The sequence below is a fragment of the Herpailurus yagouaroundi genome, unplaced genomic scaffold (genome assembly GCF_014898765.1).
Source record: "Herpailurus yagouaroundi ecotype Mexico unplaced genomic scaffold, PumYag 77, whole genome shotgun sequence".
Lineage (NCBI taxonomy): Eukaryota > Metazoa > Chordata > Mammalia > Carnivora > Felidae > Herpailurus > Herpailurus yagouaroundi.
In genome coordinates, this window is record NW_024412388.1 from 24180826 (window position 1) to 24252914 (window position 72089).

The 72089-nt window shown below is 43.3% G+C and overlaps 1 protein-coding gene across 1 annotated transcript; it reads right to left on the reverse strand.

Annotated features, from left to right (window-relative positions):
* Positions 1-18474: 18474 nt before the first annotated feature.
* Positions 18475-48758, reverse strand: PTP4A2 (protein tyrosine phosphatase 4A2). Its single transcript, XM_040467742.1, has 6 exons — positions 48648-48758; positions 31592-32290; positions 27960-28052; positions 23239-23369; positions 20058-20132; positions 18475-19236 (listed from the first exon to the last, which is right to left on the reverse strand). The coding sequence occupies exons 2-6, from the start codon at positions 31685-31687 to the stop codon at positions 19128-19130; spliced, it is 504 nt and encodes a 167-aa protein (XP_040323676.1). The 5' UTR covers positions 31688-32290; positions 48648-48758; the 3' UTR covers positions 18475-19127.
* Positions 48759-72089: the final 23331 nt, after the last annotated feature.

The window sequence follows — 72089 nt, forward strand, 5'->3', positions numbered from 1 at the left end:
CTAAGGCCCAGGCATTTAAAAAAAAAAAAAAAGCTACAAAATTCTTGGGGAACGATTTGAGGTTGTATGTTGGGCTTTAATTCACTTATTCAAAAAAATATGGAGCAGGGACGCCTGGGTGGCTCAGTTGGTTAAGTTTCTGACTCTTGATCTCAGCTCAGGTCATGATCTCACAGTTTGTGAGTTCGAGCCCCATGTTGGGCTCTGTGCAGACAGTGTGGAGCCTGCTTAGGATTCTCTGTCTCCCTCTCTCTCTCTGCCCTTCCCCTGCTTGCACATGTTCTCTCTCTCTCTCACTCACTCCCTCCCAAAATAAATAAACTAAAAAAAAAAAAAAAAAAAAAAAAAAACAGAGTGGGGCGCCTGGGTGGCTCAGTGGGTTGAGCGTCTTACTTCGGTTCAGGTCATGATCTCAGGGTTTGTGAGTTCAAGCCCCACATTGGGCTCTGTGCTGTCAGCTCAGAGCCCACTTCGGCTCCTCTGTCCCCCACCCCTCTCTCTGCCCCTCTCCTGCTCATGCTTTCTCTCTCTCTCTCTCTCTCTCTCTCAAAAACAAATAAACATTTACAAAAATATGGAGGGGCGCTTGGGTGGCTCATTCAGTTGGGCGTCCGACCTCAGCTCAGGTCATGATCTCGCGGTCCATGGGTTCGAGCCCCACTTTGGTCTCTGTGCTGACAGCTCGGAGCCTGGAGCCTGCTTCGGATTCTGTGTCTCCCTCTCTCTCTGCCCCTCCCCCACTCACACTCTGTCTCTGTCTCTCAAAAAATGAATAAAGGTTAAAAAAAAATTTTTTTTAAATACAGAGCATCTCTTGCTGGCATTGTGTTGAGTCCTGGGGTCCCCTGGCGAATGACACTAATGAAGTCTCCGCCCCCGTGTGGCTTCCAGTCTAGTGAGGAGACGAAGCAAACTTCAAACCAGGATCAGCACTTTAAAGAACAAAAATGAGGGTAAGGGCATAGGGAGTGATGGGGCATGGGGTAATTCTAGATAAGGTCGCCAAGGATGGTCTCTAAGGAGGTGACATCTGAATAGACATGGAGGATGAGCACTCAGTTCTCCGAAGATCTGGCTGAAGAGAAGTTAGGTCCGGGCAGAAGGAACAGCAGGTGTGAAGCTCCCGAGACAGGTGTGTGAGTCAAGAGAATGGAAGGGGATGAGGGCAGATCCCTGAGGGCCTTGAGGGCAGCGAGAGGAATTCGCATTTCATTCTCCGTGTGTCAGAAAGCCTCTGGAGCCACTAAAGCAGAGGGCTGGATTGATGTGATTTTTTTTTTTTTTTTTGTCATGGGTCAAGAGAGGAAGCAGGGTAACCGTAGTGGCAGGTGCTGGAGGTTTGGCGAAGGGACTTGTGGATGGGTTGGGTGTCGGGGATGGGATGGGATGGGTTGGGATACGTTGGGAGGGAGAGGGGAGAAAGGTGGTGTGTAGGCAAAGGCAGGAATAAAGTGACTTAATGTGGCCAGGGCGGAGTCCCGCTTGCCAACAAGGCCCTTCCCACGGTGATCATGTGGCTGAAGACGGAGAGATGGGGCGAGCAAGCAGTCAAAGGAATATGTGCTTGTTTTAGATTCTCTCTCTGAGTCCCAGTAACTAGGTCTGGAAAAGGAGATGGTTGGAATAGCTTCAGCGGTTCTCAGCGGGGGTGGAAACACTGGCATTTAGAGGAGGGGGCTGGGGATTCTACACATCCAGAAATATGTAGGACATCCCACACGACAACGAATGGTCCCATGTCCCACTTTCGAATATATGTCCCACTGCAAATTTATGAAGATGAGAAGCCTGTAAAGCTATCTGAGCCTAGAATCGAACTCCATTTTACATACTAGGATGGTATAATTTTTTTTTAATGTTTTTATTTATTTTTGAGACCGAGAGAGACAAAGGATGAGCAGGGGAGGGGCAGAGAGAGAGAGAGAGAGATGCAGAATCTGAATGAAGCAGGCTCCAGGTTCTGAGCTGTCAGCACAGAGCCCGATGAGGGGCTCGAACTCACAGACTGTGAGGTCATGACCTGAGCTGAAGTCGGGCGCTTAACTGACTGAGCCACCGAGGCGCCCCAATACTAGGATGGTTTAAAAAAATATTTCCCAAGGGGGCACCTGGGTGGCTCAGCCAGTTAAGCGTCCGACTCTTGATTTTGGCCCAGGTCAGAATTTCACAGTCATGAGAGCGAGCCCCTCGTGGGATTCAATGTGGAGCCTGCTTGGGATTCTCTCTCTCTCCCTCTGTCTCTGCCCCTCCCCTGCTCGTAATCTCTCTCTCTCTCTCCCAAAATAAATAAATAAACTTTAAAAAATAAAACAAAATACATTTTATAAATTACTTGCCTTTTATTTCTCTCTCTTTTTTTTTTTACTGTTGAGATTGCACTCCTGAACACGTTATATATGTCAACTCACTTACTCTTCAACACGCTAGTATGAAGTAGACCCTGTCATTGCCCCATTTTATGGATAAAGAAACTGAGGCACAGAGTAAGACCCCCAGCTCACACAGCTAATAAGCAGCTGAGCAGGGATTCAAACCCAGGAAGTTTACTCCAAATGTTATATGCTCTAAAGCACAAGCACTATATCATATAGACTTTAGGTAGGTTTTCTGTGGATCTTAGTTCAGGATAGTAAGGTCGTTACTAAATATTGATAAGGATGAAACCCAGAGGGCATCTGGGCCCCTCCCAGCTCTAAAATCTGTTCACTCTGGCTGTGCTGCTACAGAAGTTCTCGTTCAACTGAACCTTAGGCTTGGAAGCTTGAGGAACTTCCTGAAGAGGAACAGTGTTATGTCAAATTAGTGAAGCTGGCTGGTGACCCGGCAGTGAGTGACCCCTTCTCAACAGAAGTTCGGTGCTATACTACGTCCTGTGACTCAGGAAAATCTTTCCTTGGGAAGTATTTTTTATTGTGGTAAAACACACATGACATAAAATTTGGCATCTTAACCATTTTAGTTTTTAATGTTTATTTGTCTATTTTGAGAGAGTGAGAGCACGCAGGGTAGGGGGAGGAGCGGGGGGGAGGAGAGAGAGAGAGAGAGAGAGAGAGAGAGAGAGAGAGAATCCCAAGTAGGCTCCACACTGTCAAGGCAGAGTCCCACACGGGACTCGATCCCATGATCCTGGGATCACAACCGGAGCCGAAACCAAGAGGCAGACACCCAACCGACTGAGCCACCCAGGCACCCTGCTCCTCCCTCACTCATGCGCACTCTCGCTCTCTCCCTCTCTCTCAAAAATAAAAAATAATAACAATAAAAATAAAGGGTACACTGCAGTAACGTTTAGTACCTTTGCGATGTTGTGCAAGCAGCACCACTGCCTTGTTCCAGAACATTTCATCACCCCACAGGGAAACCTTACATCCCTTACACAGAGCCACTCCCCCATCCCCCTCTGCCCCAGTCTCTGGCAACCACGAATCCGCTTTCTGTCTCTGAGGACTTATCTATTCTGGATATCTCCTAAAAGTGGAATCACGCAACACGTGACCGTCTGCGTCTGGATTTTTCACTCGGAATAATGTTTTCAGGGTCCGTCACGTGTTGCAGCACGTGTCGATAGTTCATGCGTTTCACAGATCTTTCCGTTGAGGTAAAGTTCACATAGCAGAAAATGGCACATTTTAAAGTGTACAATTCCGTGTCGTGTAGTACATTCGCCATGTTGTGCAACGACCACTCCACCTAGTTCCAAAGCGTTTCATCGCCCCCAGATGAAACTTGTACCCATTAAGCGGCTGACTCCCTTTCTCTCCTCCTCCACTAGCCCCAGGCAACCACCCGTCTGCGTTCTGCATCTACGGATTTATCTCTTCTGGATATTTCTTATGAATGCGATCACATAGTATGGGACCTTTTGTGTCTGGCTTCTTTCACTAAACATGATGTTTTCAAGGTTCATCCACCCTGCAGCATACATCGGTACCTCGTGCCTTTTTGTGGTTGAGCAACATTTCCTGGGATGCACAGACCACATTTTGTGTATCGTCTTCGTCCATTGATGGACACCTGGGTCGTCTCCACCTTTCGGGCATTGTCAATAGTGCTGCTACAGAAAGACATTCGTGTACACGTTCTTGTCCGAACACCTGCTTTCCACTCTTTGGGGCCGATACCAAAGAGTGGGATTTCTGTGTCATGCAGGAATTCTATGTGAGTTGCTAAGGAGCCTCCATCCGGTCCACCATATTGCACATTCCCAACAGCAATGTTCCGCCTTCTTTCTCCATCTCCACACAACCCCCCTCCCCCCGCCCCCGCCTAACAATTTTTCAAAAAAATTACTATGGCTATCCTGGTGGGCAGGAGGTGGTGTCTCATTATGGTTTGGATCTACATTTTCCTAATGACTGGTGACATTGAGCATCTTTTCATGTGCTTATTAGCCATTCGTACATTTTCTTCGGGGAAATGTCTATTCAAGTCTTTGGTCCGTTTTTAAAAACTGGGCTGTGTGTCTTTTTGTTGCTGAGCTGTGCCTAAGGAAATCATTTTAAATTTGCCAAAGCATCTAAACGTAAAGATACTCACCACAGTATTATTTGCGCTAGGGAAAAGATTGAAAGTGACACTAATGTCTGACAATGGGGGATACGAAGACAATCCCTGTCCTCCAGGGGCACACTGTCCTGTCAGCAGACACACACACAAAAAACGATAAATTCAGCAAGTCCCATATTCAGGGTGTGCACCGGGTACCGAAGGAACTCGGGAGAGGGGTGGAGGGTGTCAGACAGGGGAAGAAATGTGAGGGTAAGTGAGTACAAGGCAGAAAAAAGGTACCCGTGCAGAGCTGTGAAAGAGAAGGATACAACTAGAGAAACACAAACAATCTGGGGGCTTGTGGTGTAAGTTTCAGAGCAGAGAGGCAGGAAGGAGCAAGTAGGTCTTTTGTGCTAAACATTTACCTGAAAACTCAGGGAGCTTCCAAAGGGGGTGAATTCCAAACATCAGCTTCATGTTTTGGAAAGATCATTCTGGGGCGCCTGGGTGGCGCAGTCGATTGAGCGTCCGACTTCAGCCAGGTCACGATCTCGCGGTCCGTGAGTTCGAGCCCCGCGTCAGGCTCTGGGCTGATGGCTCAGAGCCTGGAGCCTGTTTCTGATTCTGTGTCTCCCTCTCTCTCTGCCCCTCCCCCGTTCATGCTCTGTCTCTCTCTGTCCCAAAAATAAATAAACGTTGGAAAAAAAAAATTTAAAAAAAAAAAAAAAGAAAGATCATTCTGACAGCCACATGGAGGATGTGCGATGGTGGGGCCAGACTAGGGTCTCGTCAGGAGGGGTGTCACAAGACAGAATGAACCAAGCAGTGGCTATCGGGAGAGAGGAGGTGAGAAGGCTGGGGATCAGACAGGATTCCTAGATCATCGTTCCTGCCTGATACGGGTTTGATCAGGGCTTCCCCAACCCCCCCCCAAAAAAAATCCAGATATGTTGAAATCCTAGCTCCCAGAACCCTAGGATGTGACCTTATTAGGAAGTAGGGCCATTGCAGATGGAATCGTTAAGATGAGGTCATCCTGTACTAGGGTGGACCCTCATCCAATATGACTAGTGTCCTGATAAGAAGACAGCATGTGAAGACAGAGACACACAGCGAGAAAGCGACGTGGTGACGAAGGCACAGACCAGGATGTGCAGCTGTTAAGCCAGGGAACACCAAAGATTGCCAGCAAACCACTGGAAGCTAGGAAGAGGCGAAGAGAGAGTCTCCCATAGGTTTCCGAGGGAACATGGCCCTGCTGACACCTTGATCTCGAACTTCCAGCATCCAGAACTGCGTGACAATAAATTTCTGTTGTTTAAGCCACCCAGCCTGTGGGACTTTGTCACAACAACCCTAGCAAACGAATACATTCCCACCTGTTCAGGATACCATCCTGGCATAGTTACTTAGCTCAATAAATACCAACAGCTAGCATTTCTTGAGTGCTTACTCTGTCAGGGTACGTTTTAAGTGTTCTGCTCAGAGCAACCCATTCCATCGCCTTAGTTCCCCGTGAGGAAGAGTCCATTACTATTGTCACTTTCTTTTTTTTTTTTAATATTTTTTTCAACGTTTATTTATTTTTGGGACAGAGAGAGACAGAGCATGAACGGGGGAGGGGCAGAGAGAGAGGGAGACACAGAATCAGAAACAGGCTCCAGGCTCTGAGCCATCAGCCCAGAGCCCGACGCGGGGCTCGAACTCACGGACCGCGAGATCGTGACCTGGCTGAAGTCGGACGCTTAACCGACTGCGCCACCCAGGCGCCCCACTATTGTCACTTTCTATTTAAGGAAACGGAAACACAGAACGGTCGGACAAGTTTCCCAAGGTTACCAAGCTAGGTAAGTGGCAGAGCCAGGATTTGATGCTTGGTAGGCTGACACCAAGCTCTAGCGTTCTTGCACAGTATGCTACACAGCCGTTCTAATAAATATTTGCTGAAAGGTTCAATGGATGGATAAATGAATGAATGAATGAATAAATCTGGATATAGTGCCAGCGTGAAAGACGGGGATGATGAAGAAACGAGAGGGATCGAAGATAACTCCCTGGTGTCTGGCTCAGATGACTTAGTAAATAAGGCATCTCTGTTGTAGAGGAAGGAAAAAAAAGGGGGGCAACGTCAGATTTGAGGGGTGGAGGCTGAACACTGAAGAAGCAATGAATAAATACACTCTTAAAATGCTGAGTTTGAATTGCTGTGAGACCAGCGAGTCCAATAGGCTGCTGGACAAAAGGCTCCGGCGCTCCAGACAGAGATGTGGTTAGGAATTACAGATTCAGGAGCCCTCGGGGCTCGTCGTGTCAGGGAGTTGGATGAGATCACCCAAGCAAGCTGTGTGGGAAGAGACAAGCAGACCACCCACCACGGAGCCCTGGGGAAAACTGGAATTCAGGAGGCCAGCGCAGGAAAAGGAGGCTTCACCTATTAGCACAGGGTCCATCACAGAAGGGACAGAAGTCAGCTCGTGGTGGATTGAGGGTTGAATAGAAAATAAACCAGAGGGTAAACAGATGAGCTGCAAGTGAGAGAACGCCATGGCTTTGTGGTCTGGAGTTCGCGAGTAGATGCAGAAATGACTTTCCACAGTGCCGTGCTGGAGTAGCTCCTACCCCGTGACTGGTAAATTTCAGAATTGGGCCATTATTTAAAATTAAGTTGCAGGGGCGCCTGGGTGGCTCAGTCGGATGAGCGTCTGACCCCGGATTTCAGCTCAGGTCAGGATCCCAGGGTTTGAGCCTCACATTGGGCTCCGTGCTGAGCGTGGAGCCTGCTTAAGATTCTCTCACTCTCCCTTGGCCCCTCTCCCCTGCACACGCACACGCACTCTCTCTCCCGCTCTAAAATAAAAAAAATTTGTAATAGTTTAAAAAATGTTTAAGAATAAGTTGCAAAAACTTACAATTAAATAAATCATATTGAAAGACAAAGGTCATAAACTCTTAACTCATCTCTTCCTAATTAGTGCATTTTACATCTATCTGTGCTATTTTGTTGTCTTTGTATGGTGGAAATACTGTAACAGTGTGCCTGCCCCCGCACCTCTCTTTCCAGCTCTATGTTCAGTGACACCTATCAATAGCTTGAAAGTGGCCGTGGTGGGTGTATTTATACTGTGGAAACCAGCAAGTGCTACTGATCAGAGCTTGATTAATTTTTTGTCAATTGTCTACACTTAAGAAAGTAATAGAGGGATGTTTGGTGGCTCAGTCAGTTAAGTGTCAGACTCTTGATCTCGGTTCAAGTCATGGTCTCATGGTTTATGAGATCGAGCCCTGCATCAGGCTCTGCAAAGAACCTGCTTGGGATTCTCTCTCTCTCTCTCTCTCTCTCTCTCTCTCTCTCTTTGCCCCTCCCCAACTTGTGCTGTCACTCTCAAAGTAAATAAATAAACTTTAAAAAAAAAGAGAGTTTGGGGCACCTGGGTGGCTCAGTCGGTTAAGCATCCAACTTTGGCTCAGGTCATGGTCTCGTGGTTTGCGAGTTCAAGCCCTGTGTTGGGCTCTGTGCTGACAGCTCAGAACCTGGAGCCTGCTTCGAATTCTGTGTCTCCTTCTCTCTCTGCACTGCCCCTGCTCATGCTCTGTCTCTCTCAAAAATAAATAAACATTAAGAAATTAAATAAAAAGAGTTTGGCAAAAGTCAACAAATCATTCTGTGAGAACCAGTTGGCTCCATGGAATTTACAATAAAGAGCAAAGCACATTTTATCATTTTTAAGTTATATGTTACATCCTTTATATCAGTAAAATTTACAGTAAATTATTGTACGTGGGGGTATACACACACACACACACACACACACACACACACACACACACACGTTGTTCAACCTCCTGACTCCACAAGGGGCAGAGAAGTCTCACCCCGCTAGGAACGGATCATTGGAATTAAGGTAGCAAAAGCCTTCAATGCTGAGGGGCTAGAAGATGCACTGAATTTTCCCAGGAGGAGCAGACTAGGGGTGGCCTTTAAGGCCCAAAGAACTCCATGCACTGAGTGATGGGGAGGGTGACAGAAGTCAGTAGCAATGAGGGGTAGTGGTTGTAACAGCCTGATGGTAAACGGTCTCAAGCTGGTATTACCCAAGGGCAGAAGAGCAATGGTCTGAACATGGCCATGGATTGCCAAGCCCTCATCTCCCACTGGCCTTTGTAACACAAGGGTCATGGGAGAATGAGTAGCCTCCATTTTTGAGGTCCCAGGGAAAGCAGTATTCTCAGGGGATAACTTGGTTTCAGTTAATAACAGCTTTCTCTTACTGAGTGCAAGGGGAGTATAGTGTGGTGATATGATCAGGGTTTCTGAGTTAGACATTTCAGGTTAGAGTTCTGGGTCTGCCACTTCCTAGACACGTGATACGGGGCCAGCTACATACCCTCTGAGCCTTCATGTCCTAATCCATAAAATGGAGATAATACAACCTCCCAGTCAAAAGATAATATCCCTAAAACACTATAAGCATAGCGCCTGGCACATGATAAAGTTTCAATAAATTGCAAATATTTTTGTGGCTATGCAAGTGAAAAAGCAAAATAGTCATAAAATTACAATTACACATGGCAGGAGGCGGGGAAGTGACAGGAATACATCGTGATATTAACAACAGTTGTCCCTGAATGGCAGGACCATGGGGTTTATTTCTTTACCTCCTCTGTATTTCCCAAAACTTCTACAACAACCCTACTTTGGCTTTCATTCGGAAAAAAATATTTTTAAGTTTATTTATTTATTTTTGAGAGACAGAGAGCAAGAGAGCGCACCCAAGCAGGAGAGGAGCAGGGCGGGGGGTGGAGGGGAGAGAATCCCAAGCAGCTTCCATGCCCCCATCAGCACAGAGCCCAGTGTGGGGTTCCATCTCACAAATCCATGAGATCCTGACCTGAGCCAAAACGAAGAATCTGTCGCTTAACCGACCAAGCCATCCAGGAGCCCCAGAAAAAAAAACTTTTTAAGCAAGCAAGGACAGTGTATAGGAAGGAAAATCTTCATTTAAAAAACAAAACAAAACAAAAAAAAGACCAGTGTTGTCTCAGGGCATGAGAAAAATTTTTTAAAGTCTTCTGTGGTATACACAGGCCTATCACCCTAGCAAATTATTGCAAAGGGCAGAAAAAATATTTGCAGAGTTTAGCATTCCCAAATCATCTTTTTTCACCAGTAAAGAAATGAGTAAGTTCAAAGACTGTCTCCTCTTCTCTATTTTCTGTCTCATCCTATGATTTTTACATTTTAGGAGGACTTTTCATGAATAAAAGTGCTATAAATTAAGCTAAACATGATTCAAATCTTTAATTTATGTATTCATTAAAATTTTACCTGTTATCAATCTTAGGGTTCCAGGTGTTAATGGCAACTCTAAATGAAAGTCAAATATAATCATTTGCATAAAAGCATTAGAAGATGATTAATTGGTATTTTCATACAGCTGTGATCCATTCGGCACTTCAAGAGCTGAAAAAAATTTCCCCTAAAAACATTTACCTACACTAATCCTCATGAAATTGCAGAACACCTTCCAGTTTTTCATGCACTCAGCTACATTTATAGCATGTTCATTACTGGAGTCACATTTCATATTTCCTGATTTTAAAAGACATTACAATTGTGCACCCTTGAAAATTAGGCTGATTTCCACACCATTCCTTGAATATTTATGTGTTCCATTCCTACAGGAAGATAAAGATTAAACCTACTTGTATGAACACATCCTCATTTGTGTGTTTTAGCATGATCTGGGGAATATATTCCAATTTCAAGGGGCCTAAACTTGAGGGACCCTAAAAAAATAAGTCACAGGGCTTAGGTAGAAAAGTGTTTTCAGAAAAGTGATTTATCTCTGCTGAATAAAAGCTGTGGCCCTGGCAGCTCAGATCCGGTTACGATCGCTAAGGCATGTCCAGGCTGGTTATCTAATGCCTCTGCAAGAATTTAGGCCACGCATTAACGCACTGAAGATAAAATCAATTTGAAAATTTCTTAAATCAAATACCAATCCTGGAGTACGACTCTATGTGCAGGGGAAGCAGCCAACAGTAATAGGAAGCCAATTATAAACTATAAACCACTCTGCTCAAACATCCTGGTTTGTCACTGGTAGGGCCCATTACACAGTTTGCACAAGTTAAATCCATTGACTAGACAGAATGGCTTGCTAGACACACACATACGTGTGCTACACACACACACACACACACACACACACACACGCACGCACACAAAGGTGCAGCTCAATTAACAGGGACTCATTGAGTGCAAAAACCCACAGCAACATCCTGAACATAAATATCGTCCCATTCTGCTATGGCAATATAGGCAAGCATTTTAGAAATCAAGCCCTAATTCAAATACTGGCCTAGCCAATTATTTAGTATTTCCCTCCTCAGTTTCCTCATCTACAAAATGGGGTTAGCAATGAGGAGAAGCCCATGGAGATTACATGAGAAAATGCATGTGAGATTCTGAGCACAGCTGTACTCGGCCGATGTTGGCTAGGATTCACCCCGTGTTCCTTCATCATCCTGACTGCCCTGACCCCAGAACAGCAAAGGCATGGCACTGTGGTCACACGGGCCAGCGAGTCTTCCAGGGCGGTTGACCAGGCTGCAGGCAGTGAGGTGTTCTGATTGCTTCCATTGCATGTGTGATCTGCAGAGAAAACAAGAGGTGGGGGCCATCTTACAAATCTTTCCCCAAGGCCAGATATCACAGCTGATGAAATTACTCCCTTGAAATGTGAATGCAGATACACCAGTCATCGTTTTGTGTAATCCAGGCAGGTGGCTGACAGAAAAGATAGTTTTCTACCCTATTCCTCTGCGGCTCCCTTAGATGAGGCCCCAAAACCTCTGTCCTGGCCTCCTGCAAGCCATCGTCAACTCACCGTCCATAAACGGTCAACTTCTACTCTCTGCAATTCATTTTCCTTCATTCAGCTGGTATTGGTTGCATGAATAATACGAATCAGGCACTGGGTCTACAGGTACGGTCTCTGAAGAGTTTCTTGGGGGCATGGGGTGGCTCAGGATGTTAAGCTTCTATTAATTTTGGCTGAGGTCATGGTCTCATGGTTCATGGGATCAAGCCCCACATTGGACTCCATGTTTGGGGTTCTCTCTCTCCTTCTCTCTCTGTTCCTCCCCTACCGGCACACTCTCTCTCAAAGTAAAACATTTATTTATTTATTTATTTTAATGAATGTTTATTTACTTATTTTAATAAATGTTTATTTAAAACTTTTTTTTTTAATTTTTTTTCAACGTTTATTTATTTTTGGGACAGAGAGAGACAGAGCATGAACGGGGGAGGGGCAGAGAGAGAGGGAGACGCAGAATCGGAAACAGGCTCCAGGCTCCGAGCCGTCAGCCCAGAGCCCGACGCGGGGCTCGAACTCCCGGACCGCGAGATCGTGACCTGGCTGAAGTCGCACGCTTAACCGACTGCGCCACCCAGGCGCCCCAACTTTTTTTAATGTTTATTTTATTTTTGAGAGAGAGAGAGAGAGACAGAGCACAAGCAGGGGAGGGGCAGAGAGAGAGGGAGACACAGAATCTGAAGCAGGCTCCAGGCTCTGAGCTGTCAGCACAGAGCCTGACGTGGGGCTCGAACTCCCAAACAGCAAGATCATGACCCTTTCAAGTTTACACATGCTATTATGGCCACTACTTGAAAAGTGCCTCCAGCACCTTCACAGAGCATTGCACATAGTAGGCTCCTTTACCTTCCTCAGAGACCTTCCCTGACCGTCCCATCTAACTCCATACATAACCCCAGTCACTAACCCCTTACCTGCCTTACTTTCTTCCAACTTTCAGAGCGTTAATCATTATCTAAACATGTATTACTTGGTGGCGTACCTGTTTATCCTTTCATCTCAGCTAGAATTTAAGCCCTGTCAGGGCAGAGCATTTCCTGCCATATCCTCAGTGCCTAGAACAGTGTGTAGTATGTGGTGGGTACTCAGATACTTAGTGACTAGATCATCTCTCCTCCTATGGGTGCTTCGGTCACAGCACTTAACACGCCGTTTGTATCATCAAAGTCTAGGCTCTGTTGGTTATGAAGCAACAGACACAAACTAGGGACAAGGGACACGAGGGACAAGGGAAGGGGCAGGAATCACCAAGAAGGCCTCATGTCAAAGTGGAACTTGGCTGGGGCCGAGGCATTTCTACCCAGCTCCCGGGCCATCGTCTTTATGTTTTGCTCCCTAAGCTGCAACTCCATCCTCCTCCTTGTCCTGTGTTTACTCAGCTCACCTATGACCCAACATATGCACCGGCCCTGCTGGCTTCTCAACATCCAAGAGTCTCCCTCAGTTAAAAGTAAGAATTCGTGGGCCGCTGGTTAGCTTTGGGCCAGCTGTCTATCTCTTGACCCAAATAGTTGTAGCCTTGGGGATGGAGAGGGAGGCACAAGGGAGGAGTGTCTAGCACGCTTCCTAGAATCTCAGGACAACCAAAGCTGCCTGGCATAAACCATCCCCTCCAGAGATATCAAATCATGCCACTTCTCCCGAACATACCTTCCTCTTTATCCACTCCCTTGTATTGTTTTTCCTGCCTGAAATGTATTTTCTTCAAAGCCCAGCTTCGGTACATTCACAGTGTTGTGCAGCCATCACCATTGATTCCAGAACATTTCGTCTCTACAGAAAGAAACTCCATACCCATCAGCAGCCACTCCACATCCTCACCCCCGCCCCAGCCCCAAGCAACCACTCATGTTTTCCATTCTCTTTTCCATTCTCTCGGGTACGTATCTAGAACTGGATATTGGATACATTGCAATTGCCGGGTTATACGGCAACTCTATGTCTAACTTTTTGAGGACCTGCCAGACTGTTTTCAAAAGAGGCTGCACCACACTGTCCATCCCCATCAGCAAGGGATGAGGGCTCCAGTTTCTCCACACTCTTGCCAGGACTTGTCACTGTCCACCGTTTTTTTTTTTTTTTTTTTTTTTAGCCATCCTAATGGACGTCAAGTGCTACCTCATGCAACAGCCTTTTCTACCTCACATGTCAAAGCCCAGTTCAAATGTGACCACCATGGAACTTCCTAACCTGCTCCAGGCCAGACTGTCACTCATTCTCCATAATACCATCATTTATCTATTGATCTATTACCATTCCTGAGCACCCGGTACATGCCAAGCACTGTTCTAGGTGAAGGTACAGTGAATGAAACCAAAAATCCCTGTGCCCTGTGGAGCTGGCAGAAAGAGACAAAGTTTGGGGCGCCTGGGTGGCGCAGTCGGTTAAGCGTCCGACTTCAGCCAGGTCACGATCTCACGGTCTGTGAGTTCGAGCCCCACGTCCGGCTCTGGGCTGATGGCTCAGAGCCTGGAGCCTGTTTCCGATTCTGTGTCTCCCTCTCTCTCTGCCCCTCCCCCGTTCATGTTCCGTCTCTCTCTGTCCCAAAAATAAATAAAAAACGTTGAAAAAAATTAAAAAAAAAAAAGAAAGAAAGAGACAAAGTTTGTGAAATGGTTGTTAAGGGCTAAAGCATAGCCACACAGTAGAACATGCCAATGGTGGGGGGGGGGGGGGGGCAATTCTAAAGTGAAAGTCATGGAAGTTCTCACTGAAGTTAAGTTGAGCAGGAATTGAAATTGTCTGAACTATGAACATCCATGAGAGATGTCAAGTAGGTTTTGAATAATGGGTCTGGAGTCCAGAGAATAGAGTCCAGGTAGATAAAGCAGAGGTGGAGATCATGAAGAACCAGAACCTCAGACTAAGGTGTGGCTGCTAAACTAGGTGAAACCTCAGAGTATGAGATCTGTCCTAGAAAGCAAAACTCTGTGTTCATTTTCTATTGCAGTTGTTAACAAATTAACACAAACTTAGTGGCTTAAAACAACATAAATCTATCATCCTACATTCTGTAGGATGTCCCACATGGGCCTAAATCCTGGGCAGGCTGAGTTCCTTTTTGAAGACTCTAAAAGAGAACGTTGCCTTGCTTTTTCCAGATTCTGGAGGCCCCCTTCCTCTATCTTCCAAGACAGCAACACTGAATCTCTCAGACCATTCTTCCTTAGTCCCATCTCCTTCTGATCTCAGCCAGGGAAGATTCTCTGCTTTTAAGGCCTCACGCAATTAGACTGGACTCATCTAGATAATCCAAGACAATCTCCCCATCTCAAGATCCTTAACCACAGCCAGAAGTCCCTTTTACCATGCAACATATTTACAGGTTCCAGGGATTTAGAGTATGAACATGGGGTAGTGGGTTGGGAGGCATTACTCCTCCTACCACAGTAAATGAAAGCATTTCAAAGAGTGATTATGTCATATGCTAACATGTCAAAAAAAAAGTTAAGGGGCGCCTGGGTGGCGCAGTCGGTTAAGCGTCCGACTTCAGCCAGGTCACGATCTCGCGGTCCGTGAGTTTGAGCCCCGCGTCAGGCTCTGGGCTGATGGCTCGGAGCCTGGAGCCTGTTTCCGATTCTGTGTCTCCCTCTCTCTCTGCCCCTCCCCCGTTCATGCTCTGTCTCTCTCTGTCCCCAAAATAAATAAACGTTGAAAAAAAAAAAAGTTAAGGATTAAGAACTGACCATTGGACTGGGGCACCTGGGTGACTTGGTCAGTTAAGCGTACGACGTCAGCTCAAGTCATGATCTCACCGTTCTTGAGTTCGAGCCCTGCGTTGGGCTCTGTGTGGACAGCTCAGAGCCTGGAGCCTGCTTCGGATTCTGTGCCTCTCTCAAAAATAAACATTAAAAAAAAAAATTTGACCACTGGATTAAGTACCACAGAGGTTCTAGTGATCTTTACATGGGCAGTTTCAGTGGAATCAAAATCTTCATTGGAATGGGTTCAAAAGACAAAAGTAGAGTGTACAGTTACATAACTCTTTTGAGTTTTGCTATAAAGAGCAAAGGGGATGAGTGTGGGTCAAACAGGATTTTAACATGGAAGAAATAATAGTACATTCAAAGGCTGACGGGAGTGATCTAGCAGAGGTAAGTTAACGAACAGAAGGAAGAATGGCTGGATCTGGGCCCTTTGAACAGTGATGGAATCTAGTACACAAGTGTTAGAGCTTGCCTGAAGAAGGGCCAGGACAATCTGTCCATACAACCAAAGGAAAGACTGAGCATACAAGCAGAGATGCATGTAGGTAAGTAGAGATGCCATCAGGCAGGAGCCTGCGGAAATTTCCTTGTTTCTATTTTCTTAGTCTGGGCGGGGGAGGCCGCAGAGAAGGGGGAAAGAATTAACATTTAAGTGTTCTCGGGGAAAGTCAAGGAGTAAATAAATCAAAGAGAGAAATGAAGCAGGATTGTCAGACGGTACTAAGGTCTATCTAAGGTCACGACTTTAAACACAGACACGGAGTCAGCGTGTCCAGTTGCACAAGTGCACATGTGCAAATAAGGGGGCGGACTGAACTTCACCAAAAATGGAGGTTAGCCAGGCAAGTAAAATGAAGCAAGAGATGCGGCAGGGCAATTTGCCATCTAGCCAAGTGAATGGAACAACAGCCCACTGAATGGAAGCTAGATAATGAAGACCAGAAGGTGGGAACTTTAAAACAGGGAGGAGGCTCAATGAACTGTAAGTCACACAGTACTGTATCTGCTTACTCTGTTCTTAACATCTACAGATCTAACTCCTCTCCTAAACTAAGGTCCTCACAGTGCGAACAGTGTCTTGTCTTCTCGTCCTTAGTACCCTAGCAGATAAGCTTGTTTTCTGAATGAATGGATGGATGCTGACCCATGGTTTGAAGGAAATTCCCCACCCCAGACCTAGGATATATAATGTTCCTCCTTCCTTACTGTTCTTTAAGAGTTCAAGTAAAAAGTTGCAATGCTTCACCAAAACCTATGGTATAAACAAATCCTTTGGTCCTAAAAGCCAGCAAGTTATTGGGAACCCACCTCTTCCCGAGTAGCTTAAAAAAAAAAAAAAAAAAAAAATCCCGTGGAATAAGATGCTGAATTCCTACAATGTTGTGTCCAAGAAGTGAACCCTGAAATGTACCAGATGTATCCCAACTGCAGTTAAGTTCGCCGTATTGAACACCTGGGTGGCATGAAATCTTTGGACTTCCCAGCCTCTAATTATTTCACCTCCTTGCAGTAATTAGCAGGATCCAAAACAGACCTTGAGAATACTAAGTTTTCTAAGGAGACATAAATGAAATTCAACCTGGGGTGGAGAACAATACACAGACAAAGAGCATGTAAAATATGTTTTATTGTTCTTTAAAAGGGTTCAGGGTTTGGTTTTAAATCAGGCTGCACACCTTTCATCAGTCTGACATCTCTCTCACCATGTCAAACTGGCTTCAGCTAGCAAGACTTCATTAAATCCAAAAGAAAAAAAAAACTTTTAATTTTGAGGAAGAAAATCCAGTTCTGAGAACAATTAACATTAGTATGTAATTTAAAACAAAATGAGGGATAATGTTTCTTGTCGCTTTATACACCCTTCTCCTCATACAGAACCAGGAATGTAATTTTCCTAACTCAGGCAGGCACTGATACTGCTGGACACTGCACACACATACACACCCGACACATGCGCGCGCGCACACACACACACACACTCCCCACAAACAACAAAAATCAGAGCATGTCAAAGGGAAAAAGTTTGTTATTGTATTGATCAAAACCCTTGGAGTCAACAGACAGTCTGAGTTTAGATGGTATGCTGTTTTGATCTTGAACCTACGTTAATGGAATCTATTGTAATGTTCTGAAATAAAGAATTTTGGAGAGTACCATCATTTTTCACTTTAAAATTCTAGAAACAATTTCAAAAAGCATTATTTTGTTTTGTTTTCAGGGATGGGGGAGGAGAGAACCTACATACTTTCATTTAGTTAAAAATCAGAACAACTCCGGCACAGGAAATAGGCAGTTCACATAGCCAGCCAACGTCTGAGGTATCATCAGTGTGAGACAAGGTCCCGGTCCATTCCTACTGGCCTAGCTGATCCTAAAAAAAATGGGAAGTTTATGGCTCTGCATAGCAAATTCCAGCAAGACAAGATGACCCTAAGCCTTTATTCAAATCCTTAGCAGCAGAGCACTATTAAGTAATGTTCAGATGAAGGGTGCAAGAGCCCCGGATGGTGTCCTTCAACTTGCTTTGTGAGTGCAGCCCGGTCACGACTGCTTTCTGCAGAAGAGCAGAAAAACAGCTTCTCTAGATCAGCACAACGAACCCAGCAAAGAATCTGTAAAACTGATACTATACCACTTCATCAACAACACAGTCCCTTTGCTATTCACTGGGTTGCTTTAGGTCTCTCTGCCACCCTGGATGGCCTGTGGACACATACTCACTAGGCATTGTTGGTTTTGAACCAGCAATTTTTTTTTAATCTCATAAAGAACCTAGTAAGAAAATAACAAGGCAATCAGTGGTTAAACTTAACTGTACATAGAGGGGGCAGTTTGGAAAATATGCATCACAGGCATTTCTCGAGTCCAAAATACCCCATCTTTGCTGTTAACTCCTTCCACCATTCTCAAAAATTCATAGTACGAGTAAATCCTGAATAAAAACTTCAAACTATCGGCATTCTCTGATAACATGAGACAGAAAATCAGAGTAATGCTACGACCCACAATTTTCGGTGATGTACAAAGTATGCTAACTCTCCGCCTGGACACACCTTTAGTGATGGCCTGGAGCGCTCCCCTTCAGAAAGCAAAAGTTTCTGGGATACCTACTTAGCTTCATTGGTTGGAAAAGAGAAGAATTCGACTCTCAGCTAAGTTCTCTGAGAAGAAAGACTCTTTTTAAAATGCCATTTCCCCACTAATTTACCAAAACAAAACCAAAACAAAAGGCTCTTGGCTACGTTGCCTAATGTTGAATAGGGTTTTCAAGAAAAGAAACTAACATGAACACCCCATCATCAGTAAAGACTAAAAACCACCTGGATCATATAATATATATGCCACTGCTTTTGTGTGTGTGTGTGTGTGTGTGTGTGTGTGTGTGTGTGTGTGTGTGTGTGTGTTTTGTTTCTTTTTTTTTGTTGGTTTTTTTGTTTGTTTGTTTGTTTTTTCTAAAAGTGCCCAGGTGGGCTTAAGGCTGCCAGACTGCACACACGTCTACAGCAACAAGGGCTTCTCCTATTCCATCTACAACTTGTGTCGGGGGTGGGGGGTGGGGGGGATGGGGAAAGAAGAGAAGAGAAAAATATACGCCCACCACCACCAAAAAGAAAAAGAAAGAAAGAAAGTCCCACAACAGGGAGACCTATGTGCCAAGCATAATGGAAAAGTGTGCTCCCCAAACAGATGGTTCTGCACAGGCTAATGTTCTGCTGGTTTTCCTTAGAGACCTAGTTTGAAAAGTTAAAAAAGACAGGGGATTTTGATATAATTCAATTCTGACAGAAATTCAAACTCCAACAATTAGGAGCAAACTCATCCTTCACTGAATTAATCCCTTTTTTCTTTCTTTTTTTTCTTTTCTTAAACATTTTATTCATGTTATAGAGGGATTTCTTTTTTGCTTTTTTCCAATCATTAGGAGAGTGGTTGAGGAGTACTGAATCCATCGCTACTTTGGTGACACAGTTAAGATTCCAGATTCACATTTCCAGGTACCAAGAGTTCCCTCTAAATGCACAATCAAGTCAGCCTTCGTTTACACTTCTTTCTACTGAACACAGCAGTGCCCATTGGTGTCTCTGACACGCAATCGCATCTTAGGTCGGTATTTCTCCAGGTAAAGCAGCTGTTTGGAATTGAATGCTCCCCTTCTTTTTCTGAAAATACAAGAATGACAAACTTTATCATGTAAAAAAACTATCTGATTCACTGAAATGCATTATTTATGGCCTAAGGCTTTTCTAACTTCACGCTGTGAAAACCAGAATATTCCTTGTACAGTATCACTTCTTAAGAGAAGGGGCTGATGAATGACCAAGTATTAAATGAAGCAGCAGGCACAGATGGCATTCCTTGAAATATGCCACCTTCCTAGAGCTGCTACCATACATTTCATGACCTCTTGTCACAGTCTTTTCTTTTCTTTTTCTTTTTCTTTTCTTTTTTTTTTTTTTAAGAAAAGGCTGAAAGGGAAAGGACAAGGTATTAACTGCCAAAGAATTCTGGACAACAAAATAACATGGCCCATTATTCCAGACTGATGCCAAGATTCTGTCTGGGCACTACCATCCCGATTTTGTGCCTGAACAGGTCACTTAAGATTCTTAAGTGATTAACTGCTCCTCTATAGATTCTTCCTTGCCTCTTGGTCATAGTTGCAATTGGAAGGTGTTTTGGACATCCACTAAAAGAGTCACTCGATCTCTGAGGCTCTACTACCTATTCATTTTAAAGATTCCTAGATATTCAAGTCATATTGGACAGATTCTTTAGCATCCAAATTTGCCACCTAACTTAAAAAAATCTTTAAATGTGGGAGCCAACAGTACTATTACAAGTTTATCACTTTTGATTTCTTCGATCAAACAGTATTTTAAACCAACAAGTTACTCCATACTACAAAAGGGTACTTTCCGTAATTCCTTCTTCTTGTATGGTCTTGCTTTATGTGTTTCTGAACATAAAACTTCCTACTCACTGTCTTATAAACTGAACTGCATCTTCATACTTCATTCCACATTCAATCAAAGCAAGTGCAACCAGCACGGGTGCCCTATAGAGAGAAACGCATCTGTAAATATCCACAAGTCTTTGGAATTGAAGGATTTTTTTTTTTAACCCAGGATTACATATTACCAAAACAACATGAAGTTTGAGCTTCCCTTTTTTTCCGTGTACTAAAATAGCTGCTATTTTCCTTATACAAATGTCTGTATCATGATAAGGTCTATGGTGTTACCCACTTTTAGTAAAGCACTAAATTCTACACCTCGTTAAGAGATCTTTATTTAAAGCACCATCACATTAGATCTCAAATTTTCACATTATATGTCATCAAAAATTCTTCATTGGCCTTTAACCAGTACTGTAGCAAAATAAGTGAACAAGTGTGTCATCCATACTAAGCATCTCAGAATTTTCATTACAAATCCATTTTAATATCATTTCCTCAACAAATACTAAAAAGGTGCTACATTTCTTCAACAAAATCCTTTCTGTGAGCTACGAGAGTGTCAGAAAATTGGTATTTACAAACAGTTTTCTATATAAGTATCTTTTTTTTTTTTTTTTTTTTTTTTTTTTTTTTTAACATCTAACAAGGGACGTTGAGGCCTGAGCAGGTCCCAACCTGTCCTTGGTTTGGAGATGCTATCTGCCTCATAAAGCAAAGGAGAGGGTTAGTCTTCTGGGAAGACAAAGTTGTCTCCTCTGAAAAAGCCTCCTACATAGTTGGATTTGGCATCTTCCAGGAATGGGAAGGCAGGGATTGGGGCCTAGGGAGTCTGTGTTTTCAGCTGAGGGAGAGACAGAAGACTGGATCCTGATCAGAGAGTCCAGAGTGAGATATAGTTACCTCCAGGACTCGTTACTGTGAACCCAGCTTGGGCTTCATGACAGTCACAGAAGCAGACTCCTTAACAATAAAATAATACACACAAAAAAAATCTAACAAGGGAAATGATGTTTGAAAATGTCTACTACCTGGGACCGCAAGCTGGTACAGCCACTCGGGAAAACAGCATGGAGATTCCTCAAAAAACTAAAAATAGAACTACCCTACAACCCAGCAATTGCACTACTAGGCATTTATCCACGGGATACAGGTGTGCTGTTTCGAAGGGACACATGCACCCCCTATGTTTATAGGCGCACTATCAACAATAGCCAAAGTATGGAAAGAGCCCAAATGTCCATCGATGGATGAATGGATAAAGAAGATGTGGTATATATAGACAATGGAGTATTACTCAGCAATCAAAAAGAATGAAATCTTGCCATTTGCAACTACGTGGCTGGAACCGGAGGGTATTATGCTAAGTGAAATTAGCCAGTCAGAGAAAGACAAATATCATATGACTCCACTCATGAAGACTTTAAGAGACAAAAGAGATGAACATAAGGCAAGGGAAACAAAAATAATATAAAAACAGGGAGGGGGACAAAACAGAAGAGACTCATAAATATGGAGAACAAACAAAGGGTTACTGGAGGGGCGTGGGGGGGGTGGGCTAAATGGGTAAGGGGCACTAAGGAAATCTACTCCTGAAATCACTGTTGCACTATATGCTAACTAATGTGGATGTAAATTTGAAAAAATAAAATTAAAAAAAAATTAAAAACTATATATATACAAAATTGCAACAAGAAAAAAAAAATCTACTACCTGGCACCAACTTTGGACTACCTGCTAGAATAGGTACTAGTTACAAAACTGCCAAGTCCAGTTAGAACACTACCTTCACCCTCAGAATAAAGACTGAAGCTTCTGACCCTGAAGAAGAAACTGTAAGACACTGATATGAAAAAAAAGGAAAACAGCAAACAAAAGGGCTAAGCAGAGGTAACAGCCTGAGTCACCACCACCTTGAGGCAACAGCAGCCTGCACTAATGTTCTGAGTCAAAGTGCACGTCATAAACTGGCATTTAATCTGCTGCCGATGAGAGTGTTGCGGCACCATTCCACACAGTGCTCCAGGAAAAAGGCTTTGACATCAACATCATTTTCATTCTCTCTACATCTCCTTTCAGGAGTTTGAAGTTCAGCCATCTTCTCTCCACCTATTAACTTCCCATTCATCTCAATCCAAAATTAACCCCATGTAGATTCTTCAAAATCTAAAATTATTTTCATTTTGTTGCCTATTTCAAAGACCTAAACCTTTGAATATGTGAAATAAGGGGGCGCCTGGGTGGCTCAGTCAGTTAGGCATCCGACTTCAGCTCAGGTCATCATTTCACGGTCCATGAGTTCGAGCCCAGCATCAGGCTCTGTGCTGGCAGCTCATGGAGCCTGCTTCAGATTCTGTGTCTCCCTCTCTCTCTGCTACTCACCACTCACACTCTCTCAAAAACGAATAAATATTTTTTTAAAAATTGAATATGTGAGGGGCGCCTGGGTGGCGCAGTCGGTTAAGCGTCCGACTTCAGCCAGGTCACGATCTCGCGGTCCGTGAGTTCGAGCCCCGCGTCAGGCTCTGGGCTGATGGCTCGGAGCCTGGAGCCTGTTTCCAATTCTGTGTCTCCCTCTCTCTCTGCCCCTCCCCCGTTCATGCTCTGTTTCTCTCTGTCCCAAAAATAAATAAAAAACGTTGAAAAAAAAAAATTAAAAAAAAAATTGAATATGTGAAATAAGGAGAAGGAAAAAAAATACTGAATTAAGACCATATTTTTTTTTTTAATTTTTTTTTTTCAACGTTTATTTATTTTTGGGACAGAGAGAGACAGAGCATGAACGGGGAAGGGGCAGAGAGAGAGGGAGACACAGAATTGGAAACAGGCTCCAGGCTCTGAGCCATCAGCCCAGAGCCTGACGCGGGGCTCGAACTCACGGACCGCGAGATCGTGACCTGAGCTGAAGTCGGACGCTTAACAGACTGCGCCTCCCAGGCGCCCCAAGACCATATTTTTTTTAACTCAAATAAGATAATTACATTGAATCAGTTTCAAAACAATTTCTGAGTGATCATCTACTAAACCTATTATGGCATTAGAATCAGACAACCAATGAAACACAAAAAGCTGTCTCAAGAAATCTACACCAGTTTTTGCTCTCATTTCCTTTTCTTTCAGGCAATTTAATATTTAGTGTCATAAATACAAATTTCTACCAAAGTGAAGTTTTTGATAATGAATTCACAGACAAAAAGGAAGAGCTTACCTTCCCAATCCTGCAACACAATGCACTGCAACACAGCAACCTGGCTCTTCACGAAATTTGGTTTTTAACAGGTTCAGCCAATCGTCTACTATCTGATTAGGGGGTGGTGCTCCATCATCAAATGGCCAATCCTGGAAAGGAAAGATCTTTTACATTAAATTGTTATTTTCTCCAGGATAATATCTAATGCAGAATAGCTGCATAGTACACAGCGGGGATTTAAGTGAACTAACTGTACTTTATATACCTATTCTTTTTTTTTTTTTTTTTAATTTTTTTTTTTTCAACATTTATTTATTTTTGGGACAGAGAGAGACAGAGCATGAACGGGGGAGGGGCAGAGAGAGAGGGAGACACAGAATCGGAAACAGGCTCCAGGCTCCGAGCCATCAGCCCAGAGCCCGACGCGGGGCTCGAACTCATGGACTGCGAGATCGTGACCTGGCTGAAGTCGGACGCTTAACCGACTGCGCCACCCAGGCACCCCATTATATACCTATTCTTAATACTGCAATTCTGATCACTATTGAAAAATGATCCAAGACCAAAATTCCTTCTCAAATACATGAAGTCAGCACTGTAAACATCTAATTTTATCTTATGGAGATCTTTTATCAGAGTGATGAGAAACCAGTGTTCCTCAAATATTTTATCTGAATAAAGCAGTAATTAGACATAATAGAGAAAACTATAAAACCGAGACAAAGTAAGAGAGGATAAACACCTGTCAGTATGATGTAAATGTCCACTCTGGCAAAGAATACCATCTGACCTGTACAAATATTTTGAGGATTATCCCCTGAAATAGCTCTAAGTTATGATGTCTTTCCTTTAGAGGAAGACTCTCAAGAAATCACCAGTAGTTGGCATATCGTAACAGAAATATACTACCATCTTTGTGCTTATATATTAAAAAAAAAAAAAAGCCAAGTAGCAAATATTTTTAAAAGTTCTGCCTAAATTATACATATCCCATTTAACAAGCACAGTACCAGATGATAGGGTCCTGAGCAAATGGAGAACTTTTTCTTAAGTATCCCTTTCTCTTTATATTCGCCAATTTGTGCATTTTTAGTTTTTTGTTTTTTAAGTAATCTCTACACCCAAAGTGAGCTGAAACTCACAATCTCAAGATCAAGAATTGCATGCTCTACTGACTGAGGCAGCCAGGTGCCCTTTAGGTTGCTTTTTAATTAAGACCAACCCCATGTGCATTTATCATACAGGCAGAGGTTTATCTTCCTTTCTACCTAGCAAAAGACCTAAGAAACCAACATAAATCAGCTTTAAAGAAAGAGGGGAGGGGTGCCAGGGTGGTTCAGCTGGTTAAGTGTCCAACTCTTGATTTCGGCTCAAGTCGTGATCTCGAGGTACATGAGACCGAGCCCAGCAATGGGCTCTGCTTGGACAGCGAGGAGCCTGCTTGGAATTCTCTCTCTCTCTGCCTCTGTCCAGTTCACGTGCATGGTGCACACTCTCTCTCTCAAAATAAATAAACTTTATTAAAAAAGAAAAAAAGGGGGGAAGGGAATTCACATTTTGCAGTCTCTCTCTTCCATCTAGCTTCAAGGACAGAAATGCAAAAACACTGGGAATTTTTTTTAAACATAAGATTATCCTAATGAGATTGGATAAGGACACTTTAAGACACTAGAGAAAGAAAAAGAGAAAAGTGACAAAACACTAAATTGATTCTACACTCATGGGCACCACTAGAACATTTCATGTAGCCCATTAGCAATGACAACACATTATGTTTGATTTGTCAACTACACCCCATTATTAAATGGCTGTCAGTGTTGCCATTAAAAATGTCACCATAGAGTTTAACTGTAAATAGCAGTAAAACAAGTTAGTGCCTTAGTTGAGAGCTTATTTCCTCTAATACTTCCTAAAATGTGCCTAGTTAAGTAACAGTAATATGAAATATGCTTCACTTACTCATATAAGCAGTCTCTACCAAAAAAATCATTAAAATAATTTAGAATGGTCTGAACTTCAAACTGATGGACATAAATGAAACTACCATTATTAGTCTTTTCCAATATGCCTCTGATTTGTAAGAACATTAGTCAAGGATTTGAAAAGTCTTATTTTGGGGATATGCCCTTATAAAGTGTTCCAAAGTCTCCTCACCTACCAAAAGTAGATTAACGATCCACTTAAAATCTCTGTCTGGGAAAAGGAAAGAAATTCCAAGCTTAATTCTAAATGTTCTGGTTTTTTATAAGCTTAAATTAGACCTTTAATTTTATCTGATCACAGCTATTTGAAACAAAAACAAAACAATAGCCTAGATTTAAGGGCCTAACATAAATCCCAGCCCTACCATTATCTTCTACAAACTAGTTCAAGTTCTTTAGTTCATTTCTCTTTCATAAAGGTGTTTACCAACATTACTGATTCAAACAGACTATGGTCAACCCACAGTTCATTTTCTGACCCATGCCATCTGTCAAAACGGATTTCTCATCTGGCCACTGGAGATCATACTCACAACATAGAAAAAAGAACTTGTATTCAGCCTAGTTTCAGAAAAAAAAAATTTTTTTTTTTTAACACAGGGCTACATTTTATACAAGTTTCTACTTATTCCGCAGTGATTTACAGCCAGAGGACCTTAAAATCACTTAGAAATGGGAATGCAAGGAAATTATTACCATGCCATACTATTAAAATACATTTTTTTTTATAACATAATGCTTGGGGGCACCTGGGTGGCTCAGCTGGTTAAGCACCTGAATTTTGATTTCAGCTCCGGTCTTGATCTCATGGTTTGTGGGACTGAGCCTCAGGTGGGGCTCTGTGCTGGCAGCGCGGAGCCTGCATGGGATATTCTCTCTCTCTCTCTCTCTCTCTCTCTCTCTCTCTGCCCCTCCCCAGCTTGTGCTCAAGTGCACATATACTTCTCCCTTCTCCCTCTCTCTCAAAATAAATAAGCATTAAAAAAACAGGGCGCCTGCATGGCTCAGTTGGTTAAGCGTCCAACTTCAGTTCAGGAGTTCGAGCCCCACGCTGGGCTCTGTGCTGACAGTTCAGAGCCTGGAGCCTGCTTCAGATTCTGTGTCTCCGTCTCTGTGTGCCCCTCCTCCACTTGCACTCTGTCTTTCTCTCAAAAATAAATAAACATTGGGGCGCCTGGGTGGCGCAGTCGGTTAAGCGTCCGACTTCAGCCAGGTCACGATCTCGTGGTCCGTGAGTTCGAGCCCCGCATCGGGCTCTGGGCTGATGGCTCAGAGCCTGGAGCCTGTTTCCGATTCTGTGTCTCCCTCTCTCTCTGCTCCTCCCCCGTTCAAGCTCTGTCTCTCTCTGTCCCAAAAATAAATAAACATTGAAAAAAAAAATTTTTTTTAATTAAAAAAATAAATAAATAAACATTAAAAAAAATTTTTTAAACAAAATAAAAAATAAATAAATGTTAAAAAAAAAAAAAACCTAATGCTTGGTTGTTTTGTTTTTATGTTTTCACCAAAATGAAGGCGAGGAAACTTTACAGATCAGATATGAGACAGCTGACTTACCAAGAAGGCATTTATTTCCTTTGCAACTGACTTTCCAACCACGGATGACCAATGCATTAAGACTACAAAAGTACCTCTCAATAAATAACCTTGTACCAATATCTTCTTTATTACTTTTTTCCTAACCAAATACTTACAACACCACAGTGTCTTCCGACAATCAAATCAAATAGCTCTAAGACACCTAAGACTACAAGGTCATTTCATTACATGCTCTTGCAATTTAGACAACTATTTAGGGGAAAATAGCCTAATGCTCCTGTTTCTGATACATGAAATAGTGTATTTAGGGGCTAAGGAAGAACTTAAAATAATTCCAAGCACTTTATGCTCAAACTGAGCATAAATAAATCTAATCACACATGAGCTTGTTAGAAACCCACCAAAACGTGTCAGAACCTATGCTGATTACTCTAGAGCAAGATGCCTTCTCCCTCTCCCTTCTTAACCTCTTCTCCAACCTTTTTTTCCCCTAAGTTATCCACAAAACATTAAATAACAAATAGTATTTGCAAAGTGAGACAGAATACAGCTGACCCTCAAACAACATGCATTTGAACTGTACAGATCCACTTACATGCAGATTTGTTTTCAATAAACAGAGTACGGTACTTTAACGTATTTTCTCTTATTTTTTCTTAATGAAATTTTCTTTTCTCTAGCTAGCTTTATTGTAAGAATATAGTACATGATACCTATAACATACAAAAATACGTGTTAATGGACTGTTGATGTTATTAGTAAGGCTTCTGGTCAACAGTAGGCTTATTAGTAAAGTTTTGGGGAAGTCAAAAGTCGTATGTGGATTGGTGTCTCTAACCCCACATTCAAAGGTCAACTGTATTTCCATGTGACTTAATTCCTGATGGAAATTACTTTCAGCTAGATTCACAACAGTAGCCTAGAAACAAAAACTAAATATTGCAATAATTTCCTAGAGAAAACAAAATCAAATTTCCATTTTCTTGAAATAAGTGTACATTAAATTTTGCTTTTCATTTGTTGAAAATACTTTGCATATATAGACTTTAAGGGCACAAATGAACAAAACTGCCAATCTAAAAAGTTTAAAAGACTGCTATCAACGTTGTACCTCCTATAAGCTTAAAAAGCATACTGAATGTCCAGTTTTCAAAACAGCTATGTTTAAAAGGTACTACTAGTAGTTCGTAATGAAAAATGAAAACACTACACACTCACTAGAACGTGGATTCCTTCTTTTTCAACTGGAGCTTTATCATATGTAGCATCACAAACTCGAACCAAAGTTGTCACTCCATACTTCTTAAGTTCCTTTGAAGAAAAACAAATATAAGGGAACTTACTTTTAGAATCTGCAACCAAAACTTTAAAAGCATACAATTACGAATTGAAGCAATGAGACATCATTCTCAAAGATCAAAATCATTCTCATTGTGGCAACATATAGAATGGACACTCAAGTTCTTAACGGAAGCATCACTATGATTCACCTTTATAAAGGGCAGTTTGGTAACCTGTCACAAAACCTTTGAAAGCAGACACACACTATGACCTAGAAATTCTACCTCTGAGAATTTATAGTAACAAAGTAATTAAATATACACCCAAGACTTAGGTACCAACACGTGCAGCATGGGCTGTTTGGAATGGTAAAAAGGTAGAAACATTAATGGTCCAAAAACAGGGGAACAGTTAAAGAAAGTATGGCATGGGGCGCCTGCGTGGCTCAATCAGTTAAGCGTCCGACTTTAGCTCAGGTCATGATCTCGCGGTCCACGAGTTCGAGCCCCGCGTCAGGCTCTGTGCTGACAGCTCAGAGCCCGGAGCCTGCTTCGGATTCTGTGTCTCCCTCTCTCTCTGACCCTCCCCCTGTTCATACTCTGTCTCTCTCTGTCTCAAAAATAAATAATAAAACATTAAAAAAAAATTAAAAAAAAAAAAAAGAAAGTATGGTACATCCATACAGAATACTGTGACAGCTATAAAAATAATACTAAGAAGGCTGGGGGGATGATAAAATATAATGTGATCCTATCTATATGAATGTAAGCGAATATATACATATATGTAGAGAAAAACATCCAGAAGATAGGTATTAAGAAGAGTTAAGTATTTTTAAACTGTCTTTTAAAAAATTTTTTAATGTTGATTTTTGAGAGAGAGAAAGAACCTGAGCAAGGGAGGGGCAGAGAGAGGGGAGACAGAGGATCCGAAGCGGGGCTCCGTGCCAACAGCAGACAGCCCAATGTGGGGCTCAAACTCATGAACTAAGAGATCATGGCCTGAGCCGAAGCCAAAGGCTTAACCAATGGAGCCACCCAGGCAACCCTAAACTGTCTTTTGCTTATATGTATCTTCTGATTTTTACATACTAAGTACCACTGCTTTTTTAATTTAAAGAAACAAAAAGTGGGATGCCTGGCTGGCTCAGCTGGCAGAGCATACAACTCCATCTTGAGGTTGTACATTCAAGCACCATGTTGGGTACAGAAATTACTTAAAAATAAAATCTTTAAAGGGGCTTCTGGGTGGCTCAGTCAGTTGAGTATCCAACTCTTGGTTTCAGCTCAGGTCATGACCTCACAGTTTCAGGATTCGAGCCCCACATCTGGCTCTACGCTGGCAGCACAGAGGCTGTTTGGGATTCTCTCTCTTCTTCTACCCCTCCCTTGCTTGCATTTTCTCTTTCGCTCAAAATAAATAAACCTAAAAACATTTTTTTTTATTTAAAAAAAATTTTTTTTTTTTTTTTTTTTACATTTATTCATTTTTGAGAGACAGAGAGAGACAGAGCACAAGCGGGGGAGGTGCAGAGAGAGAGAGAGGAAGATACAGAATCCAAAGCAGGCTCCAGGCCCCGAGCTGTCAGCACAGAGCCTGATGCGGGGCTTGAACTCACAAACTGCGAGACCATGACCTGAGCCGAAGTCAGACGCTTAACCGACTGAGCCACCCAGCGCGCCAAAAACATTTTTTTTAATGATTAATAAATAATAAAATATTTTAAAAAATAAAAGGAAACAAAAGTAATTTTGAAATTAAGATTAAAAAGTGGTATCATGTTACAAAGCCAACAAACATACAATTATAGCCAGAAGCCTTGCTCCTTTAAAAATTTTCCTCCAGGGCGCCTGGGTGGCTCAGGCAGTTGAGTGTCTGACTTCAGCTCAGGTCATGATCTCACAGCTCATGAGTTCGAGCTCCACGTCAGGCTTTGCACTGATAGCGTGGAGCCTGCTTCAACCCTGTGTCTCCCTCTCTCCACCCCTCCCCTGCTCTCTCTCCCTCTCAAAAATAAACATTTAAAAAAATTTTTTTAACAAATAAAAAATGAAAATTTTCTCCAGTAATGCCTAATCCAGTGACTACCTATCTTCAATGGGTCACCAACATCTTTTTATAGTTGCAGGACAGTGGCTTCTGCCACTCTTGGAGTCTATGGCCAAGGAATCCACAGGCTGAAAATAGTATCACATAATTCAACCAGGCTTAAAGGTGACTGAACAAGCTAAGGGCACACAGGCCTGGAATCAACTTACACACTGTGTACACACAGTTAAGAAGCTCAGGGAATTGTAAGTATAAATATGCAGGAACAGTGATATCCTACAAGTGTCCATCATTTGGTTAACTAAAGGGTAAAAGTTATTCTAATTGCTAAAGGACTTTATTTTTCAGAGAATGGCCTTCTTCTAAAACAGACTCAGGAAAGTTGTTGCTATTACATGGAGTCAGTAATTTTAAAACACTTCAAAATACAAATAAAATCCTATTAAAATGAACTCCATAGTAGCCATTCATTGAAAGGTTATGGTACAGTTTTTTATAGTAAATATTTGTGTCCTTATGAAAGTCAAAACCTCTTCTGAACTCCATTTTGCTATCTGTAAAATGAGAGGGGTAGATTTAGAATCCCTAGGAGTTCATCCAGCTAAGTTTACTCTATAAATACAGCAGAGAAAATGAAAGATCTGACATAAAAATGTTACCTATAATACCTTTCCTCCCCATAAGGTTTTGATCCTTGTAGATGATAGTTACGACTGATAAGTAGTTCTGGAGTAGCTTTTTATCAAAAGTGGCTAGAATATTTGAGGCAGACCTGGATTTCAGGGTCAGAGACAGTTCTACTATATGTTGTGTACCTCTAGCCAAATTACTAAATTACCAAATTGCCTTGAACCTCAATTTCCTCATCTGTAAGAGGAAGAAAATAACAGTACCTATACCTCATAGGGCTATTCTGAGTAGTAAATAATATAACGCCTAAAACTGCGCTTTTTTTTTTTTATAAGACTGATTATAACGTTGGGTACATACTAAGTATTCAATAAATATTATTTTTATTATTAAAAATCTGACAAAAGAACTGCTAATTATGTAGAAAGGATATTAAAAAAACCAGCACTAGACAATCTCCCCAAACTCTGTAAGTGTTCTTTTAAAAAACTGTTGTAGGGGCGCCTGGGTGATTCAGCTGGTTAAGTGCCCAACTCTGGATTTCGGCTCAGACCATGTTCTCAAGGTTCGTGAGATCGAGCCCTGCCCTGGGCTCTGCGCTGACAGCACAGAGCCTGCTTGAGATATTCACACTCTCCGCCCCACCCCCCTCTTTCTCTCTGTCAGCCCCTCCCCTGCTCACTCTCTCTCTAAATAAATAAACTCTAAAAAAAAAATTGTTATAATTAATTCAACCCAATTTAAACAGAGACTGGGAAGGATGACCACCCACATTCCAATCACAGAAATAAATGGCTTTGTGGTAAGAGATTTCTTTACTAATGGTGTTCACTTATAATGGAACTTTACCCATAAATCAATCCAAAAAGTAGACCATACTACAATCTTACCTCTGTGAACTTGTTGAGGGTAGCATTGGTAGGGTTGTGAGTTATCAGAAAACGCATGTTCTCATAGGAAATCTCCACAGGGGCTGGACGGTTCATTATGGCAAATAAAAAGTGTGAGAGTGCGTGTGTAGGTGTGATGGGGAAAATGAAAAAAAAAATCAATAAATCTTGAAATGTTTCACAGCAGAAAACATTAAAAAGACCACTAAAATGCCTAGTATCAATCAGTGTTTTCTCTATTCAACTTGTTTATTCTTTAAGAAGCTTCTCTCTTCAAGGTAAGCAGAAGTATTTAGAATCCACTTGAATCCAAATTCAACTTGGGCCTCAATGTCTGCAGATGGATACCTTCGGACTCCAAAAATTCCAACTACATACAAAACTGAAGTAGCCTTTACTACATTTAGGCACTAGTGAGACAAGTTAAAAGTGTAGGTTGCTTTCCACTTTTGTTTACTTGATGCTTAATTTTACTGGAGTCATTAAAAGAAATATGCTTGCAATAAAAAAAAAAAAAAAAAAAAAGCCAACTGTTTCTGAGGCCAGTCTCGGTGTCCAGAGTCTTCAAGGCAATGTTAATTATGGCACATAGAAGCCCCAAGCTCACTTGTCAGCGAAAACGCTGTGCTGAGCCTGGCAGAAGTCTGCCCTCACGCTCAGAATCGCCATAAATGTGCAACGTATATTCCAACGAAAAACCTAGAGGAGAAAAGCAGAAGTAAAATGAAGTGGAGGTTGACAGCATAGTAAACATGATGCTCAAAGTCATGAATACATTCTCTGTGAGCCCAAAGAGCTCTGAAATGCTGAAATGCCACCAAGTTTTAATTACTGTCATCTATGAAGACTAGGATAAAAATGTATACCAAGAGTTTTAAAAGTCCAAAATTCAAAAGTGTGTTTTTTCTTTTCCAAAACGGGATTCAGCAAAATTTCTGTGTCAATAAGATTATTTGTAACTCAAGTCATTTTTTAAATGACTGAATTTTTAAATTCACTTAAAATAGTTATTAAAAGATCCTTAAAGAACCTTCCATCCATAGGCTCTTTGTAAAGTTCACAGCAATCTTATTCTTCTGCTTTGATGGTTAAGTCTTTCATATACACACTTTGCTTAAAATAAGATACATCTGTAAATGGATGAAGGATATTTACCAAAATTTCACTCTGAGGACCGAATTCTTTCTATCCAAAGGATATGCAATGGCCCCCAATTATAACACTAGTCCATAAAGTACTTTTTGAAAAATTAGCTTATTTTCCTCACAACTCTGAGTACTTATTGCTACCTAGAAGGAATGAGGAAAGAGCATCAGAAAAGTGAAATAACTTGTCTAGGTAAATGTCTTCTGTTAATCCAATGTTTTTCCAATGTACCACACATAATGCCTGCTACCTCAACTAATGCATGAATCCCATCATCTCATTTCTAGCCCAGTTTACTTCTTTACTATTTCTCACATCACATCTCTATCTCAAGAGTACAAAGCATCTAAAGGTCATTGATTCACACAGCATTCTTCTGCCCAAGTATTAATCCATCCCCAAGACAAGGCAAAAAAGTGGCAGAATTTTTTAATATTATTTTGGGCCTGCTGCTTTGAAACACAGTAACCTTTATAGTCAGCTCAGTCAGAGTATCAAGATAATCATCAATTGCTCTGAGGATGCCTGGCTGGCTCAGTCCGTAAGGGTTTGGAAGTGAGGATTTGGGAGTTGGAGCCCCACCTTGGGGGTAGAGATTACTCAAATAAATAAATAAATCTAAATAAATGAATAGCTCTGGAAATAGGGACAGGGTCTAAGTTCTTTCACTTGCCTCTTCTCAGCCACCAGTAAACGCTTATTTAGTAGTCTCTGAAAAGATGATTTGACCAGATAGAAAAAGACATGGAAGATAATGGCTACAGAACCATTTTCAGGAAGAAACTAAAATGCATCTAAGAAAGAACCTAAGCTTACAAACTTTCAAGCCTATTCTATTCACAAGTCATCTTTTTATGATATTCTTATGGCACTGTATTTTGTTGTCACTGACATACTTGTGACTATATTAACCATGGACACAAGCACAAAACACATAAGAAATCCAAAATGGCATTCTAAGAACTTCAATACCTCAGCAGAAGTTATACACTACAGTAAAAACATGAAACTTCTATACTCAAACTAAGAAAAACAAGAATATACACCACCACTTTCCCAACTCCTAATTCTAACTCTAACCACAAAACACAGCCACCTTAGATTACACATTTCATAGAGTACTACTCCCTGTGCAGTCAAGGAATTTTAAAGCTACAAGAAATTTAGAGAGCAACTACTCTGACCTTGGGGGGGCGCGGCCCCCCCCAGGAGATGATGTTTGGGAGGCAGATTAAAATGACTTAACTAAGACCACATCCCTAATAAGTAGCAGATCAAGGACAAGAACCCAGATCTCCTAATTCCATTCATGTTTCCAATTTTGACTAGGAGGAACCCACATATTTTTCAAGTCATAATTTTTTTCATGCAACTGTAACTTTTATTCAAATATCTGCTTGGATGTTGATCTGCAACTCTGTGACCTTAAATAAGGGGAGAAAAGATTATTAAAGTAACCACTCAACAATGGTTTGCATGCAGTGAAAAGCAAAACACAAGGAAATTCTAACCTATTGGAATCCCTTTGGTTTAACGATGTTATCACAGCTAATATGTGTGTCAGCTGAGGAAAAGCACTGAAAGGCCTGCTTTGTAGGGATGGCCAGGCTTAAAAGGTTACAGCTCTAGCATTAAGTTTTCTACCTAGTCTCCAGTGTTTGTCTGCTCAGCAAACAAAACAAATGTTATCCCATCTTACTCCTCCAACTTCATTTTAGAAGGACCAGTTCCAAGGATAAGGATAATTCATTATTAGATTTTCAATTCTTAACACCATACTGAGATCCCCAGCAAAGGAATTTCTGCCAAATGAAACAGTATGTTCTATCAATGTTAACAGATACATGATAAAAACAAGCTTCTGCTCCTTCTTCAGCCCCCCTCCCCAGTTCAACTACACATCAACAGTTAAATGCTCTTGCACCTGTCAATTCAGATAAACTAATGTTAATTCCTGTAACAGACATAAGAACACAAAACAAGCAGTTTGAAAAAAAATCATAAACAACTCACCACAGCTGGAAAATACTCAAAAGTTACAAAGGCCTGTTATTTCAGCATAAACTTAGCACCTGCACATCTTACAGGAAAACTTTCTTCTAAAACTGTCTCACTGGCATTAATTAAGTAATGTTATCTTTTAGAGAACTTAACTTTTAAAATGTTGAATTTGGGACATTTCCTATACAACATTTCCATTTTTAACAAAAGATGGTAACTTCACTGCAGGATTAGAAGGAATGGTCTGTGACAGAAAAATCCATTTGAATTTTTTTTTTTTTTTTTTTTTTTTTTTTTTTAAGAGACAGAGACAGAGCAGGAGCAGGGCAGGGTCAGAGAGAGAAGGAGACACAGAATCCGAAGCAAGCTCCAGGCTCTGAGCTGTCAGCACAGAGCCTGACCAAGGGCTCAAACTCACGAACTGTGAGATCATGACCTGAGCTGAAGTTAGAAGTTTAACTGAGCCACCCAGGTGCCCTGCAACCGTTTTTTTTTTTTTTTTTTAATGTTTATTTATTTTTGAGACAGAGAAAGACACAGCATGAGCAGGGAAGGGGCAGAGAGAGAGGGAGACACAGAAAGTGAAGCAGGCTCCAGGCTCTGAGCTGTCAGCACAGAGCCCGATGCGGGGCTTGAACTCACGAACTGTGAGATCATGACCTGAGCCACCCAGGTACCCCCCTGCAACTGTTTTAAATTAAGGAGACGAAGAGAGGAAAGAGGGAAAGAGAAAACAGAATAAAGAGGAGACTGGAAACAAGCAAGCAGAGGCCTACCAAGCTACGATAGTGTACTGCCAGAAAGACTAAGTCAGTAACACAACAGAGACTACTTAAAGCTTTGAAAAGCGGTGTATTAGAGTTTAAATGTCCTGTGTCAAGTCTAGTCCTAACATCTGCTTAGATGAGAATCAAAAACCAAAATACATGAAATTATACACTAACCATCAGTTAATCATGGTATATTCTTAAAAAGGAAAACCATGCCGAGGTTAAAAAGAATAAAACACATCTATGTGAAATATGGAAAGATGGCTAAGAGACTAATAAGTGAAAAGAGCACATGATAGTATGAACAGTATATACAGAAATACCTGTGAGTGCTGTATAGCTTTCATACCCATCAATTATCTGGAGAGTTACAAAGAGGTAACAGTGGTTGTCTAGGGGGTGGAAGGGACTGGAGCTGGAGGCCAGAACTCTGAATTACTCTACCATAATACATACCTTTTGAAATGTTTTGTTTTTCATATATATATATATATATTCATATATATATATATATATTACTTTTATAAAATTCTAGGGTACGGGATGCCTGGGTGGCTCAGTCGGTTAAGCATCTGACTTTGGCTTAGGCCATGATCTCTCCATTCATGAGTTCGAGCCCCACGTCAGGTTCTCTGCTGTCAGCACAGAGTCCACTTCAGATCCTCTGTCCCCTTCTCTCTGCCCCTCCCTTGCTTGTGCATACACGAGTCCCTCTCTCGCTCTCAAAAATAAATATACTTTTTAATTAAAATAAAATTCTAGGACGATAAAGATCCCTACAATGATTTACAATTTACGTTCTCAGGGCACCTGGGTAGCTCAGCCCATTAAGCGACTAACTTGATTTCAGCTCAGATCATGATCTCACAGTCGTGAAATGGAGCCCCACATCAGGCTCCACGCTGGACTGTGAAGCCTGTTTAAGATTCTCTCTCTCCCTCTCTCTCTCTCTCTCTCTCTCCCCCTCTCCCCTTGCCCCTCCCACACGTGCATACTCTCTCTTCCCTCCAGCCCCCCAAAAACTAAAAACTACAATTTACATTCTCAACAGTGCTATAACCATAGGATTACAAAGAGCCTTAAGAGAGAGCTAGTCACTCTGTCCCAGGCAGGCCTGTACCTACACAATTCCAGACAGTTTTCTTCTTTGTTAAAGATATGAAATTATTGGGGCAACTGGGTGGCTCAGTTGGTTAGGCATCTGACTCCTGATTTCAGCTCAGGTCATGATCTTAGTGTTTGTGAGATTGAGCCCCAAGATGGACCCACGCTAACAGCCTGCTTGGGATTCTCTTTCTCCCTCTCTGCCGCTTCTCCCACTCACACATGCATGTGCACTCTCTCTCAAAATAAACAAACTTTAAAAAAAGTATTAAATTATTGAGTAACATTCAGGTTCCTCTTTGGCAACTGTAATTCTAAGTTCAAACATAAATGAACAGAATTTGAGGGCAACCCAAACTTACTAGGCATCCTTTTAAAAATGCTGTCAATCCACGCACATCAAGTTTTCCACTGAGAAATTACCCCCATTTCCAAATTAAATAATACAATAAACCCTCTAATTTGATGGGTCACACCAGTATTCACCAAATTAAAACAGTAAATTATAACATAAATGCACAATAAAGAATTCTAGACCTAAGAAAAAATCTAAGAGCAAAGGTCTAGAAAAACAAGCAAGCATACATTTACTGTTGCTTTTCTTACCAGAAATTCTACAGGAAGTCATGCAAATTTGAGTCAGCTTGCTTTGTACAAACAGGCAACATGAAAGCATTATACTGCATATAAGGCTAAAACCTTGCAACAATCTCTTCCTAAAACAAATTCATCTCACTTCAACAAAGACACCAGCACTTCTCTTAAACTAGAAATGAATAATCTGTCAACAGTAAAGAATTCCTTCTTCTGAAGAGTTAAGACATCCTCCTTGCAATTTGGCTAATTAACAATTTATTAATAATTCAAGTGTATATTAGACATTTCCGATGCGTCATATACTTTTACAGATGCAGCAAGAGCAGTAAACAAAAATTCCTGTCAGGGTGGATCTTATATTTTAGTAGGCAGAAAAAGACAAACTATGCCACTGTTACAGAGGAAAATGCAAAGTAGGGGAATCTACAGTGCCAGAAAAGAGAGGGATTCCAATTTTAAATAAGGCTATCAGAAAAGGCCTCACTGAAAAAAGTGACATTTTATCCAAGACCTGGGGATGTGAGCCAAATAGATATTTGAGGGAGCATTCTAGGCAAAAGGGATTAGCTGTTGCAAAGGTTATGAGGTGGGGCCATGCTTGGAGTGTTCTAGGAACAGCAAGGGGGCTAGTGCCACCAGAGCAGAGAAGGCAATGGAATGAATAGGGTCAGAGAAATAAGAGAGCCTTAAAGGTCAATGTAAGTATTTCGGTCTTGTTCCAAGAAAAATGATAAGGTTTCAAGGAAGATTGACAACTTATGTTTAAAAAGACCACTCTAGCTGCTATGTGGAGACAGATAATACGAGTAGTGAGGGCAGAAACACGGAGATCTGGTAGGAACCACTGCTAGCCGTATCAGGAGAGAAATAGCTTGGACCATGGTAATAGCAGTAGAGGATAAGGAGGGATCAGCTTCAAGATATACTTTGAGGTAGATCTGTCCAGACTGGATGTGGGGTCTGTGAAAAAAGAAGGCCCTGAGTAACTCCAAGAACTCAGAGAAGCCTAACTTAATATTCTGAGTCTATTCAAACAATGGACCATAAAATCACCACAACACCATGCAAGAAGAGTAGGGAAACTCTTCTGTATCGACTGCATCCTGACCATTTGTGGGAAAATGTATCTTAAAGACTTGTTAATTAAGGAGAACGCAACTTCGCTAATGAATCTTCTAGTTACCTGTCTCAAACTGAAATCGTACTCTTCTTTCATACCCTACCAACTCATCAGAGCCTTGCAGAAACAAGTTCTACTCTCTCTGCTACTTTGTTCATCCCTCGATGGTTGCCATTTATCAAGCTAAAATTGTATACATCTGGATCCGTGAACTTAGACAATTCAAATTAATGTTAGTTCCCCTCCCCTACTACAGTGGCAGGGAGTTGATAAGAGGTATCATTAAATTCTACACAAATTAGGATCCAAAATATCTGTAAACAAGCTAAAAATACCAGGATGCTTCTTTACTGCTAAAAAAAAAAAAAAAAAGTTTCATAGTTACTGTCTTGGTTATTCCCACTTTTCCACTTCCTCATTTAAGGAGGGAACTTGAGAATCAAGTTCCAGTACAGAAATCAATAATCACTTATATAAAAAGAAATCATGACCTTGATGGTGGGAAAGTATCTTAACATTTCAGAACCAGCCTGAGATACATGGCCTGCCACTCAGAAAGGAAAGTCATTAACCAACAATCGCACCTGCTTCTGAGAACAGTGACCGTTATTTACTGAAGTCCTGTGGGCTCTGTTCCCACTCAAATGAAAAGGGAGTGGTTTTCAAATTTGTATGTGCCCTAGTGATTAGAAGTACTTGTCATTTTCTAGTAATTCTTACCTCTACAAATAACTATAAGATGAAAACTGCATTAAATATCTTCAATACCACACTTGAAAATATTTACTTTTCAATTTTGTACTTTACTGTTTCTCTAAAAATTAGCAATTCTCCAGCTGAATTTCTTTTCCCAAAAATGTTATTTTTCCTTTAAATTTAAATAAAATTTTAACGGTGGTAACAGGACTATGGCCAGTTTTCAGTTTTTCCAAAATAGTCATTTGAGGGGCGTCTGGGTGGCTCAGTCGGTTAAGCGACAGACTTCAGCTCAGATCATGATCTCACAGTTCGTGGGTTCAAGCCCCAGGTTGAGCTCTGTGCTGACAGCTCAGAGCTTGGAGCCTGCTTCAGGTTCTGTGTCTCCCTCTCTCTGTGCCTCTCCCACTCATCTGTCTCTCTCTCTCTCTCAAAAATAAACAAACATTAAAAAAAAATTTTTAGGGGCACTTAGGTGGCTCAGTCGGTTAAGGGTCCGACTTCGGCTCAGGTCATGATCTCACGGTTCGTGAGTTCGAGCCCCACATGGGGTGAGCTCAAGCCCCACTGTGGCCTCTGCACTCCACACTCTCTGTCTCTCTCCCTCTGCTCCTTGCTCACTCGCGCTCTCTCTCTCTCTCAAAAAAAAATTTTTTTTAATTTTAATAGTTATTTGAATACTGGTAATAACATTAAAAATCCTAACAGCACAATTCTAATATTGGGCTTAATCTTACTGATTTCAGTAAATCTTTTGTTATTTTTTATTATTATTTTAGAGAGAGTGTATGAGCAGGGGAGAGGGAGAGAGAGAAAATCCCAAGCAGGCTCCATACTCAGCTGAGAGCCCAACGTGGGGCTTGATCTCACAACCCTGGGATCACGACCTGAGCCGAAATCAAGAGTTGGGACGCTTAACCAACTTGAGCCATCTAGGCAACCTTTTAAATCTTTTAAAAGTTAAGTTAAATAGCTCTATTAAATTGATTCTATTTATTCACACTTTTCCTTTCTAGGCAAAGATATTACGGCTATCATCTTCACGGGCTTTGCGTTTAAAGACTTTGGTTTACGTGTACTTTAAGACTCCCAATGTTATAAACTTTAAGTTCACTGTTTTCCTAAATAACTGTGGTAACCTCTTTTATATAAAAATAACTATCTCATGGGGCGCCTGGGTGGCTCAGTCGGTTAACCAGCCAACTTCGGCTCAGGTCATGATTTCGCAGTCCGTGGGTTCGAGCCCTGCGTCAGGCTCTGTGCTGACAGCTCAGAGCCTGGAGCCTGTTTCAGATTCTGTGTCTCCCTCTCTCTCTGACCCTCCCCTGTTCATGCTGTCTCTGTCTCAAAAATAAATAAACGTTAAAAAAAAATTAACAAAAAATAATAACTATCTCAAATTCAGCAGCACTCCCGTATAATTAAATTCTAATATTTGTTTTTTTCCTTTCTTACCTCCTTTAACCTCAAAAGACTAAGTAATTTTCCTGGAAAACAATTTAATAAGTTTTAATCATTTTAATTTAGTTTCCAACATCACTATATGTACATTAACCCAGAGCCACTGAATTGATTATTTCATTAATAAAGAAATACATTTGAGGTTCTGAACTTCAACTGTAATAATGCAAATTCAGTAGTGAAAATCCAGAAAAAAAGAAGAAAGAAAGAAGAAAGAAAATCCACAAGGACACCTGGATTCATCCTGTCAACACCACTTTGAAATATTTTCTGAGCTATATCAGGACAGTTAGAATGACTGTAACAGCTGTGAGTTCCCTGAGGTTGCAAAATAGATACTTGGGAAAAGGTTATTTGAATCACCTTTCAAAATAACCTACAGCACAGGAGCAGCATGCAAAGTAAGAACTTCCAGGCTATTGTTAGCATTATTTAAAATATATGTTTCAGAGCTGAGCAGTTTATGGGTCAGCTTAACTCTTTCATTTCCCCATTTTGTCAAATATATTGAACATTATTTAAAGGTCCTGTTTAAATATCCACCACTGACAGGGAGGGAAGGAAGCTATGCACAGGATACAGAATAAAAAACATTCCAAATTACATCTTGTCAGCATAAATTCTTTTGTTTGAGCCCCAGAAATTTTTCTGCTGTTAGGGCATTTTGGTCCAAGTTTCCCCTAAAACCGGTTAAGTTACACTTCACTTCCTCTCCTAAACTTGCTTTTTATAAATTACATTGTACTTCACAGCCATCTCTCTCTGTGTACTCACTGTAATACAAGATAGGCAAGAACCCAAATCATTCTATTTGGAGCTGCCAGTGGCCTTTTAAAATATACTGTCCTCTGTCCCAAAAAAAATAAATAAAAACGTTGAAAAAAAAATAAAAAAGGGGCGCCTGGGTGGCGCAGTCGGTTAAGCGTCCGACTTCAGCCAGGTCACGATCTCGCGGTCCGTGAGTTCGAGCCCCGCGTCGGGCTCTGGGCTGATGGCTCAGAGCCTGCAGCCTGTTTCCGATTCTGTGTCTCCCTCTCTCTCTGCCCCTCCCCCGTTCATGCTCTGTCTCTCTCTGTCCCAAAAAAAAATAAATAAAAACGTTGAAAAAATAAAATATACTGTCTACCCACCAATTGTCCATTAATGGCTTGATGTTTATTTTCATAAAACACAACATTCACAATCTTTAAAAACCATACGGTGAAAGCAGTTGTTTCACATTAAAACACGAGAGTGAAGTAAAAATGGTGAAATACCTCTATAACACCATGTCAAGGGATTATTATTCTTTGCTCACCAGTTTAGGTCAACATGGATTCACCTTCCTTCTCTTCCAACTTAAAGAATGCAAAACGTACTTTCTCGTCCTCTTCCTCCAAATGCTTACTGAGATGGGGGACAGTATGCCACCTCTGAATGATACTAAAGTGCAGCATATCCAATATAACAACGAGCCTTTGTGGAGCTCTTTGTGCACACCATACAAACACTATCCAGGATCAAGAGCCTAAAAGAATCCACGTGGGTGAAAATATTTGATGAGGGACATTAAAATTTCATATTAATGCCACATACTTTGAAGACACAAAGTAAGTATGAGTAGAATGGAGGAAGATTACGACTTCTGAGGAAAGGTAAAACTTTTCTGACAAGACTGTAGAAACAGTGAAGGGCCATGGTAGCATGCCTTGAGAAAGGAAAGGAGTCTTTGGTTAAATAACTCCAGGAGGCCTTGACCATGCTGAGAATTTCAAACCAATCTGAATGCAATAAAAGCTTTTAAGAATTTAAAAGTAGGAGTAGTAGTCAGGGAGTGACTCTTTACTCAATGACAGAAAACAAATACGTCACATTGGTGGACATCTTCTGATCTACCGAGCACGTCCATAGTTACAAGCTTCACCAAAACAGACTCTCAACTTACTAACTCCTACCTCATAGGTGAATTATTTTTCCTAGTAAACAGAGAGAGGAGTTTAACTAAATTCTACTTGTTGACGACCTCCAAATGAAGATCTCATTTCACTAGAAAAACAATTCAGGGCATAGTCTATGACTTAAATTTGGACTGCTTCTCATCTTGGAAGATCTAAATTATTTGAGTAACTTAAACCAATCACCAAAGGAAACTTGTTTGCATCCACACGTGTGGAATGAAGAATAATGTCACTAGAATCTATTGTTTCTCCATCATATCCTTCTCAATTTGCTGACAAACCCTGCCGATGACTCATATCCTTCTGCACTAACCAGTCATTCTGCTCCCTCATGAGAGGCTTTTCATAAATAATGGAAAGTAAAAAACATCAATTTGTTTTGCTGCTAAAAACAGTAAATATCAGCATATGTCTATAAATCCAATTTACGGATACTGTGTTGATACAACCTAGTGAACGTCTCCTATAAGACTGCTCAAATCTCAACTAAAACTAAAAGAGGACTACAAGAAAGCAGACTGAATTTGAATTCTTGTCAAAGGATACATTAGTTAAGAGCCAACATTTTTGACCACTGCAGAAATAAAAACACAAAGTAATTTATCTGATCTGCTAAAGCAAATATATCATGTGTGCATTTTATGCCAAAAGAATTAACATTTTCTGAGAAGAATGAAATTTCAACCCAAAAATACTATGAAAGGAATTAAATATCTCTAAAGGTAAAGACCATTCTAATGGTCAAAATATTTTTTCAAAACAGGCTCAACTAGAAAAGAGTCACAGAAAAGCTTAAAATCCTCTATCGTTTAAAAAGGCAATGTTGTGCAACGTAAATTTATATTCAAATGATGAAATTTAGTTTCTAGGCCCCTTAAAATGAAGTAGATGCTGTATTACAGAATGTATGGGTAAGAAATCCATGCAGGCAAACAAAAAACATTTGTATTCAAGTAACAAAAAACTGTTGGTATAATCTGTCAACTCCTCACAGTCATTTTGTCAGGAAAGATTTTGTGCCCTGTCAATCTATGCTGATTGAACAGATAGTTCAGGGAAAACCACCGTAAGACGTGCAGAAGGGTCATTTTCTGACCCAGGTCCTGTTAACTCCACAGGGTAACTGTGGAAAGTGGACAGAGCCCACAGTGCTGTGCAGCTTCTTTCTTAGAGGTGCTAGACTAGTGACAATTTCCATTCAGCCCACATAGATCTCCACTACTCCAAGGAGAGAAAACATACATACAATACCTACTTGGGCTCTACATCAAGCAGTCCTATAGGGCTCCAAGTCCCAAGACAGTGGCCAGATGTCAAAGGAGCTAGAGAATGTGGTTCAGTCAGTAAAACAAAGGGTAACTAGAGAAAGCGACCCGACACCTCTATACATATATACTAGCCCTAAGGATGAAAATGGATAAAAGGCTCTTCTAACATTCCAGATTAACAGACTCAAATCACCATTTCCCCCCAAAATTTGTAACTGGTGGTATCCATTGTTCACTAACAAACCCAAGGTACAAAATTATGTGAACTGTAACATCACAGACTCTTGCTTTATCTTAGAAAATAGTCATCAGTCTCTACATAACCCAACTAGTGTCTTAAGAAAACTCTCAAAGCAGCAATATCACCAAAAGAGCAAACAAAAAATATGCAGGTAACTGAAGTATCCTTAAAAAAAAAAAAAAACAAGAAAAAAAGAAACCCTAAAAACTACATTTCAAACAAAAGGCCATCTGCTTATGTATTTAAATTTAAGTTCATCTGCTTATGTACGTATGTATGTATGTATGTAAGTAATCTCTCTACCCAATGTGGGGCTCAAACTCATGACCTTGAGATCAAGAATCACATGCTTCTCCGACTGATCCAGCCAGGTGCCCCAAGGCCAACTTCTTTAACATCTACTTAACTCCTATATACCTCCCTATAAAATGACCAGAGTTAACTCAAAAATCAAGTTTAGCCAGAGATTTAAGTACCTTAAGCCTCAAGGGGAATTTTTTTTTTATCCACTGCCATCTATTTACTGATACTCTTTAACTTGGATTCCAAAACCTGGGATTCAACAACTGATTCTATAAATCAATTTCTTTATCTGTACAATTTAAAGAATGCCACTTACTCAAAGGATTATTATGAATTTTAAGTAAGATTTATGATTCAGCATACGTAAGATTCTCAAGAAGGGAATGTTAAATTTATTTTTTTTTTCAATGTTTACTTATTTTTGGGACAGAGAGAGACAGAGCATGAACGGGGGAGGGGCAGAGAGAGAGGGAGACACAGCATCGGAAACAGGCTCCAGGCTCTGAGCCATCAGCCCAGAGCCTGACGCGGGGCTCGAACTCCCGGACCGCGAGATTGTGACCTGGCTGAAGTCGGACGCCCAACTGACTGCACCACCCAGGCGCCCCGGGAATGTTGAAATTTAAAGTGTAATAATGTTGGACATCACAAGTATCCTATGACCTCAAAATCTCTACCACTGCCCTACTCAATAAACATAACTAAATCTACCACGTTAAAATGATGGATCTTGATATTCAGTTGCTCAAAACGTTTAAAGATCCCCAACTTCTATAAGTAGTATAGCTGATTATACAGTACTTGAAGAAATCAATCTAACTTGGGTTTCACTCGTTAACTTAAGTTTCGCTCTTCCAAGAGCAACAGCTAAAAATTTATGTACTGCCCCTCTGCATCTTATCTGTAAATGTTTTTTCTAGAGGCTTCACTGGTTAACAATCCCATATTCCAACAAAAAGGTACAGTATAAAACCCTGTTAAATGAACCTTTACTAAATTTCAACTTTGTCTCAAAATCATAAAAAGTTCTATAACTATTACATACAAAACTTCTACCTTTGAAAGAAAAAATGTTAAGGGGCACCTGTGTGGTTGTCAGTTAAGCCTCCAACTTCAGCTCAGGTCATGATCTCGTGGGGTCTGTGGGTTCGAGCCCCACGTCCAGCTCTGTGCTGACAGCTCAGAGCCTGGAGCCTGCTTCCAATTCTGTGTCCCCCTCTCTCTCTCTGCCCCTCCCCCTGCTCACACTGTCTCTCTGTCTCTCTCTCTCTCAAAAATAAATAAACATTAAAAAAAAGTTAAGACAAATTGTTAAACAAAGAGCTAAATCTTAAGAAAAACAAATCTATTTTACCTCATTTCACACAAATATCTTTTCAAGGAAATATGAGACTTTCAAACTTTTTAAGAAAGTTATACACAAAAGCATTCAAACATTTACTCTTCCTAGTGCCACCAAAGTTCAATGATGTTGTAAATGATTTCTGCCTATAAATTTGGTTCGTTCAAATTAAATATTACTAGACTGACTCATGGAGGGAGTGGTTTGACTTTTGCTGTTCTGAGTCAGAATATACCCAGTTCAGCAGTTCTAAACAATTTTTCATTTGTATAGGTGTCCTAAATGCTAGCTTTTTCCAGTTACTAAATATGACAAACTGTTGCCTTAGAAAGGTCTTAATGGTGATAATATTTTGAATCTATATAGTTCAATTTATAATTAACAAAGTGCTTCCACATGTATTTTCTCACTTGCCTTCACAATCTGAGTTAAATATCTCATACAGCTGAACAGAAAAGACTTTCACAGAGGAATGACAACTTCTAGTTGACTCTTAACCCCAGTAACTCTTTCTCTTTCCCCCAAAATAAAAAAACATAAAAGGCTGGTGGGTTTCTTTAATCAGACTTTCCTCTCCCAGACATATCCCAGGTGCCTCATAAAAACTATGTCTCAAAGCACACACCCTGGGGCCCCAAGAGTTTCAAGGCAGAATCTCCACCCACATAAAAGCCTAGCTTAGGCCCCAAAGAGCCTCAAGTCAGCATCTCCTAAATGATCCCTTTGCCTCTGGCCATCTAGTCTTCTGCATTAAATTCAACATTTCTCATCTGTAGAAGCTGCTGGGTCACTGTGTGGTTGAGAAACCTCAAAGTGAGACAACCTACTGCGAGGGTGGTGATGGTGTAGTGGAAAAACCAAGGACTCGAATCAGACAGACCTGGGTTTTTAATCCAGCTCCAATTCTTATTATCTTGTGACCTGGGACAAGTTACTTAACCTCTTTGCGTCTCTATTATCTCTTCATCTCATCACTGTAAGTCATTGAGGGCTCAGCACTGAATCCCAAGTGCCTGGCAAACAAAAACCACTCAGTATGTGCCAAATAAACGTAAATGAGGATCCCTACAACCTTCACAGTAGCTGTGAGATTTAAATGAGAGTGTATAAAAAGTACCTGGTGCACAACAGGCACTTAATACTAATTAGTCCAGTCCCCCACTGAATATTAGTTAACAATACTATTCACTACTTCTGAAAGCAGAGAGCATGGCATGCTAGTGAATGAGAAGGACACTCTAGAAAAAATATAATTTCAGACTTCTAATTACACGTAGATGCTTTGGTCTATAATTCGATTATGTCTACTATCAAAAGGACTACCTTCCTCTTTGCTTATCATATTGAAAGACTCCCAACTTCTAAGAAACTTATCATTAAAGTGTAAAATCCATACCAAATACTCTTTATCAAAAACCCCTACTTCCACAACACAAGAATCTGGCAAAGTCCATTAACAATGTCTATTCGAGGGGCGCTTGGGTGGCTCAGTCAGCTGAGTGACTGACTTCAGCTCAGGTCATGACAGCTCAGAGCCTGGAGCCTGCTTCAGATTCTATGTCTCCCTCTCTCTCTGCCACTCGCCCGTTCACACTCGATCTCTCTCTCAAAAATAAATAATCATTTAAAAAAAAAAAAAAAGTCTTTTCACTATCCAATATGAAACAATTTTTAAAATTTCAGATCAAAATACAGGCAAACAACTTCTCACCATCTTCACCAACACAAGTGATTCTGGAGCCTTAATAATGTTCCGCAGCCTTAATTTCCCTTTGCACATTGAACAAGGCATAACTTCACTCACTTCCTGTCTGAAACTACTGTAAATAACTACCATATTCTAATCCAGCACCAGTTGTAGTTTGGTGATTCCAAACAGACAAGCAGGTCTGTGGTGATGCTAGAACTGCTGAGCACTTTATATATTTGTTTCTTGACAAACTCCAGGGAATAATAAACTAGCCTGTGGGTCTTCATCATCATCATCATCATATTATTATTTTTTCTCAAGAGTTCTTCTCCAGAAGGGTAGAAAAGAGCCAAAACCTAACAAAAATTCTTTCCACTTACCTAACAATAAAATACCTTTCACCTGAAAAACCAGCAGTACTTGTACAAAAGCGTCTATGCCTCTGAACACTCTAAAGACAAGAGTCGAGGATCCTGGGCAATAGACAAGTTAGCGTTCAGAGGGCCAGACTAGGTTGGGATGAAGACCATGTCCTTGACAAATTTAGAAATTTATATGGATGTCATAAGACATGGGGGAAAACATTCACCCTCCCCCCCCCTTCTGAAAAAACACGACCGTTCTTTTAGAAATCGCAGAACCAGAAGATTATAGTGCCATTGGAATAGACTCCTATACCGTTTCCTCATACTGGAACCCAGGAACAAGACGCTCTTGGAAAGAACTCTCTAACCGAGGACACGCGGGTTCACTATCGCCATACACAGCGATCACGATCACGGAGAGTCTCCAGGATGCCCGCTCACACGCTGGACAATCGCAGGCACACCCTTCCACGCTCCCTCCTCTGCCATTCACCCTCTCCCCGTCCTCCCTCTCACGCACCACTCATATTCCCCCCCACTCTACCCCATACACTGACCGCTCTCTCCCTCTCCCGCTTCCTCACTCTCCCCCATTTACCCCTGTCGCCTACGCACACTCCCCCAACACACCCCCACTGCCCTCTACACTCCGCCCGCACTCACACACACACACTGACCCCGGACACGGCCCCCAACTCTCCCATCCACACCCCCCACTCCGTCTTCCTCACCCCATATGCACACCCAGCCCTCTCCCCAACTCACACTGTCCCCCTCATGCACGCACATTCCCCACACACACACTCCACATTCTTGCACACGCACAGTCCCCCCTTCCTCACCCACCCTCGTTCTCCACGCTTCCCGGCTGCGTTCCCCCCGCCCCCGGCCCGGCCCGGCCCTCCTTCCGGGGACGTGTCTCGGGCCTGCACTAATGGCTGCGGCGCCTCCCGCCCTCCCCTTCCCCGAGGCCCCGGGAGCCGGCGCGGGGGCCGCCCGGGAGGAGCGCACTCACGCTGGCGAGCTGGGGACTGGGCATTGAAGTCCGGCGGCGGCGGGAGCGAGGAGGCGCCTCTCTCCTCAGTCACCTCGGCGGCGGCGGCGGCGGCGGTAGCGGTGGCGGCGGCGGCGACGACTCCCCCCCAGCCTCGGCGCGCGACACCCGGCCCGGCCCGGCGGCGGCGGCGGCGCGTGTCCACGAGTCCGTCTTGCTGCTGCTGCTGCGGCCGCCGCTGCGTCTCCTGCTGCCGCCGCTGGCCCCGCTCCCGCCGCTGCCCTGTGGCGTCACCTCGCGCCTTGCCCGGCCGCCGCTGCCGCTCCAGCCGCTACCGGACGGACGACGGTTACAGCCCGGCCGATCGCGCCGCCGCCACCACCACTGCGCGCGCAGCCGGAACCAGCTCCTGCCGCCGCCCCTCAGGGGGCGCTGCGGGGCGCGGCGCGCGCGCCCACTGGCCCGCCCCCCGCACCCGCTGACTGGCTGACCGGCCGGCTCGCGGGGCGGTTGAGCCCGCCCACCTACCCAGCGGGGCGCTGACCCACTGCCCTCGGAGCCTCCCCCGCTCCTCCTCGTGGTTCGTTCCGCTCCGCGCTCCCGGCTGCGGAAGGCGCGTCCATGTGACCGGGGAGGGGGGGGGCGGAACGTGGCCTGGGGAGTCGTTCGCCCACACCGCGGCCCCCTCAACCCGCACCTGGGCGGAGGCGAGGGCTGGTGGCTGCTGTGTAACGTGCAAGGTCGAAGGGCTTTTTCCCGCATCCCGAGCCGCGAAGCCTGGGGCCAGATCCTGATGGGACGGGGCGGCGACCGAGCCCTTTGCCCGGGGATTTCCAGCTCAGAAGTGACAACCAGGGCAGCTCAGTACTTGGCTGCCCTTCCTCGAGGCCCCAAATAAATAGCGTGTGCGTCTGCAATTGTGAAGGATGTTTCTGCCTCTCTCCCCGCCCAACTCCGCGCGACACACACACACACGCACACGCACGCAAACACACATCCTACGAACCCTCCTTGACAGACCAAAATTCAAACTTCCGGGACGGAATATCTTGGGCAAGTTATTTCCTCTCTCTGAGTATTCTCAACTATTAAGTGGAAATAGTTAGCTACCTCATAGGGCTCTTTTCACATACCAGTGATATAATGTATGAAAAATGCCTGGGTTTCCAACCCAATGTCCCCTTTAACGACAGAGATTATCCTGGAGAATCTACTATTCTCTCTTGTGTTTGGAAGGTGACCATAAATTCTTTAATTCTTTGCCAGACCACGAGTTCTGAGTTTGGGTTTGGAAAATGTGGTCACTGGTGAGTTGGGAGAGTGGTCTGGGCCACTACTGGATGACAGCCAAAAAGAGGAATTCCAAACTGGCTTGGGAGGAAGAGGGGAGGCTCACCCATTAGGGTTGGGGAGGGGGGCTTGACCTCCCCTGTCCACCCTAAAATGTCTCACCTGCCCAGAAATGTCACCTGTCCAGAAGGGGCTCCTGCCCCTTAGGCTGCTTCCCCTCCACCACACACATGATCATCTGGCCCTGTGCGGAGAAGCAGTGGTCAGCAGTCATCATTAGGCCATCCCCACAAGGTAGACCTGGGGCATTGCTCCTGACCAGAAGGCTTCCATTAGAGCTTAGCAGTAAAAAGAAAGGTCTTATGACTCAGCCACATTAAGCCACAGAACAGAACCCAAGATGTTCACCACCAGCAGGTGGCCCAGGAGAGGGTATTCCAGGCCAAGGCTGGCTGGCAGGACTGTGTGGGAGTTGAGAGGCCCTCAAGGCCCTTGGATGAGGAGCACAGGCTCAGCTGCCATTTGCACTCTGTCTGCCTCCAGCAGGCAGCATTCTCTACTTCCCGGAAGCACAGACTTGAAACAGAGAACTGCCTCCTCCACAAAACTTGCGCTGAGTTTCCCGGCCATTGATTCTTCCGCTAAAGTCTCAAAACACCTTACGCAGTCCCCTGTCATAGCACTTATCATGTGTATTGTAAATGCCTATTTTCATGATTCTCCCCTCCTTCAATTGACCTACCTTGGGCAATCTAGTACATGGTTGAACAAACGAATGAATCTTCCCTCATCTAGCTCTCAGCCTGGCCCTAAGATGTCAGTAAATAATACAATATCAACTAAGGAAAACAATAATGGCTATGATAGTAGCTACCAATTATTAAGTATCTACACTATTCTTTTTTCTTTTTTTTAATTTTATTCATTTTCAGAGGCAGAGACAGAGCCCGAGCAGGGGCCGGGGCAGAGAGAGAAGGAGACACAGAATCTGAAGCAGGCTCCAGGCTCTGAGCTGTCAGCACAGAGCCTGACGTGGGGCTCGAACCCACAAACCCTGAGATCATAACCTGGACCGAAGCCAGGTGCTTAGCCCACTGAGCCACCCAGGTGCCCCACGTGTACAGTATTCTAAGCCCCAGGTAAATTGTTTTTAAATATATTATCAAGTTTACTCTTCAAAATAATACTATAAGGAAGGTATCATTCTTATTTTGTCTTTTTTTTAATTTTTTTAATGTTTATTTTTATTTTTGACAGAGAGAGAGAGACAGAGCATGAGCGGGGGAGGGGCAGAGAGAGAGGGAGACAGAATCTGAAGCAGTCTCCAGGCTCTGAGCTGTCACCACAGAGTCTGACACGGGGCTCGAACCCACAGACCGCGAGATCATGACCTGAGCTGAAGTTGGACACTCAACCTACTGAGCCACCCAGGCGCCCCTTTTTTTTAATTTTTTTTAAGTTTATTTATCTATTTGGAGAGAGAGAGAGAGAGAGAGCGGGGGAGGGGCAGAGAGAGAGAGGAGAGAGAGAAAATCCCAAACAGGCTCTTCACTGAGCGCCAGGCCCGACTTGGGGTTCAATCTCACAAACCATGAGATCATGACCTGAGCTGAAATCAAAAAGCCAGATGCTTAACCAGCTGAGCCACCCCAGCACCCCTATTATTCTCATTTTAAAAGGGATTAGGGGTGCCTGGGTGGTTCAGTCGGTTGAACATCGGACTTCAGCTCAGGTGATGACCTCATGGTTTGCGGGTTCGAGTCCCACGTTGGGCTCTGTGCTGACAGCTCAGAGCCTGCAGCCTGCTTCGGATTCTGTGTCTCCCTTTCTCTCTGCCCTTCCCCTGCGCACGTCTGACTCTCTGTCCCCCTCCCCCTCAAAAATAAATAAACATTTAAAGAATATTTTTTTTAAGGGGCAATTGGAATTTCAGAGAGATGAAGTGGCAGAACCAGGACTCAACCCAGGCGTCTGCCTCTGAAGCCCAAGTAAGCATATTAGTCTCTGACTCCAATCAATAATGGGTGTCCCTCAGAGTAAGCTGGAAACCCTTCTGAAGTGTTAGAAACACTGGCCTCCGAGAGTGAAAGGCCTGAGACCATGATGCCACCATACCCCCAGGACAGCAGGGGAATGCTCTAACCCCTGACATGAATGACCTTGTCCAAATGGTTTCCCAAGGAAGGCTGCACACCTCAAACAGATCAGGAACTGGGCTGCAGGCGCCTTATTATAGTTATAAACCACCCTTGGCAGTGAGTTTCACACATAATGAGTGCCCTGACTTCATCCACTGCCTTTGCTGAAACCTTCCAAGTGCCATTAGCTTATTAATCTACCCAGTGCCCCTGTGAGGCAAAGCTGGCATTATTCTTGGCTGATTTTATGGAGTGTTAGCTTCTGAAGAGCAGAAGCTGTGTGGGCCTGCCACACACAGGAGTTAGACGTAATGGCGATGTGGCAAAGAAACTGAGACCCTTGGAGAAGTGGTTTCAGATGGAGGTGGGGACACAACCCAGGTGCCTGGTTCCCACCCCAGGACTCTAGGCTGTTTCCTGTGGCATCTTTGCATTGCCATATAGTTCCTGGGTGGCCTTGGGAAGTTACTTCATCTAGTCTCAATCTCCTCATCTGTAAAATTGAAATGGTAACAGTGCTTACCTCCAAAGGTAGTTTTGAGCGTCACGGGAACCAGCGTATATAACTCAGGTAGAACCACACCCGACACATAGTGAGTGCTCGATAGGGGCGCCTGGCTGGCTCAGCCAGTAGAGTGAGCAGCTCTTGGTCTTGGGGTCATGAGCTCGTGCCTCACATTGAGTCCAAAAATCACTTAGATAAATAAAACTCAAAAAAAAAAGTGTTCGATAAATGTTAGCTACTATAACAACTATGAGAATGGTACTGGGCACTGTGGAATGAATAAATGGAATAAGTTTTGTTACCCCTGGTTCTCAGAGTCTATTTCAAAATTGCAGGCTCTGTTCCTTATTACTAGCTTTGCGACCTTGGACACGGGGCTTCACTTCATGAATGAACCGCTGTCTTCATCTGTGAAATGAGACAGTTCTGAAATGAAGGTCCTGAAGGTGCTTTGTAAACGGTCAAGCACCGTGTAGACACGAACCGTGGTTTTGCGCTATGACGGTACAGGAATCCCAGTTCTGCCCCTGAAATCCCTGACCTGTAAAGTTCCTTCATGTGTAATATGGGATGGGGATCACATCGCTCTCAGGGGGTCGTGGCGAAAAACATTAAATGATTAAAGGCGATATATTCTAGTGCCTAGCACGGTGGAGGTGGGCCATACGTGTTACTTCCCTAACCGCCAACGAGTGTTGCTTTTCAACGTCCTAAAGTAAAGGAAGCTGCAGGATGTGGTGGGAAATGTATAAAACCAATAATAGAGCTGGGATTATTCTTGCCACCGTGTGGCCTTGGGCAAGTTATCTAACCTCTCTGAGCTTTCAGATTCCTTGCCTCTAATAAGAGATAAGGTATGTCTACGTTGCAGTTTTAGGAAAACAAGACTGATGGACCAAGCACAGACCTTGCCTCAGAGGAGGGGCTTGCTCAATAAATGGGAACTACTAACCAATGTACTGGCAGACCTATGAACCACTCTTACGAAAAGGACCCAGTTGGAAGCAACGACCAAAATTCCCCAACCCGACACCAGACGCGGTCATGAGCTGCAAAATAAACGATCCAGCCTCTACAAAGTTCAGCTGAGCTTGGGAGGTGCCCGCCCAGCACGGCTTAGCATGTCTGGACCCCAAGGACCGGTCAGGAGAAGGCCAAGAGAGGACCCACCCCCTCCCAAAGTGATAACCGGGGAGGAGGAGGCAGGGGGAGGAAGGAATGTACTGATTCACCGCCCCACCCATCCCCTGCTTCTAATCTCTCTTCCGGAATTTTACAGCCCTCTTGTACTGGGGCGGAGGCGGAGGGGGCAGGGCCCCAGTTAAGGCCGGCAGCAGGAACCCCCTTCCCCCCTCCCCTCCGCGCGCGCACACACACACACTGCCAATCAGCTGCTGCGGGAAGCCTGGGGATTCAAGCACGGACCCGTGCAGTTTGCTCCCTGCGGTGCGTGCTGTTGGAGGGGAGCCCCGCGGTGGGGGAGAGGAACTGTGAATTGCGACCGACGGCCAGGCTCGCTCCGGGTGGGTCCCCGAGTGGAGAGAGTTCCCTCGCCTCTAGCCGGTAGCAGCTGGAGAGCTGGAGCTGAATCCCGGCTGAGGCCTGAGTGCGCTGGAAGGCCGCGGCCTCCTTCAGGAACCTTCCCGAGGCCAGTCAGCTCTCCGGAGCCCCATCTCCACCGCAGTCAGGTGTAGCTGGATTTCAGCCAGGAAACCAAAGAGAAAACGACTTCAGGACCTGGCGGCGAAGGAGTGGGAAAAGTTTAGAAATTTTGTAGAAAAGGTAGCTCAGCCACCTTATTGGACCCTCCTAAGGATAGGGGCAACTGCTCCCGAACAAGGTGGGGATCTGCTCCAGGCGGTACGGAGAGTCAGCGGTGGACTCCCCAGAACTTGAACCTCTGGAGCTGCCCTGCCTTCTGGGTTCCGTTCGCAGCATTCTCTGATAACCTCGAGACTTAGTTTCCCCATTTGGCAGTCGGGAAATAAAAAAGAATTTGTAACTGAAACAAGAGCTGTTGGAAATGTAACTCATCTCCTGACACAGCAAAGGGTTTTGGAGGTAATGATGTTCACAACTAACACGTACTGAGCCAAGTACTGTTCTAAGCATTTTATATGTATTAACTAACTTAAATTTCTCAATATGCTAGGAGATGGAACATTTTATTATCCCCACATAGAATATGGGGAAAGTGTGATAACAGCAAAGCCACTTGACCAAAGTCTCCCAGCCAGTATATGATGGAGGCAGGATTTGAACCCAGGGAGTATTTTTCCAGGGCCCCACACCCGCAACCACAATGCCATCTGCCTCTCCTAATGAGAATGTGGTTACAGCCTACCCACCTGCACATTGGTTTAACAGTGTAAGCTCTTTTCATCATGGCAACCTCTTTCAGAGTGACTTAGATGATCTGTGTGAGCATAAATGTTTAATATGTGCTCTCTGTGATAATGTTGCTACACACTGAGACATCAAAGCACTAGGTTAAATGGGGCAGTCAAGGTCACATTGTGAAATTGAGAAGATGCATTTCCCAATGGTACACAGTTGTCTTAATTCTGTCCAGTGCTATGGCCAGAATGTTGACTTCCCCCCCCCCCCTTGCATGTTGACACCAGAGCAACTCTAGTGGGCCCCATCATACCTACTAGTAACCTGGAGTACCCATCTCCCCACCAGTGATCCTAATTTGACTACTGGTATGTTTTCAAAGGTGCTGAAAATGTTACCCTGCCCCCCACCCAAAATATATCCCCTATGCTATCCTTAGCTTGTGTGCCTATAAACTACAGAATTGGAGGTTTATTTCTTGGTTTCAAGCCAAAATAGAGTTCATCTTTTGTTAAAATGCAAACATTACAAGGGAAAAAAAATTAACTGGATTTCACCAGCCATTTTCATGTAATGAGAACAAGATTATGAGAGCCTCCCTCAAAATGAGTTTTGGTGGGAGAGCTGGACTATGAACCTCCCTGAATTAATGTCTGAAAGAATGGCAGAAGTCACCCAGTGCAATGCCTCCTTTTATGAGCCCAGCTAAAGAAAAAGAATGTCCCAGCCACTCAGAGATATTGAGAGCCTGAGAAGGGGTAAGAGGACCCACTGTGGGGAAGGGAACAGACCTATAGGCAAAGGGACAAAAGACTAGATTAGCCTCAATGTTAGAAGCCTTCCCTTCCAGGGGCGCCTGGGTGGCTCAGTTGGCTGAGTGGCCGACTTCAGCTCAGGTCATGATCTCACAGTCCATGAGTTCGAGCCCCGCGTCGGGCTCTGTGCTGACAGCTCGGAGCCTGGAGCCTGTTTCAGATTCTGTGCCTCCTTCTCTCTCTGACCCTCCCCTGTTCATGCTTTGTCTCTGTCTCAAAAATAAATAAACATTAAAAAAAAATTAAAAAAAAAAAAAAGAAGCCTTTCCTTCCAGTGGTGGGTGTTTTGTTTTTTTTTTTTCAAGCAAGCTCCATGCCCAGTGTGAGGCTTGAACTCACAACCAAGAGACCAAGAGTCACGTGCTTCACCGACTAAGCCAGCCAGGTGCCCCTCCAGTGGTGTTTTAAAAAATCTGTTCTCGGGGCACCTGGGTGGCGCAGTCGGTTAAGCGTCCGACTTCAGCCAGGTCACGATCTCGCGGTCCGTGAGTTCGAGCCCCGCGTCGGGCTCTGGGCTGATGGCTCAGAGCCTGGAGCCTGTTTCCGATTCTGTGTCTCCCTCTCTCTCTGCCCCTCCTCCGTTCATGCTCTGTCTCTCTCTGTCCCAAAAATAAATAAACATTGGGAAAAAAAATGTTTAAAAATAAATAAATAAATAAAAAATCTGTTCTCAAAAAAAAAATAAATAATAATAATAATAAATAAATAAATAAATAAATAATCTGTTCTCCCAGGGCACCTGGGTAACTCAGTTGGTTAAGCATCTGACTCTTGATTTCGACTCAGGTCATGATCTCAAGGGTAGTAAGATCTAGCCCCACCACATCTGTGTGGAGCCTGCTTAGGATTTTTTTTCTCTCTCTCTCTCTCTGCCCCTCCCCCACTTGCTCTCTCTCACTCTCACTCTCTCTTTCAAAAAATAAATAAAAAATAAAATAAAAAATCTGTTCTCCTAGCCTTAAAAATAATATATGCATTTTATGGTATGTAAATTATGCTTTAATAAAGCTGTTAAAAAATAAGACATGCTTCTTAAAAATATTTTTTAATTATAGGGATGAATATTTAATAAAGTAAAATCCTCCACAATCATTCCCAGGAAAGGAACCACTATTAACATTTTGTATTAGGGGCGCCTGGGTGGCTCAGTCAGTTAAGCGTCTGACTCTTGATTTGGGCTCAGGTCGTGATCTCAGGGTTGGGCTCAGATTCTCTCTCTCACTCCCTCTCCCTCTCTGAAAAAAAAGTTGTATTATAGTGTTTCTCTAGACTTTTCTCTCTGTACATTCAGATTTTTTTCTGTGTATTCATTTATGCATGCATGCACACACTCCCGCGCATGTGTATGTTTAACAAAAATGGGATTGTTTCTCTTAACAATATGTCTCGGACAGTTTTCCATGTCAGTGCATATAGATCTACTTTATTCTTTGAAAGGCTGCCTACGTAGTATGGATAAACTATAGTTTACTTAACCGGTTCCCTAGTGATAGATATTTGGATTGCTTCCAATATTTTGCTATTACAAACAGTACTGCAAGGGACATTTTTGCACATAGATCTTGGAGCCCTTTTAGGGGAATTCTGAATGATAAATTCCCAGAGAAACTATTCCTTTTAAAACACCACGCTTCATAAAGTATCGTTTTCGTCTAATTCCAAACGCCTTGACATAAAAGCCTGTTCCTGATCAAAATCACATCAACTGCTTAGGATATAGTACACATTGAATACATTTTAGTTGTTTTCATGATTATTCTTACCTTTATGTCACAAAACCATCGGTCTGGTGCCAAGAAATTCATTCCTTCAGTCAACAATTATTGACGAACTTCTGCCATGGGATGGGCCTGAGGAGCCAACCGTGAACAGAGGTGGATCCTGCCCTCCAGAAGTTGACAATCTCTTGTGGAGGAATGTGTCAACTGGCAATTACAACACCTCTGAGATAAGTACCACAAAAGTGGTAACCTCAGGGGAGATAAGGGAGCATGTAGGAGGGACACTAAATAGGCAAGAAGGGCAGGAATGATGAGAAAGAAGTCATAGCTTCAATTATCCAAAGAAGTAAGGCAGTCAGTGCCCCAGCCACCAGAGGTATCCAAGCAAAGGCCAAGAAATACTGGTAGGAACCGTAAACCAAATTTGGTTCTCAAACGGCCATCCTCAGACTCGCTCATGGGGAAAGGAGGAAAATAAAGTGGTGAATTTTGGGGGCGTCTGGGTGGCTCAGTCGTTAAGCGTCCAACTACAGCTCAGGTCATGATCTCGCGGTTCGTGAGTTCGAGCCCCGTGTGGGACTCTGTGGTGACAGCTCAGAGCCTGGAACCTACTTCGGATTCTGGTCTCCCTCTCTGCCCCTTCCCTGCTCATGCTCTCTCTCTCTCTCTCTCTCTCTCAAAGAATAAATAAACACTAAAATTTTTTTAATAAATAAGTAAAATAAAGTGGTGAATTTTTATATGTTACACTTGTTCAGTTTAAAGGACAGTCTTTCATTCTGAGAGTATAGCTTTTCTACTTTTTTTTGGTATTAAAATGTCCTTTTTTTTTTTTTTAATTTTTTTTTTCAACATTTATTTATTTTTGGGACAGAGAGAGACAGAGCATGAACGGGGGGAGGGGCAGAGAGAGAGGGAGACACAGAATTGGAAACAGGCTCCAGGCTCTGAGCCATCAGCCCAGAGCCCGACGCGGGGCTCGAACTCACGGAGCGCGAGATCGTGACCTGGCTGAAGTCGGACGCTTAACCGACTGTGCCACCCAGGCGCCCCTAAAATGTCCTTTTATGAAGCAGTGGTTGTAGTCCATGGGAGTTACCTTTCTTTAATGTTCTTGTCTGGCCAAACCAAAAGCTGGCAACCAATTCTAGGTCCCCCTCCTCATTTTTTAAACTTTTGACTATAACTGACATCTAAAAGTCTGCGGACCTCTGAGCCAGGTGATTTATTTATTTATTTTTTCAAGTGATTTATTTTTTAAAAATTATTATTATTGAACTATAATTAACATACAGTGTTATATCTGAGCCAAGTGACTCCTAAGGTTCTTTCCGTCCCTGTATAAGATTCTCTGCTCAATACTGGTTAAGTCCCAAAGCTAATTTAAGTTTGGAATCTGTGAATCAAATCTTTTTCAACAGACCCAAGGTAAAAATAAATACATAAATACCTGAATAAGTAAAAGAAAGAAAAACAATTTGGTCTTCTCTCACACACCTTTAATTTTTGGTTCCCAAACCACATAAGAGTGCCTCAAGTTTTCATATAGACTTGCTCTCCTGTTCCCAGGAAATACAGCACTCGAGAAGAAAACCCGCAGAAATAACAGATAGGGGTGATATGGGAAAAATCAATTTGATGCAGTTTTCACAAACCTTTAAAATAGAGCAATTTAGGTGATGATGGGGTTTTGTGACCAGTGGCGACAGAGCCTCGGATGGGGATGCAGGTGTTTTTTTGGCATTTCTCTGAGTGGCTTGGGAGGAGAGGAAAGTATTTGTTGTTGGGTTTTTTCCCCCTCCCCTTCCACGTATAAGAAAATGGAAGCAATGCAAAGCAAAAGTCTCCTGTAACGTCCCATTAAGAGGAACAAATGAAATGCAGCTCCCCTGTAGCCAGAAAATGCAAACCCTCAGACAGACAGGCACTGGGCAGGCCTTCCTCGGTGATGCTGCAGGAACTGAGTAAGTATTCACCACCACACCGGGCACTGCTGTTTCCATGGCGACTCCTCACCTTTTGCATTCCTTGACTTGGGGGTTGAGACTGGTTCAGGGCACATTTAAGCTTTCATGTTTCTCCTTGGCTTCTGGAGAAGGAAAGGGGAGGCAAGGGAAGGATTCTAAGCTAGCTTGTCTGCTGCCTTAGCTATTTGCTTTGGAGCTTGTGTAACTAAAGGCCTCCCTGGGTAAGAGGGGTCTGCAGCAAGGGCACAGAAATGGCTCTGGCGGAGCCCAAAAGGCCCAGGTTCAAATCCCAGCTTCTCGGCGAATCCATTCATTCAAATAAGCCCTCGTCTGGGCCAGCACTAGCAGGTACAAAGAGAAGACTTAACAGCCAGAGTTGACTCTCAGACAGGTGGTAGTCCAGAGGGAAAGCTGGGTCAGCAGAGCCAGTATAAGTGACTTTGCAGAGGCAGGTGCCGGTTCTATCACTGCCCAGAGAGGTGACCTTCCAGGGAGGAAAGAAACTATATGAAACCCACACTGCACTGAGAAGGACTCTTAGAAATGCTGGAGCAAGGATTCCTTCCCCCATTCCTTTTTTTTTTTTTTTTTTTTTCATGTTTATTTATTTGGGGGGGTTGGCGCAGAGAGAGAGGGAGGCACAGAATCCAAAGCAGGCTCCAAGCTCTGAGCTATTAGCACAGAGCCTGACATAGGACTCGGACTAACAAAACATGAGATCGTGACCTGAGCCAAAGTCAGACGTTTAACCGACTGAGGCACCCAGGCGCCCCAGGATTCCTTCCCCTTGAGCATGAAGGCATCAGATTAAGGGTGACAAGAATTGAGACTTGCACTATGACCCCAGGCAAATTAATTCACTCTCCTGTGCCTCACTTTCCCCATCTGTAAACCAAAGCTAATGATAACTACCTTACCTCTTGCTGAGAAAAGTTACATTCATTAATATATAATGATGAAGCAAAAAACAGGCCCAGATTCAAAACTCAACTCTTCAATGCTCAACTGAGTGACTCTGGAGAACATTAGCCCTGCTGAGCCAATTTCCTCACCTTAGAAGGGTAATCACGACAGGGGCACCTGGGTGGCTCAGTCAGTTAAGCGTCAAACTTCAGCTCAGGTCGTGATCTCACAACTCCTGAGTTCGAACCCTACGTCAGGCTCTGTGCTAATAGCTCCGAGCCTGAAGCCTGCTTCAGAAGATTCTGTGTCTCCCTCACTCTCTCCCCCACTCCCGCTCTGTCTCTCTCTCCTTCAAAAATAAACACTAAAAAAACATTTTAGTGTTGGTTAAGCGTACAACCTCCGCTCAGGTCATGATCCCACAGTTCATGAGTTTGAACCCCACATTGGGCTCTGTGCTGACAGCTCGGAGCCTGGAGCCTGCTTCGGATTCTGTGTCTCCCTCTCTCTCTGCCCCTCCCTTGCTCATGCTCTCTCTTTCTCTCTCTCTCTCTCAGAAATAAACAACATTAAAAAAATTAGTAATCATAATCATAATAACCCATAAGAGTAGCGCTAGAATTCCATAAGATAATGTGCGTAAACCACATAGCACCAGCCGATAGCAAAATTCTAGTTACTTATTACAGAAGTAGAGCTCCTGTTCCTGATGTGTCCTAAGTCAGATATTATTGCTATTGTCACATAGCATCTGGTTCACATTCTGTAAACATTACTTTCCCAGCCTTTCTGGAGCCTTTCCTCTAGCCACCCTCCCTCTGTGCCTTCTCTAGATTTCAACAGTGTTGGCTATTTCTCTCCAGGCCAAGGAAGGTGCAGCTTGAGGTCTACAACCCTCCCTCCCCAGCATCCCCTTTATCACCTTGGCCTTGTTAGCCTCTCTCCCAGGCTGAATGAAGGGGAGAGGGCCTGGGCCTGGCCCCATTGGCTTCCCTGCGAGCGAGGTGGGGAGAGGCAGGGAGTGCGTCAGTCCTGATGCAATCACAGGCTCATTGCTTGGCCCACTTCCTCCTCTTTGGGTGTTTACCGGAGGCTGGATTCCACAGGAACCCTCGCAAGTGTGCGCTGACAACAGGGCCACACAGCACATGAAATTGTGTGACAGAGCTACACTGTGCCCACCTGGGCCTCGTGTGCCCTGGCTCCGGGACACCAGAAAAAGATACCAGGTGTGAGGCCAGAGGGAGGGGCAGGGAAGGCAGGCTCCGGGAGGGAGGGACTAATCCCTGGCCGATGCCAGGGCCAACTTCCAGACCCAGCTCTCTGAGTCCCGATGAATAGGCCTTTTATCCCTGAACCTGGAAGCTTGTGGGGAGGGAGCCATGGGAAGGGGTCTCAGGTGACATGGAGCCTCTGAACAAGCTCAGGGGATCCTGTCCCTTCCTCCCCAATAGAAATCCTAGCTGCAAAGAAGTTTGTTTTCCTATCACTTGTGCAGGATCTTCCTGGGGGGGGGGGGGCGCCTCACCAAACCCTCAGCCTTGCTGGGTCACCTAGAGACACCCTAAGAAGGGCAGTGGTGCCTAGTGGTAAAGAACATGGCTTTTGGCAGTCAATTCTCAGCTCTTGCAGCTACTGGCTGGATGCCCCAGGCCAGCCACTTCCTGTCTCTCACTCTCAACTTCCTCTTGTCAAACAGGATAATGAGAGTAGTCGACCTCAGAGATAAAGCCTATAGGCCCACAGACAGTGCAGGGCCCTGTGAGTAAAAGCACTCAATGACTGTTAGATATTGTTATTTTTATTCAGACCTGGAGAGGGTGGGGAGGCAGAGAGGAAAAGCATCTCAGCATCAGCTGTTTGCTCCCAGATCCAAGCACTAGAATTCTCTAGTGCTTAGAGGACATTTTTTTTCTCTGAAGCTGGGGCCCAATTGTCCTTCTTTCAATATCTAATGACTGTTTCCCAGTTATCAGGAAAGAATCTGACCTCCCCTCCCCCAGAGCTGTGAAACCGAGTAGCAAAGCTTGCTCAAACTCCTGAGTCATTCAGCAAAACCAGCCCAAGACAATCGGTGGGGTCAAGGAAACCAGATGCAGAATGGGGAAAACCCAGCCACAAAGTCGGGTTGCTCTCCTCTCAGGGCAGTTCCCTCTGTTGGCTGAACTTTCACGAGGGTGCCACAAACAAGCCAGCACCTGACCCCAGGCCCTCCCAGGTGGGTGCCGGGAACAAGACATTAGCAGCCTGCCGCCAGGCCTTCCCATGGAATCTTGTTTGACACGAGCTCTTGGACAAACTTTCTCCGTCCCTCCACACCCCAGTCCTAGGGAGAGTGGACACCCTGCCTCCCAGCCTCCCCACCCACTAATTTCTCAGCCTCCAGCAACTTAACCCAGCCACTCCAACACCATCACGCTCATCGATGACCTCTTAATTGACAAAGACTGCCTCCAGGCCTTTCCTTTCTGCCCTCTCTAAACACCCAGCACTACTGACCCCACCTTAGTCTTTAAAGTCTCCTTCCTGGGTTTCTCTGAGGCCACAGCCATCTGGTTGTCCTCCTCCCTCTGCAGCCAGCACTTTTTGGTATGGGATATGGGTTTCTCTCCCTTCCTTAAAGGTTGCTCCCTGGTTCTGCTCTTACTTAGCCCTTTCCCCTCCCGGTCTGCATTCCCCTTGCAGGGTTAACCTGTGTCCGAGTCTTTAACTTCACCTCTTTGCTGGCGACTTCCCACACTGTATCTCCAGCCCCGATCTCTCCTCCAAATGTCACCTGCCTACCAACACCACCTTTTCACCCTGTTACCCAAGCCAGAGGCTCAAACGTCACCCTGCCTCCCCCCACCGCCCTCGCCCTGCATACAAAACCACCATGCTCTTCACATCTTCTCAGTCTCCCCTTTTCCCTCCCATCCCCCTGGTTTCTGCCTTCATCATGACCTGAAGCCTAGATCACCACGCAGCTTATTATAAGTGGGCTCTAGGCCTTCAGTCTTCCCCCCGCTTTGACTGGACCTGTCTTCGAGTGTCTGCCCAGCTACAGTCCTCTTCCTGAGGACCCACTGTTACCCACAGACCTTGCTGAAGACTTTCCCCTAGATGCCCACGTTGACCTCACCGAAGCCTGCCCTGCTATCCCCAGGATGTCTTGAACCAGAGGTGCACATCCGACCCACGCTGAGCTGAATTCTATCTCCTGGGACTATGAAACTGGGATACGGCCACTCTAGTCCAAATGCCCCCCAAGGGTTACGTCAGTAATAAAAACGCGTGAAAGAGCCCAAGCAAACGGAGAGTATGTGCCTCGTCTAAAGACAGATGGTTGCCATGGGAATATAAGCCCAGGCTTGTCGCATATTCTGATTTTCCAGGTTTTTTTTTTTTTTTAATGTGAAATTTACCAATTTTCAAATTTTGGGCACTAACCCATTCTTTTAAATGCCACCAGCTAAGCATATCTTGTGCATCATATCTGGCGTACAGGGCTGTCAGTTTGTAGTCAGCACCAGGGGGTAGGGTTTAAGCACCGGACCCAAAGCTGGGGACGGCCACTTTCTGCCGTGTGTACGGAGAAGCGGAGGGAGCCCTCTGCACAGAGAGAACAAAGCCTGATCCTGCTGGCTCCTTGCCCCCCCAGGGATATGTGGTCCTTGCCCACATCTGCTGGCCCAGCATCTCATCTCCTGTTCTTCCTCCCAGGCCCAGGGTTTTTTGATAAAGTTACGGGCCCTGAAGTCAGACAGACCTGGGTTCAAGGGCGGAGTCTACGACTCCTCAGCTGAGTGAGCAAGTCACTTCACCTCTCTGAGCCTCAGTTGCTTCCTCTGCAACATGGGGTACATTTTTAATAGGGTTGTTACTGGCATTAAAGGAGATATTGCTCAGAAGGCTCTTAGACTGACACCCAGCAACGCACTGAATGAACATTAGCCAATGCTGTCATTTCTGTCATCGGTAGTAGCGTTCGGTCTCAGCCCAGCCTTCTCTCTCAGAACACTTTCTTGTTCGTGTAACTCTCTGGGCATTTACCATTTGCTCTTCTGACGGATCGCTATTTTATCTGCTTTGGTATATCGTAAAACCACATTTTATCACTCTTTAGAAAGGAAGTGTGTGCTTTGTACCTGGTAGGCGCTCAAGAAACATCTATTTGTTGGTACACTACTGGAATTTAGTCTCCGTGAAAATAAGGACCTTGTCTATCTGACTCGCTCGTGTATCCCGAGCCTCATACGGTGCTGAGCACAGGTAGTAAGACCCTCAACTCACGGATACTGAATAAAAAAATGAGAGGCATCTCTTTGCCTTCCACCGGGATTCTTTTTTTTTTTTTTTTTTTTTTTTAATGTTTATTTATTTCTGAAGGAGAGAGACAGAGACAGAGTGCCAGCAGGGGAGGTGCAGAGAGAGAGAGAGGGAGACACAGAATCCCAAGCAGGCTCCGAGCTCTGAGCTGTCAGCACAGAGCCCAACTCGCTCTAACCCACCGAACCCCGCGAGGTGGAGATCATGACCTGAGCTGAAGTCGGACGCTCAACCGACTGAGCCACCCAGGCACCCCCAGGATTCTTTAACATACCCTTGGAGGTTACTGGTACAAATCTCAATCCACTGTTTTAAAACAGTAGGTTCTGGAATGTCTGTTAATAACCCTATTTTTCCTTTAGAGAACTGTCCTCCCCCACCCCCCCCACCTTGTCCCTTGTGGTTGACCCCCCCTCAGCTGTAGGGATGGTCATGTGACTCTCGGGGCTAGCCAATCAGAGATAGCTACCCCCTGAGTATTGTGATTGGCTCAGGATGGGCTTATAACTCAATCAAAGCCAATCAGAGCTGATCTGCCGAAGGACAAGAATGAGGCTGCCGCACACAGGGAAGCAGAGGCTGGAGGCCATGTTTTCCCAGAGAGACAGAGAGTAGGAAGAGAGCGAGCGAGTACAGGCGGCCTCCTCGTCCCTCCTGAGACTAATTACTTCTCCTCTTGGGTTCCATGAGATTTCTCAGGATTCACATAATGCTCTCCCCTGCCATCACCCTCCCCTGTTTTGTTTTTTGGTTGTTTGTTTTTTTTTTATAACTTAAAATAGCTCGAGTGGTGTTTTTTTTTGCATTGTTTTTACGTGTAACTAAATGGCTTTTAGACAACCGGCCCAGGAACAAGTCTGCTGCTAAGTGTCCTGTTCTCTACGCTGACAAAGACCCTGGCTTCCTGAATCAGGACACCCTCACATCCCTGTACTAACTGTAATCGTGGCCAAAACCCCTGGATTCATTGAACTGGCTTCCTCCTCTGGAAAATGGGAATACTAATGCCTACCCAACTGGGTTATGGTGAAGACTGAGATAAGACGGAAAGACGAGCTTAGCACACTTGGGGGCCCCCAAGAACCCATTATAATCGGTGTGAGCTGAATGCAGGAGAGAGACTGGGTACCAGCCTAGAACCAGTCCGTTGGTGGGTCCCACACAGGACGAGCAAAGGAAGCTTAAAGCTACAAGCTCTGTCCCTATCGGCACCCTTTTCATCTCATGTGCACCGATTTTTCAAAAGCATTGAGGAGGAAAGGAATATCTTTATTTTTATTTGTATTTTTTTAGTTTTTGTTTCGAGAGAGAAAGCGCGAGCAGGGGGAGGGGCAGAGAGAGAGAGGAGAGAGAGAGAATCCCAAGCAGACTCCACGCTGTCATGAACCGTGAGGTCATGGCCTGGGCAGAAATCAAGAATCTGATGCTTAACTGACTGAGCCACCCAGGCACCCCTATCGTTATTTTTAAACGTGCCCATTCTGGAACTGTGTTCTAATAATATAGTCAAACAAAAGAAAATATATATGCATAAGTGCAGTAGTGTTTATGTTAGAGAAAAACTAGAAGTGACTTAAATGTCCATCACTGTGCTTTGTTTAATAGATGATGCTACGTATATACACACAATAGAATATTATGAAGATTGGGGAGCGAAAAAAACCCACAATATTTATAAATAAAAAATAAACAAGGGGGCGGGATGAAGGATGTTATGGGATTTAATGCGACATTTGTCTGAGTTTTAAGGTAGGAGCCCAATATTTCAAAGACGTTCCTCTCGCTTTCTTACATTCCAGCACCTCACACCGTTTCACACACCAACCACCCAGCAACGCGTTCATTCATCTTCTCTGCCTTTGGGGTAACTTGGGTGGAAAATTTTAAGAAGCATTTATGTAAGTACAAGTCCTGAGGCCTCTAACATTAAAGGTATTGACAAAGATAGATGTCCACAACATTTTCCAAGTTACAGGAAAGACAGGTTACAGGGTGCCTGGGTGACTCAGTCTGTTAAGCGTCTGACTTCGGTTCAGGTCATGATCTCAGAGTCTGTGAGTTTGAGCCCCGCATTGGGCTCTGCTCTGGGAGTGTGGAGCCTGCCTGGGATTCACTGTCTCTCCCTCTCTCTCCCTCTGCACCTTCCCCACTGTGTTCTCTCTCTCAAAATAAATAAACTTAAAAAAAAAAATCCTAAAAGAATAGTGGTTACTTCATGCCATGGGATTTCAGGCAGTTTTTTTTTTTCTTCTTTATACTCATATATTGTTTGAAGTTTTTATAATGTGTGTGTATTATATTTATGAGAAAAAATAAAACGGGGGTGCCTGGGTGGCTCAGTCAAACGTCTGACTACAGCTCAGGTCATGATCTCATGGTTCGTGAGTTCGAGCCCCACGTCAGGCTCCGGGCCGTGGAGGCTGCTTCGGATTCTGTGTCTCCCTCTTTCTCTCTCTGCCCCTTCTCGCCCACCCCCCTCTCTCAGAAAATGAATAAAACATTTAAACAAAGAAAAGAAAAGAAAAGAAAAAACTATTTTCATGGGGCAGGGGAGGTTAGCTTGATTTTATTTTGTCTTCTATTGTCCAAGATGCATGTTCTACCAGATTTCCTCTAACACATCTTCCTCCGTCAAGAATAGAGAGGCTTACCTGGTCAGTCCTCTGTGGAGCTGCGGGAGACAAAAGTGACTTGTATAGAGAAGACAGCCTTCGGTGCTAGGCAGCTCACTACTGCCCTCTCCTGGTGAAAACAGGTCAGAGCCTGATGTAGCTAAACTGCACCCAGTGCACCCTCCAAGGTCATCTCCAGAGGTGTGATTTCCGGCTACCCCTGCAGTCCTCGGTGTGCTGCACCCCAGTATCAGTAGCTCGGCACCTCTCCCCAGAACAGACCAAGACCCAGGCTTAACCATGCCTGCAAACCCATCTGGACAGTGCTGTCCACTCCACGCCGGAGAATCCTGGGAGATGCTCTATTCCAACTGCTAGAGCAAGTGGTGGAGAGCTTTCCTGTCAACTAGAAAGCGCTGGCGGTCAGGACTTGGGCCTCGAGAGAGTAGAAGACTGTGTTGCAGGAAGACAACTGCAATCACCCCTATCACGAAAGCCCTTGTCTTTGTATGGTTCCTTTCACGTTTTAAGGTCTTTCCAAAGTAGTTTGACATGTACAAATAAATTCATATAAAGATGTCTGCTGCAGAATTGCTTGTATCAGCAAAAGACTAGAACAATCTAAATATCCCTCTGTGTGGGAACATTTGGACAAAATGGAATAGTATATAGCTGTTTCGAAAACGAGGTGGATCGGGGGGCACCTGATTGGCTCAGTTGGAAGAACATGCGACTCTTTTTTTTTTTTTTTAATTTTTACTTATTTTTGAGAGACAGACAGACAGACAGAGAATGAGCCGGGGAGGGGCAGAGAGAGAGAGGGAGATACAGAACTCAAAGCACACTCCAGGCTCCATGCTGTCAGCACAGAGCCCAATGCAGGGCTCGAACTCACAAACCTCAAGATCATGACCTGAGCCGGAGTCAGACGCTTAACCAACCGAGCCACCCAGGTGCCCCCAGAAGAGCATGCGACTCTTGATGTCAGGGTTTGAGTTTGAGCCCCACTTTGGATGTAGAGATTACTTAAAAATAAACAAATGAATAAACTTAAACAAATAAGGTGGATCAGTATGTGCTGTTATAGAATGATTTCCAAGATTCATTAAGTTAAAAAAAAAAAAGAAAGATGTGTAAGAGTCAAGAAGTGTGAGTGTATGTGTCTTAAGTAAGGATCTGTATAACTGGAGAAATAAGTTTCTAGATATACAATCAGAAGGAAACAGCAGAAACAAATAATGACTGCCTCTAGGGAAGGAAGGACTGAGGATCATGGCAATAAGAAAGAGAACTACTTTCGCTATATCTTTGTATAATGTTAAATTCTTCACCATGTACATGTATGGCTTTTTCAATTAATTTTTAAATTTTCAAATAATATTTCCCAAAAAGACAGTTTGATATAATGGCATCAGAAAGGCTTGGGTTCAAAGCTAGACTCTGAGATTTACCAATTACATGACCTTGAGTAAACCACTTAGCTACTCTGAACCCCAATTTTCTTACATCTACAATGGTATTAGTAACATCAGTCTCATGGCATTGTTGTGAGGATTAAAGATAAGCATTTAGTATCAGGACAATCTTGTCACACACCTCCAGGGGGCATTATTCACGTTACCTTTTATATGATGGGCACCCTCTAGAGATGAACATTATGATGGCCCTGCTGAATATGGGGCCTGGTATGTGGTAGATACAGGGAGAAAAACTTATAATTTTCATGTGTAATTTCAGTTTAATTTGTCATTTCTTCAAAGAATTTTGTACCTACAGAAACAGGAATAGATGAGCAGCCAGAGCTGGCTCAGAACATAGGTCTCCAAATTCCTACTCCAAATTAAAAGCAAAACACGAGGAGGATTAGCTAAAGGCTATGTGTGAGAAGAAAGACATAAGGATAAGGATAAGAGTTGGAGATCAGGCACCTAGATTCGAAGGTAAGAAGTAACACTCTTTCCATTTGCAGATAACATGATCTTACATATAGAACATCCTACGGAATACACACACACACACACACACACACGCGCACAATTAGACCTAATAAATAAGTTGACCAAGTTTTCAGGACACAAGATCAACACGCAAAAATCAGTTGAATTTCTATGTGCTAGTGTCTTAGTCCATCCAGGCTGCTGTTGTAGAATACCATAGACTGGGTGACACAAAAACCAAAAATTTATTCCTCACGGTTCTGGAGGTGGGAAATCTGAAATCAGGGTTGGGGCACCATATTTGGGGTCTGGTAAAAGCCCTCTTCCAAGCTGCAGTTGGCGATTTTCTCTGGGGTCCCTTTCATAGGAGCTCTAATCCCATTCATGAGGGTGGGACTTAATCATGCTCTGAAAGGGCCCCCTCCCTTCCTAATACCGTCGCAGTGGGTTTTAGGATTTCAACATGAATTTAGTAGGGACATAAGCATTCAGCCCATAATCACTAGCAATGAACAATCTAGAAATTGAGAACATAATTTCATTTAAAACAGCAACAAGAAGAATATTATATTTAGGAATAAATTTAACAAAAGAGGTACAAAACGTGTACACTCAAAACTATAAAACACTGAAGAAATTTAAAGAAAAACTGAATACAGGTAAATCGAGGCAGGGGTGTGGAATCTTAGGTTCATGGATGGAAATAAACAGAGCATTGTGAGGAGTAAGATGATAACGGCTCCCAAACTGATCGACATCTCCAATGCGATCAATGCTCGTCAAAATCTCAGTTGGCTTTTTTTGTAGAAATTGACAATTTTGTAGAAATTGACCCTAAAATTTGTATGGAAATGCAAGCGACACAGAATAGCCAAAACAAATTTTCAAAACGTATTATATAGCCTATTACATAGCTGAAGTAATGTGTGATACTGATATAAAAATAAACATACAGGGGCACCTGGGTGGCTCAGACGGTTAGCATCAGACTTCAGCTCAGGTCATGATCTCACAATCTGTGAGTTCGAGCCCCACGTCGGGCTCTGTGCTGACAGCTCAGAGCCTGGAGCCTGCTTCAGATTCTGTGTCTCCCTCTCTCTCTGCCCCTCCCTGCTCATGCTCTGTCTCTCTCTGTCTCAAAAATAAATAAAAACATTTAAAAATTTTTTTAAATAAACATACAGATTAATGGAATAGAAATGAGAGTCTAGAAATAAACTTATATTTATGCAGGCAGAGAGAAGCCAAGGTATGACACTAACGGATGCCTTTTTCCATGGTAGGGAAACATCAGGAGGAGGCTATGAGTATTTCACATGTAACAATCCCCATATTAAAAAAAAATAATAGTAGTTTTATTGATATACAATTCACATACTATCCAATTCACTCTTCTAAAGTATACAAGTCAGTCTTTTTTTTATATTTATGGTCAATGAATTTTAGACAAAAATATGAAGACAACAACTGGACATCCATATGTAAAAGAATGAAGTTGGGCCCCTATTCGTGCCATACAAACAAATTAATTCAAAATGCATCATAGGAAAAAAAATGCATCATAGACCTAAATGTAAGAGCTAAAACCAAAAACTCTTAAAAAAAAAAAAAAAAGGAGTAAACCCTCATGACATTGGGTCAGGTAATCATTTCTTAGATATGAAACCAAAAGAATGAGCAACAAAAGAAAAAATTAGATAAATCGAACTTTCTAAACACTAAAAGTTTTTGTGTTTCAATGGACACCATCTCTTGATGGTGAAAAGACACCCCGCAGAATGGGAGAAAACACTTGCAAATCATGTACCAAATAAGGGAACTTGTGTTTAGAATGCATAAAGAACTCTTAAAACTCAACAGTAAGAATAGTTCAATTTAAAAACGAGCAAATAATTTGAAAAAAAACATTTCTCCAAAAGAGATACACAAATGGCCAATAAGCGCGTGAAAAGATGCGCAAAATCAAAATTACAATGAGATAGATACCACTTCACGCCCACTAAGATGGCTAAAATTAAAAAAAAAAAAAAGATGATAATAAGTGTTGGTGAAGATGTGGAGAAATTAGAGCCTTCATAATCCTGTACACTGTTGGCGAGAATGTAAAATAGTGCAGCCACTTTGGAAAATAATTTGGCATCTCCTCAAAATGTTACACATAGAGTTACACCCCTAGGCATATAACCAGGAGAAATGAAAACATAGCCACACAAAAAATGTGTATATGAATGTTAATAGCAACAGTATTCACAATGGTCAAGAAGTGGAAACAACCCAAATGTCCATCAGCTAGTGAATAGATAAACAAAATGTGGCGTGTCCATACAATAGAATATTATTTGCAATAAAAAGGAACGAAATACTGACACATGCTACAAAATGAATGAACCTCGAAGACATTATGCTAAATGAAAGAAACCAATCACAAAAGTCACATCTTTTCTGATTCCATGTACAGAAAACACCCATAGAAACAGAAAGTAGATTAGCGGCTGCCAAGGGTTGGTGGGGGTTGGGGAGTGACTGCTAGTAAGTATGGGGTTTCTTTGGGAGCCATGAAAATATTCTGGAATCAGAGGGTGGTGATGGTTGCACAACTGTGAATATGCTAAACACCACTGACTTACATACTTTAGAAGAGTGAATTGTACAGTGTGTGAATTGTATACCGATAAAGCTACTATTATTTTTTTTAATTGGGGATTGTTACATGTGAAATACTCATAGCCTCCTTCTGAGGTTTCCCTTCCACGGGAAAGGCAGCCATTAGTGTGGTCCTCTTGGCTTCTTTCTGCCTGCGACTCACTCCTCCCCTAAAAGAAAGAAGCTATTTAATTGATCCGTGTGTTTGGAATAAAGAACTGGTGCGTGCAGTTCTGCACACTCCTCTCTTCCTGGAGGAGGCATTCTCCCTCTTTCTGTATGCCTTA

Bases quoted from the DNA above. Each gene is read 5' to 3' on its own strand.
- PTP4A2 (XM_040467742.1), bottom strand. From the start codon at position 31,687: ATGAACCGTCCAGCCCCTGTGGAGATTTCCTATGAGAACATGCGTTTT. The intron at 23,370-27,959 runs GTGAGTGTGTAG...TTTCCTTTCCAG, and splicing joins AAGAAGGAATCCACGTTCTA to GATTGGCCATTTGATGATGG. The intron at 20,133-23,238 runs GTAAGCTCTTCC...TTCTCTCTATAG, and splicing joins TGTGTTGCAGGATTGGGAAG to GGCACCCGTGCTGGTTGCAC.